The 60,948-nt window shown below is 40.4% G+C and overlaps 5 protein-coding genes across 5 annotated transcripts; 2 read left to right on the forward strand and 3 right to left on the reverse strand.

The window, feature by feature from the left end:
• Window positions 1-12,173: 12,173 nt before the first annotated feature.
• LOC129857799 (general transcription factor II-I repeat domain-containing protein 2B-like) lies at window positions 12,174-14,641 on the reverse strand. Its single transcript, XM_055926383.1, has 2 exons — window positions 12,767-14,641; window positions 12,174-12,640 (listed from the first exon to the last, which is right to left on the reverse strand). Exons 1-2 carry the CDS (start codon window positions 14,581-14,583, stop codon window positions 12,634-12,636), a joined length of 1,824 nt encoding a protein of 607 aa, XP_055782358.1. The 5' UTR covers window positions 14,584-14,641; the 3' UTR covers window positions 12,174-12,633.
• Window positions 14,642-15,703: 1,062 nt separating this feature from the next.
• LOC129857800 (calcium homeostasis modulator protein 6-like) lies at window positions 15,704-19,983 on the forward strand. The gene is made up of 2 exons (XM_055926385.1): window positions 15,704-16,343; window positions 17,353-19,983. The coding sequence occupies exons 1-2, from the start codon at window positions 15,801-15,803 to the stop codon at window positions 17,788-17,790; spliced, it is 981 nt and encodes a 326-aa protein (XP_055782360.1). The 5' UTR covers window positions 15,704-15,800; the 3' UTR covers window positions 17,791-19,983.
• A 367-nt stretch (window positions 19,984-20,350) lies between these two features.
• LOC129857801 (calcium homeostasis modulator protein 5-like) lies at window positions 20,351-24,859 on the forward strand. The gene is made up of 2 exons (XM_055926386.1): window positions 20,351-21,096; window positions 21,370-24,859. The coding sequence occupies exons 1-2, from the start codon at window positions 20,554-20,556 to the stop codon at window positions 21,757-21,759; spliced, it is 933 nt and encodes a 310-aa protein (XP_055782361.1). The 5' UTR covers window positions 20,351-20,553; the 3' UTR covers window positions 21,760-24,859.
• A 16,100-nt stretch (window positions 24,860-40,959) lies between these two features.
• Window positions 40,960-43,038, reverse strand: clec3ba (C-type lectin domain family 3, member Ba). The gene is made up of 3 exons (XM_055924441.1): window positions 42,792-43,038; window positions 42,487-42,585; window positions 40,960-41,696 (listed from the first exon to the last, which is right to left on the reverse strand). The coding sequence occupies exons 1-3, from the start codon at window positions 42,886-42,888 to the stop codon at window positions 41,296-41,298; spliced, it is 597 nt and encodes a 198-aa protein (XP_055780416.1). The 5' UTR covers window positions 42,889-43,038; the 3' UTR covers window positions 40,960-41,295.
• Window positions 43,039-46,092: 3,054 nt separating this feature from the next.
• LOC129857803 (fasciculation and elongation protein zeta-2-like) lies at window positions 46,093-60,556 on the reverse strand. Its single transcript, XM_055926389.1, has 9 exons — window positions 60,132-60,556; window positions 59,021-59,129; window positions 58,696-58,812; window positions 58,218-58,353; window positions 57,627-57,898; window positions 57,187-57,267; window positions 48,382-48,457; window positions 48,115-48,180; window positions 46,093-47,163 (listed from the first exon to the last, which is right to left on the reverse strand). Exons 1-9 carry the CDS (start codon window positions 60,437-60,439, stop codon window positions 47,147-47,149), a joined length of 1,182 nt encoding a protein of 393 aa, XP_055782364.1. The 5' UTR covers window positions 60,440-60,556; the 3' UTR covers window positions 46,093-47,146.
• Between the last annotated feature and the right edge of the window lie 392 nt (window positions 60,557-60,948).

Below are 60,948 nucleotides of genomic sequence, written 5' to 3' on the forward strand. Positions count from 1 at the left end.
TGTTAATTGCTAAATTGTAATTACTTCGCCACTATGACCTATTTATTTCCTTACCTCCTTACTTCATTTGCACACACTCTATACATATTTTTCTATTGTGTTTTTGACTGTACTTTTGTTTATCCCATGTGTAACTCTGTGTTGTTGTTTTTGTCGCACTACCTTGCTTTATCTTGGCCAGGTCGCAGTTGTAAATGAGAACTTTTTCTCAAATGGCCTACCTGGTTAAATAAAGGTGAAATAATAAAAAATCTATAAAAAATACTGTGGATAAAAAATTACATGTCTAACAGAACACAGAGGGTGTTCTTTAATAGAAGCCTCTCCAACATAATCCAGGTAGAATTACGAATTCCCCAGGGCAGCTGTCTAGGCCCTTTACTTTGTTCAGTCTTTTACTAACGACATGCCACTGGGTTTGAGTAAAGCCAGTGTGTCTATGTATGCGGATGACTTGACACTATACACGTCAGCTACTAAAGTGACTGAAATGACTGCAACACTTAGCAAAGAGCTGCAGTTGGTTTAAGAATGGGTGGCAAGGAATAAGTTAGTATTTCAAAAACTAAAAGCTGTCTAGGCCCCTTACTTACTCAAATCATTCACTAAACCCTAAACCTCAACTAAATTTTGTAATAAATTATGTGGAAATTGAGGAAGTTGAGGTGACTAAACTGCGTGGAGTAACACTGGACTGTAAACTGTCATGGTGAAAACATACTGACACAACAGTAGCTAAAATGGGGAGAAGTGTGTCCATAATAATGCGCTGCTCTTCCTTCTTAACAGCACTATCAGCAAGGAAGGTACTACAGGCTCTAGTTTTGTCGCACCTGGACTACTGTTCAGTCGTGTGGTCAGGAGCCACAAATAGGGATTTAGGAAAATTGTAATTGGCTCAGAACAGGGCAGCACGGCTGGCCCTTGGATGTACACAGAGAGCAAACATTAATAATATGCATGTCAATCTCTTCTGGCTCAGTGGAGGAGAGATTGACTTCATCACTTGTATTTGTGAAAGTTATTGACATGTTGAAAGCACCGAGCTGTCTGTTTAAATGACTAGCACAGAGCTCAGACACCCATGCATACCCCACAAGATATGCCACCAGAGGTCTCTTCACAATCCAGAACAGACTATGGGAGGCGCACAGTACTACGTAGAGCCATGACTACATGGAACTCTATTCCACATCGGGTTACTCATACAAGCAGTAGAATCAGATAAAAAAACAGGTAAAAATACACCTTATGGAACAGCAGGGAGTGTGAAGCAACACAAACATAGGCACAGACACACAGGATAACACACGCACTATACATACACGTACACATGGATTTTGTGTTATAGATATGTGGTAGTGGAGTAGGGGCCTGAGGCCACACAGGCCCTCAGAAATCTGAAATCTGTTATGAATGTGTTGTAATGTTTTAAAATTGTATAAGTGCCTTCATTTTGCCAAAACCCAGGAAGTGTAACTGTTGCTTTGGCAGCGGCTAATGGGGATCCATAATAAAAACAAAATACAAATACCAAATCGGATTTGTGTGTGTTCAGACAGCAGTAATTTGCTGACATGACTATGCTAGTTGTCATAGTAATGATGGGTGTGAGCAGTGGCGTAGACCGATTGATGGTGGTGCTTGTGCTTCCTATCGCTCAGAAGTTATGTAGCAAGCTAAGGTGACAACAATACCTGTCATGGACGTTTCCCAGCTGCTTTAAATGTTAAAAATCATCATCCTTTAAAGCCTCAAAGGATTAGATGATGCAACTTTCAAAACAAGTCCTTTTTGGCTAGCCACAGCAGTCAACCAGCTAGCTAGGTAGCTGTTTAGCTTTCTACCACATTCACTAATTTGTTTGTAAACTATTAACAAGCTTGTTAGCTACCATGTGTTCTTGTCAAACTGTCAACAGAGTAGCTAGCAAGTGACAAGATTAGCCAAATAACACTCTAAAAACCAATTGAGAGCAAATAAATTAGATTTGAATATTTAGACAAGTCGCACGGCCATGAATCAGTCTGACTTGAATATCTGATTCCATGTTCTTAATGGCTGTTGTAAGGAATTGTATTAGATATTGGTAACTTGTTTTAACAACTTCTCAACATTAGCTATGGTTGACACAATATACACACTCCCTTTTATATTGGACATATGCTGGACTCATTGGACAAATGCACGACACCCACAACTCCCCTCCCCCATGACAATCACTCAGACACACACAACTCAGGGTTGGAGCTCCAGACAAAGAACTACCTCAGGAACCAATGGAACGTGGACACCAGGCCTGTACAGGACTACCCAAGACCCAGACCGACCAATCGGAAGGCCAGACTCGCAGATCAACCTACTTTGCTTGTTGTCTATATATAAAACTGTACAACTGTGGAAACTCTCTCTTTTCCTGACGACCCCATACGGATCAGATAGAAAGAGCCGTGCTGCACGCTTTGCATAATATTTTTACACTTGAATAAACCTGCCTTATTATAAAATTATCCACCTCGTCCTATGTCTCCACTTGGTCTCCTGTCTCAAGTAAAACGAATTATCAACAAACTTGGTAGCAGAGGATGGTTAAAACATATTTGAATTCGGCCCAATAGAAAATTCATCGGACAGGAGACGAGAGGGAGAAAGATTCAAGAAGGAGAGGTGACCCGCTCGAGGGAGACGTCGGCGATTCAACTCACCCAGGAAACTGATCAAAGAGCTCGAAAATATTAAGGTAAGCAGAGCCGGTTTAATCAAAATCTGCATATTGTATTATAGCCAATATCTAAATTCAATGATCAGAAGTACTGAGGTGAGTGAATTGTTGCTAAATTTATGTGGAATTGTTTAGAATCTAAGGCATTGTGTAAAGATATTTGCGAAGTATAAAATCAAGTCGTATTAGTAATCTGGAACTAGTTGAATTATTCTTCAACTAGGAGTATCGGGGATAAATCTAAGCTTGATGCTGTTCAAGTCGAATTAGTAATCTGGAACTAGTTGAATTATTCTTCAACTAGGAGTATCGGTGATAAATCTAAGCTTGAACTAGGAGTAATGGTATTAAACTTGAAACTCAAATGTATTTGAAATGTAATGTGATCTGTTCAAGTCGTATTAGTAATCTGGGACTAGTGGAAATGGCACCCCTCTAGGAGCATCAGTGAGAAATCTAAGCTTGGCGTATTGGGATTCAAGTCGCATTAGTAATCTGGGACTAGTTGAAACATTTTTCAACTAGGAGCATCGGTGATAAATCTAAGCTTGAAATAGGAGCAAGGGTATTAAACCTGAAACTCTCCAAATTAATGCTGTTCAAGTCGCATTAGTAATCTGGGACTAGTTGAAACATTTTTCAACTAGGAGCATCGGTGATAAATCTAAGCTTGAAATAGGAGCAAGGGTATTAAACCTGAAACTCTCCAAATTAATGTGTGTGATTGAGCGTTCCACGAGATCTATTGCTACTAATTAGCTATAAGCTAAGTTCAGGCTCCGTTAGTGGTGACCGCCGAGTCAGAATCTGTGTGCCACGGTGAAGCAGCCATTTACGGTTGATGAGTTGACCTGGTTTTCCCCTCTTATACTGTTGGTAAATCCTTAAGGGATAGAATTCATTTGAAAATTATTATAGAAGCGCGTGAATTACTAGTATATTGTCCCCAAAGGAAAATTTCTGAAATGTTTTGGCAAAGTATTTAATTAATCGGAAAAAGTTTAAATTAACCGGGAAAGTTAAAAGAAATAATATCTCTCGAGTTAAAGGTCTTATAATTGCCATTCCAATTATATCAGGAGCGCCTGAATTCATTAGTATATTGTCCCCAAAGGAAACTTCTGAAATATTTTGCCAAAGTATTTAATTAATTAATTTAGCGAAAAGCAATAATATTTTTTTTATTATAAATACCCAAAACTGTCATTCCAATTATAACAGGAGCGCATGAATACATTCGTATATTGTTTCAAAAAGAGATAGCTGAAATATTGTTGGAAAACGAAAATAATTCATCGAATACACGGCAATAAAATCCTTTGTCCACGCGAGTCGGACACCAGACTGGGGGAGGTTAGAGGAAGAAAAATACATCGCTGGTTTCGATCAGTGACGGGCTAAAGTATACAAAGATAATAATAGACCCAGACATAGCTCAACGACAAAATGACCACGACTATCGTCCCCAAACACAAATTCACTTATTTAAAAAAGAAGGGACAAAGCAGAGGGAGAAGGCAGAGGCTGAGATGAAAATAGGATTATGGGCAATTGAGGAAATTAGAAAAGCTCTCCCTTACCGGAAACCTGATACGATGGGAGTGGTCACTGGAGCACCAACTGACACCAAAGAGGGCAGGCCCAACAATAATGACGCCCCACCTACCACCACAGCAGCCCCATCGGCCCCAACCCATCTCAGGGGCACTGTGGGGTTAATGGCAATTCCCCAGGCTCAGTTCAACTCCCATGTGCATCACCACATTACCCAATACAATAAGGGTAAGGGAGGGGCTGAAACACAAATCCAGTCCCTACAGGTACAACTTTTGAAACTACAATTGAAAGAGGCCCAGAAAGGAGAGAAACCCAAGAAACAGATGGTGGCTGAAGACCAACAAGAAATCTCACAAATCATTGAAAAAACTGTTTCCCGAATGATACAGCAACAACAACTACCCATCTTCACCCAGCAGGGACCACCTATACACCCACCCCAGGAGCAGCCATTCCAACTGCCGTATGCCTACCCGTTTCAGCCATACCCTTCATCGGAACCACCACTACAACCCTACTACCCACTACCACAATCAAACTATTCACCCACATGGGGACAGCCCCAGAGGTACTCTGGATCTTATGGAAGCTGTCATAATTGTAAACAAGCTGGGCATATGGTGCGACAGTGTCCGCACCCAATAACCCCGGCCCAAAGCCAGTTTCTGGCCAAAAGGGGACGAGGATACGCCCCTAGACTAAGGGGGAGTCAGGCCAATGATGTATCAACCACGTGCGGCCCTTCAACCCGCATACAATCACCCCAATCCAGACCCGAATCAGCAATCACCTCCCCCTTTTCAGGGCATGGCTGACGAATATGCCCCATGGCCCTGAAGCTGCTCACCACTAACCTACACTCATCATTGACCTGAACTACTGAAGCATCAAAGGCTTTTGCACTCTTGAAAACAGATCTCTAAGTGGCAGTAGCCCTAACAGCACCTGACTAAAAAAAAACAAGTTCCATCTGGATGTTTCTGAAAAAGAAGGATTTACATCATCCATCCTTTTCCAGAACCTAGAGGGGGAGAGAAGAGTGTTGAGGTATCACTCCTCCAAACTGGACCACATTGAAGCAGGACAAACCACATGCTCCAGGTATGTGGCTGCAGTGGCAAAAGCTATTGGGAAAACAGCCCACATGATAATGTGCCATCCATTGGAAATCCACACCCACCATGGGGTTGCAGCATATCTGATGAGCAAAGAATTCACGTTCAGCGCTGAAAGGAAAACGAAAATCCAGAATAAATGCACACAATCACACATCACATTTGTCAACACTGACAAAAACACGGCAGACGCACTCAATGCTGAAGGTCTACCCCACTCCTGTGCAGAAAGAGCTGCACAGGAACTGAAACGGAGACCTGACCTGGGGAACGAACCACTCACCAACACACACAGATATGGGGAAAGATAATGTGACAAATGAAAAAAGGTACCTGTTAGTTATGGTAGACAGGTTCTCTAAATGGGTTGAGGCAATACCAACAGCAGGGGAGGATGCAAAATAGGTCATTAAGTGGCTGCAAACCGAACTCATGTGTGTTGTTTAATGACAAACGCTCCATGTACCAATAGGGTCGGATGTGTAAATGTCAACTGATTAATGGATGTGGTTTAATGATGGGGTTAGTGTACAGGCCACAATCTCATAAGTCTCGTGGAACGCGCCAATCAAATGTATGTGCAGGTTTGAAGTTGATTTGGGTTAAAGTCCTGCCCCTGGCGTTGCTGGCCATGATAGCCTCTCCAGGTGCAGGCACCCATCTCTCTCCTCATGAGACAATGGCTGGAGGAGTCATGCTGGGTTCACCAAGGAAGGGAGGTCATATGCCCGCCCTTGATGTACAACAAATTGTAATGTTTGATAATTGACGGAACTTTCTGCAGCTCTCTCCACACAGATTCACAAGGTCCAACGGGGAAGCAGAAGGGAGATCTGGCACACGGAAGGTAAAAATTGGTGACTGGGTGGGGTTAATGTCCACAAGAGAAAGTGGCTAGAACCCAGGTGGACTGGACAGTACGAAGTGAGGGAGGTTACTTCACACTCAGTCCAGGTCAAAGGTAAATCAGGCGCACCTTGGCACCACCTCACACATTGCACTCCAGCCCCAATCCCTTCTAGAACACGGACAGAAGTCAGAGCTGATTTAAACAGCTTAAATTCGATTCCAAATGAAGACATTCCTGACTCAGGTGATGCGGTATCAAACTCCGCCTCCCCTGATAAAGGAACCTCGCCCAGTTAGAGGGATATTTCTCCCTCCCTGGGCAAGGCTAGGGATATCTGGCCCCTTATTTGACATTTGGGGTGTCCCTGGGCACTTTCACATGGTTAATAGAATAACTATAACCAGATCCCCATGGATGTATGTCACGGACACTCTAGTCTAACTAGGTAATAATAGATTAAAAAATTAAAAAAATTAAAAATTTAGAAAACAATAGTTAAAATAAGAAACTAATATGGCTCAAATTGAGAAGGTTGAATAAGAGTGGGTGGAGAGCTATGCAGAGAATGGACAGAAGATGGCAGTATTGCAGCACCCAAATGGTCTCCCAGCCGACTGGTTGAATGCTGGTGACATAATTTTGTTTTTTGGAGTAAACATTAAGGTTAAGGGTTTCCGTGCACCCAGAGATAAGATATCTTAAAAGAATACACTCATATGGGAATAGGAGTTTTACTTTCTGAGTTTTATTTAGGCAAGGGACTTTGAGAAGATAAAGGGTTCTTTTGGTATGTTTAGATATGGAACACGAATGTAGGTGTAACATTTTGACCTGTTTTCTGTTTCCATTGCATTTTCCGGCGACTTGATCACTCGCGGGGAAATGTGGTGAGAATAATGAGATTGTGTCATTTGGGATACTAGTTTTGAGGTAAATTGATTATAATAGAGTTTATAACTCTTGACCATAAGGTAAGCATTTGTATTGGCCATTAGAAGATAGAGATAGGTTAATTAAGGTTATGTTAGGACTTTAAAGGTTGACACTATAAGACCTGTGGTTATTTTTAAATCCATGCAGATAAAGTCAAAACAGTGAGACACTTAGTTAATATTGTAAAGGAACACACAGTTGTTATTGACTATTATTACAAAAAGGCAGACAGATGGGTCTACCCCGCACTGTTCAGACCTTGAAGGTTTGAGAGCAGAGTGGGGAGGGTGGACCAGGAAATGAGCAAGGTAGGCTGTGAAATAAGATAGGAGAGAAAGGGGTTAACATATTTAAGCAGCACAGATACATTTCAAAGTAGATAAGTCACTTGACAGAGAATTAGAAAAGAATAGATATGAATGTACGCCAAAGGGAGAATTGGATATGCGGGGAATAAAAGGGACGTTCCTAGAATATGATGTACTAAATTATTATTTAGAGTAGGTAAGGTTGATACCTGGCCAGAGCCAGGTATCAAACGAAGGAGGGTACATTGTGGACTAGGAAAGGATGGGGCCTATTGGATAATAAACTTATTTAAAATTAAACATTTATAGCTAAAAAAAATAAATAAATAAATAGGCATAGAAGTTAAATATATAATCAGAAAGAACAAATGAGGAACTGTTTGCTAACCAAACCTGTATGTCTAAGAGTTTATACATTGCAGGTGAATTAAGGGAGAAGGTGAATCACTCGACCTGGGGGCATATCGCACTTGGAGGGTGAGACACACTGACACTGCCGAATGATCACAGAGTTAAGGAGAAGAACTGTTGCTAATAGAGCTCGGGGATCAACTCCTTAATGAAGAATTCCCTGCCCCTGACCTTTCCTCACTGTGTTCGTTCATAGAAGTGAAAGTGTTGCTTGATCTCTGGCTGATGATGTGTTCTCTGGGAGAGGGTGGGGTTTTACAGGACTGCCTGTAGTCCTGAGCTGTCTGATAAGGATATGATGGGGAGGTTACCATCGCAGTGCTGCCAGAACCACCACCAGTTCCAACGGACCAGGGTTCAGCCGGCCTACTCCACCACTTCAAGACCAAGTCCCACGCCATCACCTAAGCTCTCCAATCTGGTACAGATAATAAATATAAAAGACATCTCAGATAGTGAACATTTGGGGACTGAAACTGTTTATGAGGAAAGGGAGAATATGTGTTTGGCCTACAAAACACTTAATAGAAAGGACTGTGTCGTATGTGGACATGCCAGACCTATTCTGGCTGCTCACCCATTTGTCCTAAGTAATGGGGAAGGTTGGATGTGCATCCAAATTTAACCCTGTGCAAAACTCTGAGTCTTGTGTTCCCAGAAGTCCCTCCCCAGAAGGACCGTGGGGAGTTAAGGCATATGGGGGACATAACAGCTGTAACACTGGTACAGGTAGAGGTATAGACTATGGAAGGCTCCCTGCTACTACCTGCATCACTAATACCACTATTAACTAGAGGTGTTGCTGATGTATGGTGGATGTGTGGACCTGCCAGGCGGTTGACCCCATTTTTTGAAAGGAAATTGTCGTTGCTCATGTGTTTTGGCCAGTCTGATACCACCGTTGCCTATTATGATAGCTAATCAACTTCTGGGAAGCTACACAGGACACAGAGGCTTGGGACCAACCCAGGAGACGGCAGAAACGTGACGCTCCTTGGTCCGAGGGTACAGATAACATGCACACCAACCTGTTGGGGGTCCCAATAGGGGTCCCCCACGAATTCCAGACATTAACCAGGAATGATGGCCTGTGGCATCTGATGCCCATCATTGGCCCAGCTATTGTTGATGTTAAAACAAAAGGTCTGGATCAATTATAAACACACCCACACAGGACTTACAGGGATGGCTGAACAATTGGATGCTGCCTCACAAACCAGTAGACACAATAGACTAACACTGGACATAAGTCTGGCCAACAAGGGAGGTGTAACAGTGTTGCACGTTTGTTCCTAACAATACTAGTCCGGATGGGAGCATTTCAAAAGCTCTGAGTGGGTTGGCAAGGTTATCAGTGGAGATGAAGGGTCTTGCAGGTGTGGAGGAGAGTGGACTGTTCCCCTGGCTGGGTGGTTGTTTTGGTAAGTACACTGCAAGGACGATTACTGGATTTCTGACACTAGTTGTGGTTTTTCATTTCTGTGTTGCCTGTATCATACCTTGTTTGAAGAAGTTTGTTACAGATGTGTAAGGGGCCTCTGGTTGATGCTCCAGTTGGAGAGGCTGATACGAAAACGAGCTTCCGCAGGAGAGTGGGCTGACAGAGGAGGACCCTTGGTTTGCTGTAGATGATGTTGTTGAATGAATAAAAAGTGATGTTTGTCCTCCCTGTTGTGAAGGTTTGAAGTTCCCGGGTGGCGACGAGCCCACCTGGTACAGGTTGTATAGAGGGATGGACCGGAGGGTTTAACATATTCTCGTTTTTTGGTTTACTAATGTGTGGTTGGCCACTCCAGGGGTAGTTATTGGAGTGGTCTCCTTTTTGGTCCTTGCTCATTTACGACTCAACTTACATTGATGCTATTGGTGTCCCTAGGGGGTGCCAGATGAATATAAACTGGCGGACCAAGTGACAGCTGGGTTTGAATCATCATTTTGTTGGTGGTGTACAGTTAATAAAAATGTGGACAGAATTAACTACATTCATTTTAATGTCCAGAAACTGGGCAATTGGACTCAACAAGGCTTCGAGGCGGTCCATGGACAATTGGCAGCTACGTCCCTGATGGCATTTCAAAATAGAATCGCGGTTGATATGTTATTGGCTGAACGGGGGGGGGTCTGTGCAAATGTTTGGTGAACAGTGTTGTACTTTCATTCCCAATAACACAGCTACGGATGGGAGTCTGACTGTAGCATTGGAGGGACTTCGTACCCTTAATGGTAAGATGAAACAGCATTCTGGAGTGGACACTACTATGTGGGACTCATGGATGGATGCTTTTGGTAAATATAAGACGCTGGTTTCCTCCATCCTAGTATCAATTTCTGTTTTTGCGGCCATTCTTGTACTTTGTGGATGCTGTTGCATTCCATGTGCGCGCACGCTTGCTAGCCGTGTTATAACTGCAGCCATAGACCCTAATCAGGAAAGGGCCCAAATGTTCCCATTGCTTGAGGATGGGGAAGCTGGACCTGTCTATCTATTTGAGGACTAAGATACTTTTATGTCACGTCTCTTGTGAGACGTGAAGAGAGGGAATTAAAAAAATTTGTCTTCTGACAAATTTTATCCTTTAGCTTTGTCTTTTTATATACTTTTATGTCACGTCTCTTGTGAGACGTGAAGAGAGGGAATCAAAAATTTGTCTTCTGACAAATTTTATCCCTTAGCTTTGTCTTTTTATATACTTTTATGTCACGTCTCTTGTGAGACGTGAAGAGAGGGAATCAAAAATTTGTCTTCTGACAAATTTTATCCTTTAGTTTTGTCTTTTTATATACTTTATGTCACGTCTCTTGTGAGACGTGAAGAGGGGGATTTGTAAGGAATTGTATTAGATATTGGTAACTTGTTTTAACAACTTCTCAACATTAGCTATGGTTGACACAATATACACACTCCCTTTTATATTGGACATATGCTGGACTCATTGGACAAATGCACGACACCCACAACTCCCCTCCCCCATGACAATCACTCAGACACACACAACTCAGGGTTGGAGCTCCAGACAAAGAACTACCTCAGGAACCAATGGAACGTGGACACCAGGCCTGTACAGGACTACCCAAGACCCAGACCGACCAATCGGAAGGCCAGACTCGCAGATCAACCTACTTTGCTTGTTGTCTATATATAAAACTGTACAACTGTGGAAACTCTCTCTTTTCCTGACGACCCCATACGGATCAGATAGAAAGAGCCGTGCTGCACGCTTTGCATAATATTTTTACACTTGAATAAACCTGCCTTATTATAAAATTATCCACCTCGTCCTATGTCTCCACTTGGTCTCCTGTCTCAAGTAAAACGAATTATCAACACTGTTCACACTGCAGGAAAAAAGAGCAGATTTAAATCAGATATGGACTAAGAGTAGTACATGGCCATTAAGGCCAGATTGTTCTTCAAGATGTCTAAATGTTCATAGATGATCAGCAGGGTAAAATAATAATCACAATGGTTATAGAGGGCGCAACAGGTCAACAACTCAGGAGTGAATGTCAGTTGGCTTTTCAGAGAGAGAGAGAGAGAGAGAGAGAGAGAGAGAGAGAGGCGCAACATTTATTTAGAATTCAAGGCACACTTAACCAGCATGGCTACCACAGCACTCTGCAGCAATACACACCATCCGATTTGGTTTGCGCTTAGTGGCATTAACATTTGTTTTTCAACAGGACAATGACCCAAAACACACCTCCAGGCTGTGTAAGGGCTATTTGACCAAGAAGGAGAGTGATGGAGTGCTGCATCAGATGACCTGGCCTCCACAATCACCCGACCTCAAAAAGATGAATGGAGCAAAGTAAAGTACAGAGATCCTTGATGAAAACCTGCTCCAGAGCACTCAGGACCTCAGATTAGGGTGGATGTTCACATTCCAACAGGACAACGTCCCTAAGCACACAGCTAAGACAACGCAGGATTGGCTTCAAGACAAGTTTCTGAATGACCTTGAGTGACCAAGCCAGAGCCCAGACTCGAACCGGATCGAGACCGAAAATAGTTGTGCAGCAACGCTCCCCATACAAACTTACAAAGCTTGAGAGGATCTGCAGAGAATAATGGGAGAAACTCCCCAAATGCACATGTGCCAAGCTTGTAGCATCATACTCAAGAATGCTCTAGGACAGGGGTGTCAAACTCATTTTCACCGAGGGCCACATCAGCATAATGGCTGTCCTCAAAGGGCCAGATGTAACTTATAAATGTAATCGAATGTAATGTAAAATAAATGTAACTCCTCCTTAATGTTAAATAACAAATTATTTATTATAACTTATTCAAGTGACAATTACAGTTGCATAGAAAATATATGTTTGCTTGTAGCTCTAACATAAATCCTTTTAAATTTTGTCAGCTTATGAAAACCCACATAACTCCATTAATGAAGGATCAAACTGTCCAAGTGAATAAAGAAAAATAACATAAAACTGAGCTGCAAAGAACATGTATGACACATGTAGCATTTTACAAAAAAAGGCTGCACACAGCCGTGCACCCAACTGATGGTTTGATGACAACAATTTGTCTGCATGCACACATAAACCTGCAAACATTAAATCATTACTACAGCAGCTACACATAAATAATATGTAATCAACTAAAAATACCAAAATAAAGGTTGACTCAGTTCACAACTATATTGGTCAAGTTTTTCGGTTAGTCTTTGATGAGGAGATGCTGCCTGTCCTTGAACACACCAAGTGGATTCTCTCTCTACTATCGATTGATCATGTTCTGAAAATGATAAACACAAAACAAAATGCAAGCACAATCATTAAATTGCACACAGTTTAACTGTTCTTCTTCTTGGTTGAATTACATTTGATTATATTTTAATTAAGTTTTTAAAAAAATGCTTGCCTGTGTGTTTTCTGACCAGATGTCTGACACCGTTTTCTCGTTACCAGTGTGTCAATGTCTGGTTTTAGGTCCTGTGCTGAGGCAATGCGTAGAACAGCATGGAGGTTGTCATCCGTGAGGCGTGATCTGTGCTTGTTTTTGTTCAGATTCATTATGGAAAAAAACTGTTCGCACAGATAGGTGCTCCCAAACATGGACAGAACACGGGCAGCATGAAGTCGAAGCTGTGGCATCAAACCAGGAGGCAGCAGACGGTAAAAGTCCTGGATTGTAGCATCCTGAAACTTTGCTCTCAGGCCACTGTCGCTTTGAAGCTCAATTAGCTCCATCTGAAGGTGTTGGGGTGCAGTGCAGACATCGGTGGTGAAAGGATTGGCAAAGATGTCAAAGCCAGACTGTTGTGCTCTGAAGTCAGAGAAGCGCCGATCAAACTCAGTCTTTAACCAGCTCAGTTTGGTAGCCAACTGAGCACATGAAAAAGTCTCGGGAAATGAGGCTGACATGCTCTGACAAACAGGAAAGTGAACAAGATTGTCCTGTTTCACTTGCCACATCCATAAGTCCAATTTACGCTGGAAAGCCGTGATCGTGTCGGACATCTGCATGATGACTTGTTTGCGTCCCTGCAGCTTCTGATTCAGCTGGGCGAGATGGTCGGTTATGTCACACAACACAGCAAAGTCACACATCCACTTTGGATCTGATAGTTCAGACATGAGTTTTCCTTTACTCTGCATAAAAAGAACAATGTCTTTCCTGAGCTCGAAAAATCGCTTGAGGACTTTGCTCCTACTCAGCCACCGCACTTCTGTATGGTACAGCACATCCCCGTGTTCCGAGCCCATCTCCAGCAAAAACTGCTGGAACTGACGGTGATTCAGGCCACGCGCCCGAATGAAGTTCACTGTTTTCATGACTGTGGTCACAATGTCCTCCATCCCCAGCACCTTCCCACACAAAGCTTCTTGATGGATAATGCAATGATACGTTATCAAAGGCGTGTGACAGTTCATTTTTTGCATTTTCCCCTTCATTAGTCCAACCAAGCCCACTTTTCCTCCACACATTGCCGGTGCACCGTCTGTAGTTAATCCTACCAAGTTTTCCCACTGCAATGCATTTTTACTTACGGACTTCTCTACCGCATCAAAAATGTTCTGTCCCGTCGTGGTCCCATGCATTGCAGCCACATCCAACAGCTCCTCAATGATAGAGAGGTCCGACTTTACGCCTCTAATAAAAATTGATAACTGCGCTGTGTCCGTGTTATCTGTGCTTTCATCAACAGCTAATGAAAAAGCTGTGTAGCTGCGTGTCTCCTCGGCCAGCTGTGTTGTAAGATTTTCTGCTAGTTCCATCACTCGGTCGACGATGGTGTTTCTTGATAAACTGACATTTTTAAAAGTCTGTAACTGGTCGGGACACACCTGCTCACAGACCTTCAGCATGCACTGCTTCAAAAACGCTCCCTCTGAAAAAGACTTGGAAGCGTGGGCGATTTCTTCAGCCACAATGAAGCTAGCTTTCACCGCGGCCTCGTTTTTGGCTGTGGATTTCATGAACAAACTCTGCTGCGACCGCAGTTTGCCTTTTAATTCTTGGGCAATTTGTTGCTTTTCTTGAAGGCTAGCTTTAGCGTACTTAGCTCCGTGTTTGGTGTCAAAATGTCGACGCAGATTGTACTCTTTGACAACCGACACCGCCTCGTAACACAAAAGACATACCGGTCTTTCTCCTTGAAGCGCAAACAAGTATTCGCCTTCCCATCTTTCTTGAAACAGTCTTCCGTCTGCATCAACTTTTCTCTTTCTGGACATTTTGGGATCATTATTTATATCTCAATTCCACTCGTTGGCATGGGCACTGCCGTGGCTAGCGTAGTCGAAAGGCATTGTGGGAATGTAGTTTTTGGTCAAAGCACGCTCTTAATTTATTTTTTGGTATTTATTTTTAGACACAAAACTTTTAACCTCTCGCGGGCCACATAAAATGACCTGGCGGGCCACATCTGGCCCGCGGGCCTTGAGTTTGACACATGTGCTCTAGGATGTAATCGCTGCCAATTTGGGCTTCAACAAAGTACTGAGTAAAGGGCTTGAATACTTATGTAAATATTATATTTATGTATATATATTTTTTTAAACATTTCTAGAAACCTGTTTTTACTTTGTAATTATAGGGTATTGTGTGTAGATTGGTGAAGGGGGGAAAACAATTTAATCAATCTTAGAATAAGGCTGTAACTTAACCAAATGTGGAAAAAGTCAAGGAGTCTGAATACTCTCTGAAGGCATTGTAAATATTGTTTTATTTCTCTGTAATACTACTAGCCACCTAGCAATTTTATGAAAATGGCTTTCGCTAACCCAGTTAGGTTCCCAATCTACCAACCTCCTAACTAGCTACCAAGAATACATCAGGACATCAATCAAGTTAGAGTAGCTACCTTGTCTAACTATCTTAACTGGCATGCCTGCTGGCAAGGTTGGTAGACTTTCTAAAAGCAACCAATTACTAAATGTACTGAATAAGACTCACATTCCTTTCCATCTTTTACCCAGATTTGAACAGAGATGCAGAGAAGCATATTTAGTTTATTTTACAAAATTACCGCCAGTCAGGAGGATACAGACAGCTCAAGAGCTGTGCCTAAGATATGCAGAAAAATATACATATATTTTTTAATTAAGCATAAAGATTATGCCTCAGATTGCAAGAAAAAAAAGCTGTTTCAGGTGTTTGAAAAATGCTAAATTCTCCAATTTATAGATGTGGGGCAAGCACCCACCCAGACCACCCACCTTCAGATTTTTGGGGCGCATGACAACCTGGTCTGGGAATTAATAAAATACCCTCATTGTATCATCCATAAATAAACTGTAGCCTAGTGAAGTGACTTCATGTTTACAACATCCTGAGTTGGAGGCGCGCCGGAGAGGACAGGGGAACTGAAAGTATAGCTGTCGCGTCAATTTATATGCTCCCATGACTTGCTGTCAACAGAAGTGCCTGTGAGTCCTGTGCGTCTGGAAAGATGGATAAATTCAAAACGGTTCTTAAAATTGTTCAGAAACAGCAGACTAGTCTCGGGTTTGGTTTAGTTGCGTTGTTAACTGCAGGCGGGGAACAGATATTTTCGTCAGTGGTGTTCAAATGTCCTTGCAGCGGCTGGAACTTTTCCTACGGCATGGTGTTTCTCTTAGTGCCTGCTCTGGCACTGTTGGTGTTAGGTTACATCATGAGCAATAAAACATGGAAATTGTTTACAGGTTTGTGTTTACGCAAATCCAAATTTTGTCATTTTAAATATGTTTGCTCCTGTGGGGTGGTCTTCTTTCAGATCACCACAACAGCAGTAGTTGCACCTGTCAGTTGGATTGCAGTCGCTTTGCTCAATGGCAATTACTTTGAATGCGCCATGACTGGCGTCAATGCAACGGTTTTCACAAACCACCTTTGCGATGGAAAGAGTCCGCAGTGCCAGAGTGAACTTTATAAATTCCCCTGCGGGAGAGCCACCCACGTGCCCCAATCCGAAAGCAATGATGTGCTGGCAACCATCCGCGCTGAGTCGCAGGTGAGATAATATTCACACTAATAGAACCAAGTTATGGTTTGAATTATATATTTTTATCATATCTTCTTTGCCCCATTTTACTCGCTTCAATATGTTTTAGTGGGCTATCCTTGTTTTTGTCGACGGTCTGTTGGAGTGTAGGTGATTAGACTGACATATTTCTGCTAACGGTAATTGACACTGCTGGATGTGTTCTGACAGCTAAGGGAATTGTAATATATTTAAAAATGAGCCTCTGACATTATGAAGTACACATTTTGCTTTGAAGGCATTTGTTGCATCGCATTTCATTTGAAAATGCCAACATTAAAATGCCCCAAAGCAGAAGTGCCTCAAAGCATAGGCTACTTCCATTGTTATAAAATAGCAGTTATTCTTCAGTCTGACTCAGTTCCTGTATGACCTGTTGTCATTAATGTCGCTCACAAAAATATGATGTGTTTTTGGGGGGATGGTAAAACGTTTTCAGTGTAAATTTAAAAGTATAAAACCAGATATAAACTATGTAGAAAAGATAAGGCAGCCCCCATTGATTTTGATAGAATGTTGGAGTCACTCAAATAGCATAAGAACACGGCACAAGCTCCATTACAAAATGTGTAGAATTGCAGGAAATAAGCTTTAAAACAGAAAAATTGTTTCTCTGTGGCCAAGAGGAGGGCCTCTAAAATGTATGGTAGGAGATTGCACCATTGGCCACACCTACTCCCCCCCTATGCTAACTTTGCCACCGCTGCTGATAAAAATCCTAAGGGAAACACTGCTTCCAATGTGAAGAGGTGATGGAGGAATTGCTGACCAACACACACCTCTGAAAAGAATCTACCGTTCCATATACAGTATGCTTCCCTAATACATTCTCATGCTACCAGCTATTTTTATAGATATGGTTCGAGTTTGAGCAGTACAGTATACTGTATTATAACTGTGACATTAACTCACGCATTCCAGGTAAGGGGTTAAGCAGAATAGTTGAATATTGTGTTGAATGTATTGGTTTTGATTTCAGATCCTGGGTTGGCTACTGATTGCCTCCATCATGGTCTTCAACCTCCTACTTACCTGTGTTGCCCGGTGTAACTCCCCAGTCAGCTACCTGCAGCTGAAGTTCTGGAGGGTCTATGCCCAGCGGGAGAGCGACCTGCTGGAAAACTACACGGCAGATCACGCCGAAAAGCTTGCAGAGAGGAACCTGAACAGCTTCTTCCAGCAGACGCGTCCAGAGCCTGTCACGACCCCATCTAACCAGGCCTGGGAGAAGATCTCGTCCCTCTACAGGTTCAGCACCAGAGACCACTACTACAGCATCCTGCACAAGTACGTGGAGAAGTGCCATGACCCTGCAGAGGCCAGGGACCACAGGATGTCCTCTGTCAGGTCAGACGGTCCAGACACTGCTAATCCAGCCGTGCTCGCTTTTGTGGATGAGGGCAAGATGATGCTGTGAATGGGCATCCATATGACCATAGGAACAGCATCACTATCATGACCCTATCTGTAACCATCCTTATTTTTATCATCAAAGTCATGACTCATTATAGAGGATTGTTGTCAGCATTCTAATCTTCGTCATCATCATCATCATCATTATTGCTGTACATCAGGGGATTTTTCAGGAGAAAGACCAATTACATCTGATTAACCACTCTCAGGTCTTCACTTGAATAACAATACTTCCCAATTTTATATTGTTACTTGAAAGTTCACTCACTGTATCACGAGTGCTGCTTGCAGCTTTTTATTTGAAATTCTATGCTCAGAAAGGATTTTTTAAATTTTATTTACAGTTTATCATACTTTCTTTCTCTTTCTCTTTCTCTTCTACTTTTCTTTTCTCTTTAGTATTTCTATGGTCCTCAGACTTGACCTACATACAGGTGGTCTGTGGTATTAAACAGGAAATGCATCGTCTGGTTCTATGAAATGGGGCGGCAGGTAGCCTAGTGGTTAGAGTGTTGGGCCAGTAACTGAAAGGTTGCTAGATCAAATCTCCGAGCTGACAAGGTAAAAATCTGTAGTTCTGTCCCTGAACAAGGTAGTTAACCCACTGTTCCTAGGCCGTCATTGTAAATACAAATTTGTTCTTAACTGACTTGCCTAGTTAAATAAAAAAGAAGGAGCATATTTACTTCCTGTTAGCTAGTGCACTGCAAAATACTTTCAAGTAAAAGCCTGTTACCAGTGTACATGTAGTATCTTTATGACAGTAACCCACAAGAATATTTAGTTGGACCTTACAAGGTCTCCAAAGTATATTTGTGTTATTGTTATTTATATTATTGCCCTGTAGACCGACCATTGCCACACGTGAACTGCGTTGAACATCAGCTCTGAATTGAATAATAACTTAGCGAAATTGTTTGATTCGTATCTCTGTGTAAAGTAGTACTAGTCAGAGATTGTCAGTATTTCTGTTACATGTATTTGACATACAGATTTCAGTTACTTTTAATATATATATTTTTAATTTTAACAAGGTACTTCAGAGAATGGTATTTTGTATTTTCAAAATACTACAAATACTTTTCTCCAAAAAATGTATAGTGGTTCACAGTTGTGTGGCCCAATATCAGGCCAAATTTGCTGCATCGGTATCAGAAGTCTTATGGTACTATCGTGTGAGGCCATGGAAGTTGTTGTTGGATGAGTGGAGGAGCATGAAAGTATGCACTTTAAGTATAAGGATAATGCAGCAATTTGGTCCAAAAGGGGAAAGTAAACTTGACTTTGAAAGGGAACACGCTATGTTATTGCCACAATGTCACTGCACTCACTGTCATTCGGGAAGTGAGTCCTGTGCCTCGACTTTCTTTCAAACACCTTTTCACCTCCACCTGCACCTCTGGTTACGTCACGCTCACAGTATCTCATTTCTGACATCAATGCAAACGAATTTGAGGTAACAGGGGGCCACAAAGCTCTGAAGACTAACATATACATTGATAAATTGGTCATTAGGGTATTTTTTTTAAATTTTGTAACAAGATACATTTTGATTTAGTACATTAGGTACTTGATGTGGCTAGTACAGCCCTGTTAAAAGCTTCTCTGTGGGAGAAATCAATGCACTCAGAGCCTTTTAGGGTGAGGAGAGTATAGCTTCATCCTGTGGGAATTGTAGAGCGTAGAAACTCATCACAGCCTTCTATAGGAAATGGGAGAGGAAACTCTTCTGTTTACCAACCACTGACTCAGAACACGTGTTTGATCTGCCCATTTCTCCTTTTTCTGAAAAAATGGTAGGTCTTATGCAAGTCTAATGTAATGTCTAGCTAGCTAAATGATTGTCTATAAAACTGTGCTCTGTGTTTATATTGTTGGGGTATGCATGATATGCATCTGCGTGAGGTTCCATAGCTCATTATTAACATTATTGTTGATTTCCATTTAATTTTGCAACTGCTAATGAATGCAGTGCAGCCTTGGTGCCGAAATACCACATTGCTTCGTGTGTGTGTGTGTGCGCGTTTATGCATGTAAGAGAAAGTGGAAAAGAAAGAGAGGGCGAGAAAGAGAGAGAGCAAAGGGTGATTTCATATACTGTATAATGTTGTATCTGGCTCAAGCTGTATGGGAATTTAATACAGATAATAAATCGTGTTGCTGAAATCACTGTGCTGCTCAAATAACTATTGAAATAAATCTGGTTAAAGTGAAGTTAATGTTAATGTTTTTTTGACAGACTGCATGACCCCGTGGCTGCTTGTCATATGACATCACTCTGAGAGGACAACGGCAGCTGCATGGTCTGAAGTACAAAAACAGATCAGCAGGATCTCAGCCAGTTCAGTCACTGCTATTTTATTACCTACGCATAGGAAAGGAGGGGGAGTGACAGAGAAGGACATTTAGAAGGAAGAAATAAGAATCAGGGTGGGGTTTGAGAGTTGGAGAATGCAGACAATCTCATTGGATTAAGTGGGTGCACAAGGGTGGGAAACAGAGATAAAGTGAGGAAAAGAGGGAGGAGTTGGAAAAGTGAAAGAGAAAGAACAGGAAGGAGGAAAAGGGAGGGGCAGAAATAGGCTCAGAAGAACTTCAGTGTGTTTGTCTTCGGCTTAAACAGCACAGGGAGTGGAGTGAGTGTTGGAGACGCAACCGTTTGCGTCTAAACTATTTCACCGCTGTATTTTTCCTCTTCTAATTCTCCATTCTCTTTGCGTTATTTTGGTATTTGCGGAGCGTGCGTGACAAACCCCTTGTCGACACCATGGATAACTTCCAGACCGTCCTGCGCTTTTTCATGAACCAGAAGGCCACCATTGGCTACAGCTTCATGGCCCTCCTGACCATCGGGGGAGAGCGGATCTTCTCCATGGTCTCATTCCAGTGCCCCTGCAACCACGACCAGAACTTTGCATACGGCCTGACCTTCCTGTTGGGCCCAGGCCTGGTGCTTCTGGTGCTGGGTCTTTTCTTCAGCAGCAAGCTGTGGCGCCTCTACACTGGCTGTTGCCTGAACCCCATTAAGCTATGCCCCAGGGGCAACTGTTTCACCTGCCTCAAAGTGTTTGTCAAAATCTTCTCCGGTGCCTGTGTGGCCCCTATCATGTGGCTGTGTGTGGCACTGTTGAACGGGACCTTCTACGAGTGTGCCGTCAGCGGGCTGGATGATAACCTGGTGGTGGATCTGTTCTGTAAAAACAAGACCTTGATGTGCCGGGAGGAGTTGGCCCGCGTGCCCTGCAGCAAGTCCAAGCTGCCCAGTGACGAGAACATGGAACTGTTGCTCATGTTCCGGGCTCAGTCACAGGTGAGTGCAAGCAGCAGTCAGACCCTGTTTGTGACTTTTGTATTTTGGAATGTCATATTTTTCACTGTCAATGGGTTATTGGTACAGCTGCAAATGCTGGTACGAGTCAGACCAAAATGAAGGTGTAATTCATTGATTTATTTGACCGTTTGTAATTCAATTGACAGTAAAGCAACCGTATTGAATATGTTTGTTATTAACAAGTATTATTGTTGGCATTGTTTATTCATTTTATGTGAGCATAAGTTTTGGTTCATGTCTGTACATCCCCAGATACTGGGGTGGTGTATTATCATCATTTCAGCCGTACTAGGGCTCCTCGGGACCTGCTACACAAACTGCCGCTCAAAGGTCAGCTACCTGCAGCTCACCTTCTGGAAGCGCTACGTAGAAAAGGAGAAGGAGCAGTTTGACACATTCGCTATGGAGTATGCATCCAAGCTGGCCGAGAGGAACCTAAAGAGCTTCTTTGAAAACCGGGACCCGGAAATATTCCCATTCCCCAACCACAAGGCCTGGGAGGAGATCTCAGCCCTCTACACCTTCTCCAAGAGTGAGCAGTACTACAGCACCCTGCAGAGGTATGTGGAGCGTGATGACCGAGACTACAGCCCTGAGAAAAGACCAGTCATGGACCTGGAGCACGGCATAGAGATGAGCTGAGAGGGGGGCGGATAATGGCAGAGTATGAATTACAGTATATCCTATTTGTTTTACCTTTATAAATGACATGCAGTAAATACGATAGATTTAACTCACAGACTGAGAAGAAGCGTTGTTGCCTGCATTTCCCCCAAAGCACTGACATCTACACAGAGCACCATTCAGAACATTATTATCAGTGACACAGCAGTGATTACCAAAGAATGCAGCCATTGCAGAAGTGGTGAAACAGTAGGGCTCCTTGTCTGCTGGAACCCACAGTTCGTGAATGGTCATGAACACTAGCTGGCGCAATGTCCCTGTCATAACAAACACTTTGATTTGACAAAGTCTCCTCTACCTCTATTTGACATGCCTTTTGAAGCATTTCATTCACTTTACTGGTACATAATGGTAGGAGAGCTATTGTAATTGTATAGTTTCAATAGGGAATTTTGCGTGTAATATTGCGCCACAATATGAATGCTACATGAATGACAGAGTTGTAACATGCAATTTGCTTGAAATGTTTACACAACTCAATGTTTACATTATTATGACAACTTGAGCAACACCTTAAAGTGTCTTTCTATGGCAGTACAAGTGAAGTACAGCTCACTTGATATGTTATGTTAATTTGGGGATAACTCTGCCATTACTACCGTCCTGTTCAATTATTAATGTCAATAGTAGTCAATAACTCACAACATTAAGAGGTAATAAATCATGTATGACATACGGGATATTCTCACTGGATTCTACAAAAACATTTGTGGAACCTGTTTATTATTTTTTCTTCTCCTTTCTAACATCTGTAAAATCCCTACCATGTAATGTGTAAGCACTAAATGAACCTGTTCATAGAACATTATTTGGACATGTTGCATTATGCCTGATAAAAACATTTTAGGGTGGCGAGTTTGTGTGTAAAAACTGTCCATGACTTGTTCCACATTTTGTTCTTTTACAGTCTGAATTACAAATGGATTCAATTGATTCTGTTTCTCACCCGTCTACACACAATACCCCATAATGACAACATGCTTTTAGAAATGTTTGCAAATGTATTGAAAATGTAATACAGAAATATCTAATTTGCATACAGTACCAGTCTCAAGTGTGGACATCTACTCATTCAAGGGTTTTTCTTTATTTTTACTATTTTCTACATTGTAGAATAATAGTGAAGACATCAAAACTATGAAATAACACATATGGAATCATGTAGTAACCAAAAAAGTGTTAAACAAATCAAAATATATTTTATATTTGAGATTCTTCAAAGTAACCACCCTTTGCCTTGATGACAGCTTTGCACAGTTGGCATTCTCTCAACCAGCTTCATGAGGAATGCAACAGTCTTGATGGAGTTCCCACATATGCTGAGCACTTGTTGGCTGCTTTTCCTTCACTCTGCAGTCCAACTCATCCCAAACCATCTCAATTGGGTTGAGGTTGGGTGATTGTGGAGGCCAGGTCATCTGATGCAGCACTCCATCACTCTATTTCTTGGTCAAATAGCCCTTACACAGCCTGGAGGTGCATTTTGGGTCATTGTCCTGTTGAAAATAAATGATAGTGCCACTAAGCGCAAACCAGATGGGGTGGCGTATCGCTGCAGAATGCTATGCTAGCCATGCTGGTTAAGTGTGCCTTGAATTCTAAATAAATCACTGACGGTGTCACCAGCAAAGCACTCCCACACTATCATATAACCTCCTCCATGCTTAACGGTGGGAACCACACATGCAGAGATCATCCGTTTACCTACTCTGCGTCTCAGAAAGACACAGCGATTGGAACCAAAAATCTCAAATTTGGATACAACTGTGAAAAAGCATTAGAGTCAACACGGGCCGTTATCCTTGTGGAACAGACAGATTTCCACCGGTCTAATGTCCATTACTCGTGTTTCTTGGCCCAAGCAAGTCTCTTCTTATTATTGGTGTCCTTTAGTAGTGGTTTCTTTGCAGAAATTCGACCATGAAGGCCTGATTCACGCAGTCTCCTCTGAACAGTTGATGTTCAGATGTGTCTGTTATTTGAACTCTTTAAAGCATTTATTTGGGCTGCAATCTGAGGTGCAATTATTTCTAATGAACTTATCCTCTGCAGCAGAGGTATCTCTGGGACTTCCGTTCCTCAGGAGAGCCAGTTTCATCATAGCGCTTGATGGTTTTTGCGACTGCGCTTGATGAAACTTTCAAAGTTCTTGAATTTACCTCATGAAGCTGGTTGAGAATGCCAAGAGTGTGCAAAACTGTCATCAAGCAAAGGGTGGCTACTTTGAAGAATATAAAATATAAAATAGATTTTGATTTGTTTAACACTTTTTTGGTTACTACTTGATTCCATATGTATTATGTCATAGTTTTGATGTCTTCACTATTATCGTGCGATGTACAAAATAGTAAAAATAAAGAAAAACCCTTTAATGAGTAGGTGTGTCCAAACTTTTGACTGGTACTGTAAATATTCACACCCCTGAGTCTCTAAGAGATTTCCACGCCTGGATTGTGCATGATTTGCCCATTATTATTTTCAAAAGCTGGTTTTTGATCATTGCTAGACAACCATTTTCAGATCTTGCCATAGATTTTGAAGTAGATTTAAAACTGTAAGTTGGTGACTCAGGAACATTCACTGTCTTCTTGGTAAGCAAGTGTAGATTTGGCCTTGTGTTTTAGGTTATTGTCCTGCTAAAAGCTGAATTCATCTCCCAGTGTCTGGTGGAAAGCAGACTGAACTAGGTTTCCCTCTAAGATTTTGCCTGTGCTTAACTAACTTAACTTTCATTTCTATCCTGACAAACTCCCTAATCCTTAACAATTACAAGCATACCCATAACATGATGCAGTCACCACTATGCTTGAAAATATGGAGAGTGGTACTCAGTAATACGTTGTATTGGATTTTCCCCAAACATAACACTTTGTATTCTTGACAAAAATTGAAATGCTTTGACACATTTGTTGCAGTTTTGGAATATTTTTATTTTGTAGAGGCTTCCTTCTTTTTACTCTTGTCAATTAGGTTAGTATTGTGGAGTAAGTACAATGTTGTTGATCCATCCTCAGTTTTCTTCTATCACAGCCATTAAACTGTAACTGTTTTAAAGTCAGCATTGGCCTCATGGTGAAATCCCTGAGCGGTTTCCTTCCTTTCCAGTAACTGAGTTATGAATTACGCCTTTATCTTTGTAGTAGCTGCGTGCATTTATACACCATCCAAAGTGTAATTAATTACTTCCCCATGCTTAAAGGCATATTTATTGTCTGTTTTTTTTACCCATCTACCAATAGGTGCCCTTCTTTGCGAGGCATTGGAAAACATCCTTGGTCTTTGTGGTTGAATCTTTGTTTGAAATTCACTGCTCAACTGACGGACCTTACAGATAATTGTATGTGTGGGGTACAGAGATGTGGTGGTCATTAAAAAGTCATGTTAAACACAATTATTGCACACAGATTCAGTCCATGCAACTTATTATGTGACTTGTTAAGTACATTTTTACTCCTGAACTTATTTAGGTTTGCAATAACAAAAGGGTTGAATAATTATTGACTCAAGATATTTCAGCTTTTCATTTTTAATTGATTTGTAAAAAAAAAAAAACATAATTCCACTTTGACGTGTGTAGGCCAGTGACAAAAAAAACGACAAATCAAAGTTTATTTGTCACGTGCGCCGAATACAACAGCTGTAGATGTTACAGTGAAATGCTTACTTACAGGCTCTAACCAATAGTGCAAAAAAGGTGTTAGGTGAACAATAGGTAAGTAAAGAAATAAAAACAACAGTAAAAAGACAGGCTATATACAGTAGCGAGGCTATAAAAGTAGCCAGGCTACATACAGACACCGGTTAGTCAGGCTGATTGAGGTAGTACGTACATGTAGATATGGTTAAAGTGACTATGCATATACTGTATGATGAACAGAGAGTAGCAGCAGCGTAAAAGAGGGGTTGGCGGGTGGTGGGTGGCAGGTGGCGGGACACAATACAGATAGCCCGGTTAGCCAATGTGCGGGAGTACTGGTTGGTCGACCCAATTGAGGTAGTATGTACATGAATGTATAGTTAAAGTGACTATGCATATATGATAAACAGAGAGTAGCAGCAGAGTAAAAAGAGGGGTTGGAGTGGGGGGGGGGGGCACACAATGCAAATAGTCCGGGTAGCCATTTGATTACCTGTTCAGGAGTCTTATGGCTTGGGGGTAAAAACTGTTGAGAAGCCTTTTTGTCCTAGACTTGGCACTCCGGTACCGCTTGCCATGCTGTAGTAGAGAGAACAGTCTATGACTGGGGTGGCTGGGGTCCTTGACAATTTTTAGGGCCTTCCTCTGACACTGCCTGGTGTTAGAGGTCCTGGATGGCAGGCAGCTTAGCCCCAGACGTACTGGGCCGTACGCACTACCCTCTGTAGTGCCTTGCGGTCAGAGCCAATTGCCGTACCAGGCAGTGATGCAACCAGTCAGGATGCTCTTGATGTTGCAGCTGTAGAACCTTTTGAGGATCTCAGGACCCATGCCAAATCTTTTTAGTTACCTGAGGGGGAATAGGCTTTGTCGTGCCCTCTTCACGACTGTCTTGGTGTTAGGACCATTCTAGTTTGCTGTTGTTGTGGACACCAAGGAACTTGAAGCTCTCGTTGGGCGCCTGTAAAACTGCTGCCATTTCTTCCGGCGCCATTTTAAATTCAGGTTGTAACCCAACAAAATGTGGAAAAAGCAAAGGTGTGAATACTTTCTGAGACACTGTAGGTGTACGTGTTTAGACCTGCCTTCTCAGACAACCGAGGACCTCAGGCACCAAGTGCCTCTCATCTCAGCTCTCTATACGTCATGGATAACTTCCATAACCTTTGACTGCTTTGTTTCCTCAGTCTTGGAAGGTCAGAAAGCTACTTTATAAAAAATAAAAATAAATAAAAGTAGCTATACCCAGTGTACAAAACATTAAGGACACCTTCCTAATATTGAGTTTTACCTGCCCCTTTTGCCCTCAGAACAGCCTCAATTCGTTGGGGCATGGACTCTACAAGGTGTCGCAAGCGTTCCACAAGGATAACGGCCCGTGTTGACTCTAATGCTTTCTCACAGTTGTATCAAGTTGGCTGGATGTCCTTTGGGGGGGTGGACCATTCTTGATATACACAGAAAACTGTTGAGCATGAAAATCCCAGCAGCATTGCATTTCTTGACACAAACCAGTGTTACTGGCACCTATTACCATACCCAGTTCAAAAGCACTTAAATCTTGTGACTTGCCCATTAACTCTCTGAATGACACACTTACACAATCCATGTCTCAATTGTCTCAAGGCTTAAATATCATTCTTTAACCTGTCTGCTCCCCTTCATATACACTGATTGAAGTGGTTTAATAACAACATCAATAAGAGATCATAGCTTTCAGCTGGATTCACCTGGTCGGTCTAGGTCATGGAAAGAGCAGGTGTCCTTAATGTTTTGTACACTCAGAGTAGCTCTATGGTTCGGTTTTCTTTAATTAAACAGCCACTACAAACTTTGTCTATCTTTAGCCACCACAAGCTAGCAGTCAATGGAAGTGATAAATGGATTGGATCATGTATTTTTTTAATGGCCAAATCAACTGAAATCAACTCCATATTTGGTTTCATGTCACTTATAGGCAGGTCTCTAAATAAAAAATAAATCCTTAAGTCACAATGCTCCCATCTTAAAAAGATTAGGAGCATAATATAAAATTCAGGAGCAAAATCTATAGGGATACTTCATAGCCCATATTGGGCCTATATGAATTCCAGCTACTTCTGAAGCACGTGGCCTAGATATTAATATGTAACCCTGTTAAGACATGTGGTTATTACAAAAAGCTCATGTTGATACAAATACCTGTCATTGAAATTACAAAGGCATTTGTGGAATATCAGGTTTGTACGTTGTGTAAAAGCACTACTTTCCTATTGAGTGCAAGTTACCAAGTTGTTGGCTAGATGTCACGTTCTGACCTTTATTTCCTTTGTTTTGTCTTTATTTAGTATGGTCAGGGCGTGAGTTGAGGTGGGCAGTCTATGTGTGTTTTTCTATGTTGGGGTTTTGTGTTCGGCCTGGTATGATTTTCAATCAGAGGCAGCTGTCAATCGTTGTCCCTGATTGAGAATCATACTTAGGTAGCCTGGGTTTCACGTTTGGGTTGTGGGTGTTTGTTTCCGTGTCAGTGTTTGTCGACACACGGTACTGTTTCGTTTGATCATCGTTTATTGTTTTTGTTACTGTGTTCAGTTTTTGGTTTTATATTAAAGATATGAACACTTACCACGCTGCGCTTTGGTCCGATCCTTCTACCACCACAGACGATCGTTACACTAGAACACTGAACAAGGTGTAGGCCTATGCTACCAGGGAGATATTTGGGATGAGATACATTCAAGACACGCACCTGATACCCGCTTCGGTGCAAATCTGTCATCAAGGCAAAGAGTGGCTACTTTGAAGAACCTCAGATATAAAATATATTATTATATTATAACACTTTTTTGGGTACTACATGACTCCATATGTGTTATTTCATAGTTTTGATATCTTCACTATTCTTCTACAATGTCGAAAATATTACAAATAAAGAAAAACCCTTGAATGAGTAGGTGTGTCCAAACTTTTGACTGGTACTGTATATTTTTAAGTTTCATCGTGTAGGTCTGATTGAAAATGTGCTAAATCTGACTTCGAAATGTCCAGCCGCCAAATTATTTTATGTATGATATCGGAGGGAATCCAAAATTATTTGTGAATGAAAGATAAAATTGATTTCATATTTGTCAAATTATTGAGTATGTGCTGAAAACTCAGAAATGCATCAGAAATCGTCCTTATTTTCTGTTACGCGGGGTGGAACAGGGGAACCTGCCGGCAGCCTTGCGAGGGTTAACACACTTAAATGTCTTCCCCACATCGATCACGGAGAAGGAGAGCCCACAGTCCTTGGTAGCTGGCCGTGTCGTTGGCACTGTGTTATCCTCACAGCGGGAAAAGAAGGTTTAGCTTGTCTGGAAGCAAGACGTCGGTGTCCGCGACGTGGCTGGTTTTCCTTTTGTAGGCCGTGATTGTCTGTAGACCCTGCCACATACGTCTCGTGTCTGAGCCGTAGAATTGTGGTTCCACTTTGTCTCTATACTGACGTGTTACCTGTTTGATTGCCTTGCGTAGGGAATAACTACACTGTTTGTATTCTGCCATATTCCCAGTCGCGTTGCCATGGTTAAATGTGGTGGTTCGTGCTTTCAGTTTTGCGTGAATGCTGCCATCTATCCACGGCTTTCTTATTATATATATCATGTTTTGTCATAAATCATTCAATTTTAAAGGGTAATACGGCTGGTGGAACTATTCATAGAGGGTTCTAGGAAGAAAGTTCAGATGATAAATCAATATACAGGGAGTTCAATGAAAAACCATACATGGAGGTTTGCAGAGGGCTCTACCTAGCACCAAAAAGGGTTCCCCTATGGGGGCAAGCCGAAGAACACTATATGGTTCTACTTAGCACCTTTTACTTCTGAGAGTGTCTGCAGATCCGTCTTTTCCCAGACAATTTTTCCCCGCACTAAAGGGCCCGAAGCTTCTGCACCTGTGCAGACCACGTTCTGCCCATTTGTTTATTCTTCACTCTATGTCTCTGCTCTACTCGTAATGATAGTATTGTACATAACACAACCAAAACTAATAGAACATTATAACGGTACCGTAACACCACTACATTTTTTCTCGCATGTGTTCAAGACTCAACAGCGCACGCCACAAGGCAAAATACACAGGTAGGCTATGCTGCAGTTTGTTAATGCCATCTGCAAAAAACATTGCTCACTGCACATCATTCAAAACAGCACTGTAGGCCTCTTTGAATCATTACTGTGTAATTCAAAAAGATTCCAAATGTATATCTCAATCAGTTTCCTGGGATGTTTCATTTTGTTTTTTTATTTTACCTTTTTTTAACTAGGCAAGTCAATTATTTACAGTGATGGCTTACCCCGGCCAAACACGGACGACGCTGAGCCAATTGCGCATAGGGTGGCGAGTGACAGTGAGAAATGTGAAGGGAAGCAGACCACACGAATGTGTGTGTTAAGAAGAGGTAAAGAAACATATGTGCAGAATGTGATCTGCGTAGAAGCTTTGGGACCTTTAGAGACAGAAAAAAAGGGTCAGGGAAAAGTCGGATCCGCAGCCATGGACACGATTATAACAGTGATTCTGATTTTACCATACATTCATACATTTTGCCACTGGCCTGAGACTATTTAAGTTCAATATGTAGATTTAGTAGGCTCACATTAACTTAGCTGGCTCATTGTTGTCCATGCGAGGAAGTTAGGCTAGCAAGCATTTTAGCCAGGTAGCCTAGTCTAGGACAACAAAAACTGAATGTGTATACTATACTGTAGGACGTTTTGCGCCGAGACCAGGCTGGAAAGAGTCATAGACCGTTTTGCCAACATGAAAGAGAGGAGGGTGACATTGGCATTCATCTAGTCTACAAGTACACACAGTACACAAGTACACACACGCACACGTACACACACACACACGCACACAGAGAAGTCAGTACCATGGCCAGCCACATTATATTTAGTTTACGTTGATTGCACTAAATTGTTTTTGGTATCTTTAAGTTGTCACTGTATTAGACAAAGCATTTAGTTGATTGGTGATGTTGAAATGTGTTGAAAGGATGCTGGAAAAGCAGAGGCAGTGCTCCTGTTTTCTTTTGTGCTGACTTGCGGTAACTTTTACTTTCCTGTTGAAAGGGATATTCCAAGTAGAAATACAATAAAGTACACACATTAAAGGAGAAAACAATATGTTTTGAGCAAAATTGTGTTTTTTTAGACACGACCGAAAACTTAAATTCTCCAACCAGGATTTCTGGAATACCATGGAATTTATTGAAAGTTCACTGACTTTTGCAACCCTAGTCATGAGGCACCTGGACCACCTATTGATATGTGCCTTTTGTTAAAGGTCCAAGGTAGCTGTTTTAATCTTAATATTAAATCATTTTGGGTGCTGTTTGACCTCCCAATTGAAATATGAGCACGCCCCCTAGTGGTGTTTCAAAAACAGAACACGTTTGTTTGAACTGCACTACAGTGACTACACCCGTTAGCCTATACTAATCTTTCAGCCTTCATAGAGATGCATGACAAAGTTCTGGCTTGCAAACCTCTTCAAATGTTTACACATTCTGACAACTTAAGCATCACGCTGTGTAATGACAGCAAAAGTGAAACAGCACTTTGATGGTGTGTCATTTGGGGATAGGTATTGTCCAAACAAGCATACAAAAGCTGGGGGTTAAATGTAAGAAAATTAGAGGTTGTTATCCCAGCTTCAGGCTAGACCTTAAGTACACAGACCGGACCGGATTTATGAGGTCTAGAGTGGTCTCAAGACCAAGACCACACGATCAAGACTTCTCTCTGCTCCTATTCACAGTACAATTTGATTGATCAAACAATTTATTAATTGAATCACAATATCATTTTTAATAGAGATGTGAACATGACTGAGACAACTCACAAACAGGCTGTGTTTACAAAGCAGACAAATTCAGATTTTTTTAATACTAATATGTCTTTTGACCAATCACATCAGATCTTTTCACATCAAATCTTTTTCAGAGCTGATCTGATTGGTCAAAAGGCCAATTAGTGAAAAAAATATCAGAATTGGGCTGCCTGTGTAAACGTAGCCTTGGAGGGCTATTATTAATGCTGGCAGACTGATTGTTTGCACTGATTGTGCTATTCAAACTGAACCCCAAAACATTACTCCCTCCAAGACATGTTCATTCAGGGTGTTACTCATATACTGTGGTGAGGTCAGCACAGCTCAGCAGCCATGCATCCAAGCTCAATAGTTTTAGCAGAATCATTTAGAAAGTGCTAGTTAATCCTAATTTGCATTCAAAACTTGACATAACTTGAACCTGAGATCCTGGAATCTAAAGCATTTCAGCAGATATAACATTTTGAGTGACCTCAATGCAGACAAAAAAACGTAGGTGTTGTTTCAACAGTTTTATTGAATAGATCGGCAGAAGCTAGAGTAGGCTTTATCAGGCCAGAGTTTTTGTTAGAAAACAAACAAATAATAAACACAAGCCATCAGAAAGTGTTTCCCTCATAAATCCAACAGAAGTAAACATCTAACCAAAACGTATCATAGCCTTGAAATCTGCCAGATCACACACACACAACAACTTATTAATGGACTGCTGAATAACTTTTTGTTTTTGTTTTTGCCTTGTTTGTTATTTTCCATATTATGTCTTTCTCTGATAAGCTACCCAGGAAATGGCTAAAAATAGCACATATGAATATATGTAGCCTGAGAAATAAGGTTCATGAAATCAATAAAATGATAACATGAATATATTATCCATTTCTGAGACTCACTTAGATCATTCTTATAGCAGCAATACAAGGATATATAGTGCCTTCAGAAAGTATTCACACCCCTTGACTTTTTCCACATTTTGTTGTGTTACAGCCTGAATTTAAAATGGACTAACTTGAGATGTTTTGTCACTGGCCTACACACAATAACCCATAATGTCAAAGTGGAATTATGTTTTTAAAATGTTTTACAAATTAATAAAAAATGTATAAAGCTGAAATGTCTTGAGTCAATAAGTAAGTATTCAACCCCTTTGTTATGCAAGCTTAAATAAGTTCAGTGGTAAACATTTGCTATGTATGCAATAATAGTGTTAAACATTACTTTTGAATGACTACCTCATCTCTGTACCCCACACATACAATTATCTGTAAGGTCCCTCAGTCGAGCAGTGAATTTCAAACAGGTTCAACTACAAAGACCAGGGAGTTTTTCCAATGCCTCAAAGAAGGGCACATATTGGTAGATGGGTAAAAAAAAGCAGGCACTGAACATCCCTTTGAGCATGGTGAAGTTATTAAATACAATGTGGGTGGTGTATCAATACACCCAGTCACTACAAATAGAGAGGTGTCCTTCCTAACTCAGGTGCAAGAGAGGAAGGAAACCGCTCAGGTATTTCACCATGGTGACTTTAAAACAGTTACAGAGTTAAAAGGCTGTGATAGGAGAAAACGGAGGAGGATTCAACAACATTGTATTTTGTCAATGACTTTGTCATTTTGGGGTATTGCGTGTAGATAGGTGAGAGAAACAATCTGTTTAATCAATTTTGAATTCAGGTTTTAACCAAACAAAATGTGGAATAAATCAAGGGGTATGAATAATTTCTGAAGGCGCTGTAACATCTACAGAAGAGACAGGGATGTTGAATGGGATGAAAACGAGACTATTTTTCAGTCTGATCAACTGTTGGCTACTAATGAGAGCAGCTGCATACAGCCTATGCGCCCTGTCCATCTGGTCAAGGTAAACTAATTGGTAACGTCATGCATTTATAGTCCATTTGCGTGTCAGGAGAAAATGTGAATGTGATCAAATTTTGTTTATATTCAAAATTGGGCTGGCTAGGCTGCCTATATGTTTTTAATCCAAAATGATGAACTGGAATTAATGAATCAACATAATAGTGATGACAGACGTGAGTAAATGTTTTGCAAGGCCTACAGTTGCATAGGCCTGCATGATGCAAGCATGCATAAAGCTAGCTCAGCCCTGTGAGTACTATTGTCTATCAGTTGTTGTCTATGTGTCTGTGTCTGGGTAGAGGAAATCCTGTCCTAATCTTGTCTAAATATAATTTATATGAACAAATATAAGGTAGCTGCAGTTTGACAGGGTTTTTTTCAGAGGTTTTTAAAAATCATATATATCATAGCCCATATAAAACCTTCTTACAACTAATTAATCATTGTCATACCTAAGGTCCAGGGTTTTCCTAGTTAGGTTAACATATAAGGAAAAACTCCAGGTCCCAGGGGGTAAAAATTGCCCCACCGCTCTGTGACCTATGGTGGCACCAGTCTGCTTGCAGTTGTCAGTAATCGTCAGATATGTGGATGATCAGCGCTTTATTCAGGAACGTTTCTTGGGATAGATTGATGTGTCAAGTGGGCGAGATGTGCAGTCTGTGTTTGACTTTATGAACTTCAAGATGTCTGAGTTTAAGTTGATAGAGAGACTCGTTGTCCAAAACCTACGATAGCACAGCTGTAATGGAATGTATCTGCTATTTGTATTTACAGCTAAGTCCCCTCCTGTTTCCTGATTAAGAGGTGATGACTACTTCACCTCCACCTTTGTCAACTTTCTCCTGACATGAACTGAAGCCACTTCTCATGTGCCCGCTCATCCATTGGCACATTGAATGTTTCCCCTCCAAGTACTGTGTGTACCCCTATCAATTTTATCTTATTACTGTATGTAGAGTCAATCACATACACAATCACATTATTACACATCAATGTAATCTAACTGTGTAGTGTGTTTTGTTAGTGTTTTTTGTCTTCCCAGTCAAATCCTGTCTTGCAATTCAATCACTGCTGTGATCCCTTTCCAACACGTTGTAAGTAGCCCTCTCATTCCCATTCCCCATAATTGTAATGTTCGTCATATTCCTCCTCCTTGGACGAGGAGGAGCATGGATCGGACCAACACGCAGCGAGGTATGTAGACATAAAATATTTATTAAACAAGACGAAACACGAAGAACACTTGAATAAACTATAAAACAACAAACGACGTTAAACAGACCTGAACATGAGAACTACATAAACACGAAGAACGCACGAACAGGAAAAACGAATGAACGAACGAGACATACCGTGTGGTGCAACAAAACACAGACACAGCGACAATCACCCACAAACAAACAGTGAGAACAGCCTACCTTGATATGGTTCTCAATCAGAGGAAACGTCAAACACCTGCCTCTAATTGAGAACCATATCAGGCAACACATTAAACCCAACATAGAAACACATCACATAGAATGCCCACCCCAACTCCCGCCCTGACCAACTAAACACATACAAAAACAACAGAAAACAGGTCAGGAACGTGACAATAATATTGTACTATACATGTCTTTTTAAATGCTTTAGGTTAAAATAATAAGTCTTTGACGATTTCTGAAACAGACTTTGTCGTCTCCGTGCGCTCCGCGCCTATACCGTGGGTCTCCCATCCTCCTCAATTGTTCAAGGCACCAGCTTCCACTGGTGTTGCTGTATACATTCAGAGCCATATCCCCTGTAATGCTTAGAGAAAATCTTACGTCAAGTGTTATTGAAGTGTTGTGGTTGCAGGTTCACCTGCCTCATCTAAAGCCTATTCTTTTAGGGTGTTGCTACAGGTTGCTATAGGTTGCTATAGGTGCTAACAGTCCGTATTTGTTCTATTCTAATACGTGTGAAATGCTTGATAGTGTATGCGATGTTAACAGAGAGGTGTACTTTCTTGGGGACCTGAATATTGACTGTTTTTCATCAAGCTGTCTACTCAAGAGGAAGCTTCTCATTGTAACCAATACCTGTAATCTGGCTCAGGTTATTAATCAACCTAACAGGCTGTTTACAAACACAACAGGAACTATATCATCCACATGTATTGATAAAAATTTGACTAATACTGTTGAACTTTGTTCTAAAGCTGTATCCGTACCCATGAAAGCCAAGGTCCCAAAAGCTGGGCCTAAAATATTTAGCTGTGGATGATGTTAAAAATATCTGATATGATTTAAAAGGAGCATCTAGTTGCTGCACTTGATACATTTATGAAATTGCTTCTTCCAATAATGATAAACATTCACCTGTTAAGAAATTGACTGTTAGATTTGTTAAAGCTCCATGGATTGATGACGAATTAAAAAATGGAATGGTTGAAAGAGATGGGGCAAAAGGAGTGGCTAATAAGTCTGTCTGCATATCTGACTGGCTGACTTACTGCCAATTGAAAAATGATGTGACTAAACTCAACAAAAAGAAGAAGAAACTGTATTATGAAACGGTATTAAATATTGACTGGCTATCATCAAGCTGCCCCTCAAGAAAAAACGTCAAACTGTAACCAGTGCCTGCAACCTGTTCAGGTGTTCAGTCAACCTACCAGGGTAGTAACAAACAGCACAGGAATTAAATCATGAACATGTATTGATCACATCTTTACTAACGCTGCAGAAATTTGCTTTATGTCACGCCCTGACCTTAGAGATCCTTTTTATGTCTCTATTTTGGTTGGTCAGGGCGTGAGTTGGGGTGGGCATTCTATGTTTTCTATCTATGTTTTCTATTTCTATGTGTTTGGCCGGGTGTAAACTGTCATGGTCAAAACATATTGATACAATAGTAGCTAAGATGGGGAGAAGTATGTCCATAATAATATGCATGTCAATCTCTCCTGGCTCAAAGTGGAGGAGAGATTGACTTCATCATTACTTGTATTTATGAAAGGTGTTGTTGTTGAATGCACAGAGCTGTCTGTATAAACTACTGGCACACAGCTCGGACACCCATGCATACCCCACAAGACATGCCACAAGAGGTCTCTTCACAGTCCCCAAGTCCAGAACAGACTATGGGAGGCACACAGTACTACATAGAGACATGACTAAATGGAACTCTATTCCATATCAAGTAACTGATGCAAGCAGTAAAATTAGATTTAAGAAACAGATTTAAAAAACACCTTATGGAACAGTGGGGACTGTGAAGCAACACAAATATAGGCACAGACACATGCACACACACACACACACAATAACATACGCACTATACACACACACATACACATGGATTTAGTACTGTAGATTTGTGGTAGTGGTTGAGTAGGGGTCTGAGGGCACACAGTGTGTTGTGAAATCTGTGAATGTATTGTAATGTTTATAAAATTATATAAACTGCCTTCATTTTGCTGAACCCCAGGAAGAGTAGCTGCAAGATCAATAATATAAAGAATAATGGAGAAAAAAAAACTTTGGAGTACTTTAAATGAAATTAGAGGCAGGAAGACAAATTCAACTACATTTAGTTACTACCATTTGATGTTGTAACGCACGTCGTCGGGAGAAGGAGAAGAGGACCAAGGTGCAGCGTGGTAAGTGTTCATATTATTTAATAAAATACGCAACACTTGACTAAACAACAAACACGACAAACGAACAGTCCTGAAAGGTGAAACAAACACTAAACAGGAAACAACCACCCACAAACACAGGTGGGAACAGGCTACCTAAGTATGATTCTCAATCAGAGACAACGATAGACACCTGCCTCTGATTGAGAACCATACCAGGCGAAACACACAGAAATACAAAACAAGGACAGCATAGAACACCAACCATAGAATGCCCACCCAAACTCACGCCCTGACCAACCAAAATAGAGACATTAAAAGGATCTCTACGGTCAGGGCGTGACAGATGTTGCCAGTTATTTGAATGATTACTGTAAGGACCGACACTGGAGTACAGAAGCAGGTACGGGGAGTCAAACATTTAATCGGGAACAGACATGGAACAAGACAGGAACAGCGTGAGCACACTGGTATTCAAGGACATATGACAATCAATGCTGAAGCGGGGAACAGAGTGGGGGAACAGACAGATATAGGGGAGGTAATGACAGAGGGGATTGAGTCCAGGTGAGTCCAATAATCGCTGACGCGCGTGACGGGGGAGAGCAGGTGTGCGTAATGATGGTGGCAGGAGTGCGAAATGCTGGGGAGCCTGGGAAGAGCGGGAACAGGTGTGACAGATTACTTAAAACCTGTTGGGGATGGGGGCGCTGTTTAGACTATTTATGCTAATTTGGCTAATTTTTTAAACGGCTTCCCACAAAATCCTTGATCGTACAATATGCATATTATTATTATTATTGGATAGAAAACAGTCTATAGTTTCTATAGGAGTTGAAATTTTGTCTCTAAGTGGAACAGAGCCCATTCTACAGCAATTTCCCTGACATGGAGTCAGATTTGAGAAATGTTGGCCACTCTTCTGAAGTCAGTTAAAAGGGCACTGTCGTTGCTATGACTATACGGACACTTCTTACGTCTTCCCCTGGATGCCTTTACGTGATGACGATTCCAACGGGGTCGATTGCGCGTTCACAGGCCCTACAAATGAAAAAACCCTGAAGCTAGTCATTCTTTGGGAGCTGCGTCATGAGCCTAGAGGACACCGGCGCGCACCTGTTCCAAGCGTTAGTTTAGCCTGTTATATTTCTCCGGTCATCTTTTCACTCGTTATAGGAGTTAAAAACATCATAAGGTAGTTAATTTAAAGCGTTTTATAGCAATTTATATCCGTTTAGTGCGATTTTGGGACATTTATTTTTGCAACGATGTGAAAAGTTGGGCACGCTTTTCAGTTCATCCCGAACGCAGTTGACATTTCCACATGGCAAGAGGACAGCTTTCCACCAAAAGACGATTTCTCCCAAGAAAGGATCCTTTGCCCAAGATACTGATGGAAGAACAGCTCAAGGTAGGACATTTTTATTATGATAAATCGTGTTTCTGTCGAAACATTTTAGTGGCTTAGGACGCCATGTTTTTTGACGTAGCTTCGCTTGGCGCAAACTGTATTGAAAAGTAAGGATAAATTAAAAAATGTAATAACGCAATTGTATTAAGAATTAAATTGTCTATCAATCCCTGTCCACCCTATATTTTTTAGTCACGTTTATGAGTATTTATGTATAAGAGTAGATCACTGTCTAAGTGGCGCAAGGACTTTTTCTTTACCAGCTTGTCTACATTTCACATTGTCTAACCATGATTTTGGTGGCTAAATATAAACATTTTCGATCAAACTGTATATGCATGTTGTAATGTGATGTTACAGGAGTGTCATCGGAAGAATTCTGAGAAGGTTAGTGAAAAAATTAATATCTTTTGGCGATGTTGACTTTTATCGCTCACTTTGGCTAGAATCAATGCTGGGCTGCTAATTGCTATGTGCTAAGCTAATATAACGATTTATTGTGTTTTCGCTGTAAGACACTTAGAAAATCTGAAATATTGTCTGTATTCACAGGATCTGTGTCTTTCGATTCGTGTATGCTGTGTATTTTTACGAAATGTTTGATGATTAGTAGTTAGGTAAACACGTTGCTCATTGTAATTATTCTAGTCCATTTGTGACGGTGGGTGCAATTGTAAACTATGCCATATACCTGAAATATGCACTTTTTTCTAACAAAACCTATCCCATACCATAAATATGTTATCAGACTGTCATCTAATGAGTTTTTTTGTTGGTTAGGGGCTATAAATATCTTAGTTTAGCCGAATTGGTGATGGCTACTGGTGTTGGTGGACAAATAAAAGATGGTGGATTATGCTAATGTGTTTTTAGGTAATAGATGTACATCTTTACATATTGTGTCTTCCCTGTAAAACATTTTAAAAATCGGAAATGTTGACTGGATTCACAAGATCTGTGTCTTTCATTAGCTGTATTGGACTTTAATGTGTGAAAGTTAAATATTTTTAAAAAATATTTTTTTTGAATTTCGCGGCACTGGTTTTTCAGTGGGGGGGGGGGGGGGGTGTGCCGCTAGCGCCACGCTGATCCTAGACAGGTTTAATTGGCAAAATGGACAAACTTAAGCAGAAGATGCCAACAACAAACAGTGAGCCAACGTATTCATGCGTAGAAAAACTAATAATGAAAGAAAAGCATTGTAAGATTGAATTTTGTAAAGTTAGTGAGGGAGAGGTGGAAAAAGTATTGTTATCTATCAATAATTATAAACCTCCTGGCATTGACCACTTAGATGGAAAAGCAATGAGAATAGTCGCTGACTCTATAGCCACGCCTATATGTCATATTTGTAATCTGAGCCTAGAGGAAAATGTTTGTCCTCAGGCCTGGAGGGAAGCCAAAGTCATTCTGCTACCCATGAACGGTAATGTGGCCTTTACTGGTTCTAACAGACAACCTACTGTGTCAGCTTGCTGCCAGCTCCTGGCAAATTTCTATGTAAACAAATTAACAATAGATTTCCAGCATGCGTATAGAGAAGGGGACTCAACATTTACTGCACTGACACAAGTGACTGATGATTGATTGAAAGAGATTGATTTTAAGAAGATTGTGGGAGCTGTACTGTTAGATTTCAGTGTAGCCTTTGATATGATTGACCATAACCTGTTGTTGAAAAACCATATGTGTTATGGCTTTTAAACCTTTGCCATATCGTGGATTCAGAACTATCTATCTAATAGAACAGAGAGGGTATTATTTATTGGAAGCTTCTCTAATGTTAAACATGCAAAGTGTGGTGTATCGCAGGGCAGCTACTCTTTTTTATTTTTTTACCAATGTCCTGCCACTGGCATTAAAAACAAAGCCTGAGCATCGATGTATGCTGATGATTCAACCCTATAGGTGTCAACAACCACAAATAGTGAAATAACTGCAATCCTAAACAAAGAGTTGTAGACAGTTTTAGAATGGGTGGCCAGTAATAAACTGGTCCTGAACATCTCTTAAACTAAGAGCATTGTATTCGGTACAAATCATTCCCTAAGTTCTAGACCTCAGCTGAATCTGGTAATGAATGGTGTGGCTGTTGAGCAAGTTGAGCAGACTAAATTAATTAGTGTTACCGTAAACTGTCATGGTCAAAAGATATTGATTCAATGGTCGTAAAGATGGGGTGAGGTCTGTCCGTGATAAAGAGATGCTCTGCTTTTTTGACACCAGACTCCACAAAGCAAGTCCTACAGGCTTTAGTTTAATCTTATCTTGATTATTGCCCAGTCATATGGTCAAGTGCTGCAAAGTAGGACCTAGTTAATTAAGTTGCAGCTGGCACAGAACAGAGCGTCACGTTTTGCTCTTCATTGTAATCAGAGTGCTAACATCAATAATATGCATGCCAGTCTCTCTAGGCTAAGAGTTGAGTAAGGACTGGATCGCTTCTTGTTTTTATAAGTAACATTCATATGTTGGAAATTCCAATTAGTTTGCGTAGTCAGCTTATACACAGCACTGACACACACACTTACCCCACCAGACATGCCACCAGGGGTATTTTCATAGTCCCCAGGTCAAGAACAAATTCAAGTAAACGTACAGTTTTATACAGAGCCATGATTGCACGGAACTCCATTTCATCTCATTTAGCACAAGTGAACAGCAAACCTGGTTTAAAAAAACCCTCATAAATCAACACCTCAGCGCACAACGCCTATCCCCCACGTGACCTACTCGTTGTGTATGTACTGACATGTATGTGTAAATGATGGATGCAATCACACACGCACACTACCTGTTAATATTTTTAAATGCATGTCAATTGTAAAGTATATTTTCTGTAATGTCTTTTTCGTTTTTTGTCGGACCCCAGTAAGACTAGCCGTCGCCATCGGGGATCCTAATAAAATACACCAAATATGAATGTATAAACAGTGCAGCATACCTTGCAGCAATGGATTTTTTTTGTGTAATATAGGTTACTTTTAATCATTTTGGTTCCACATTTCCACATTTCAGTGCTGACACAGGTTATAATACAGATATTACAAAGATTATTGTGCATGCATTATATTTCCATATATTGTAGATGTTAAGACTGATACAACAGAACAAAAGTGGTTGGCTCTCAGACGATATTGAACTCGCAGACAGACGCCTTCTCAGCACGACAGCTCTCATCAAACCACTTTCCATTGGCAGTGGTGGAAAGAATGGCACAGTTGTGGGTACGTCCACCGTCTGGTTGGTTGGTAATGTCAGTCTCCCAGTTCTTAAAGCGCAGGTTGGTGCCCGCCTGGTCGAGCCATTCCCCCTCGGTCACCATGTCATTGATGCCCAGCCAAATGTGTTCCTCAGGGCCGATGCTCCGGCGGACGTAGTCAGCGAGCTGATCGTTGTCATCCCCTGTCAAAGGGGTGCTGATTGTGCCCCCTTTAGCAATGCAGTCATCGTAGGCTGTGTGGTAGATCTTCTTAGCGGCGTCGGCCAGGAAACACTTGCCAATAATCTTGATGCCTTTCAGGCAAACTGGAAGAAAATGTATATCAAAGTTGGATTATTTTTACAGCCCAATATCCACAACATCGTCACAGAAAATATTGGATTAAAATACAAGATAATGGCAGAGACTGTGGCTCTCAGATCCGTTCATATGTATTGTACTGCCATACAATGCCTTCAGAAAGTATTCACACCCCTTGACTTTTTCTACATTTTGTTGTGTTACAGCCTGAATTTACATAATAGGGGGTTTTAATTTTCTCGCCCCAAACAAAAGAGCGAGGTGTAAACCTCTAAATAATACAGGGGTATGAATACTGATGTAAATTATATATGTCTGTGTTTCCTTTTCAATAAATGTGATAACATCTCTAAAAACAACACATTTTCATTTTGTCATTATGGGGTATTGTAGAAAGATGGATGAGAACAAACAAACAAATTCAGGCTGTAACACAACAAAACGTGGGGTGAATACTTTCTGAAGGCACTGTACATATCAGTACATGCATGCTTTATGGGCATACTTTATAATCTAGACCAACTGTTTGAACATAACATATCCTTCTGTTAGTACTTTAAATATTCATGTTAAGGCAACACCCCAAATTGAATGCAGACTAAACAACGTCCCTTGATCAATGCAATACATTCCCTGTTGCGGGGCACAGGTGCTCCCTGTCATGTGAAGTGGTCTCTAAGATCGCTTTAGGGCACCACAATAGAATAGGACAACCAGATCACTTGTGACTTGCATTTCCACTATGCTTCACTGAGACTAGAGTACTTTGAATATCAACAGTAACATATCCCTTACCTGATTGCAAGGCTTGCTGCTCTTTCAATAGATTCAACTCCACCACTATGTTATCAATCTGTTTCTTCAGCTCCTCAATGGCAGCGTTATTTTCAGCATCTATGTTGAAGAAATTGGAGAAGAATCAACAAAGTTTTACAACTAAAACTGTACCAAGGAGGATGGTTCACGTTTGAGCAGTATTGTGCTCAACCTCTTATCTACCCAAAATAAATGATAAACTAATATTGACTCAAACATATTGAGCATTTATAAATAAATACAAATATTATTCTTTCCACATAGAGATAAAATATGTGTCCTACCTTTCTTTCCGTCCTTTTTCTTAGATGAGGTCTGTTGGAATGTGGATTGCCCGAGGAGGAGAAGACAAATCAACAAATGCACACCACTGACATGCATGATGTATATCTTAGTAGCCTATAGTTCCACTGATATGATGTGTAAATGACTGTTTATATTTCCACTACTAGCCAGGAAAAATATGTTTCGAGAATTGCCACTGTGGGAGTTGACAGAGGAAATCTCAACTTGGAGAGAACAAATGTTTTACAGATGTCAAACTGGCGTTTGTTCTTTTATTCCCTTTTTATTTTTATAAGGGGTGGCGCAGGATGTTCATTAATGACTTTTTAACCCTGTTGAGGCGGGGGTGACATTAGTTCTCCGTGTTAACATAGGTTACCCATATGTTTCCTTTTTGGTTCCCATAATAAAACATTTAAGGGCCATTTTCTATTTTATCATTGGCCTATGTATTTCCCTGCACCTTGTATTCTAAATTGAACAACAAGTTGTCGGGCTATTAGAATTAAATGATCAAAGCAGCATTAGTATAACCTTGTATAAACATTAGGCCTATAACTGTTAGCCTATGCATTTATTACCGTAACAAAATGTGACAAAGTTGTATTAGTAAACTCGAGCACTCTTTATACACATCTGTTATAATTGTAGTAGAATACTGGCTGAGGTCCAGGGAGTATGTTTCCTTTGTTCCAGTGGCTCCAATGGTCTATGTGTGTAATGGATTTCCTCCTCCTCTTCATCCGAAGAGGGGGAGCAGGGATTCGACCAAAACGCAGCGTGGTTATATGACATGATATTTATTGAACAAAACCGAAAACACGAAGAACACTTGAATAGATACAAAAACAACAAACAACGTAGACTAACCTGAACGTAGGAACTTACATGTAACGAAGAACGCACAAACAGGAAAAACAGACTACACAAAAACCGAACGAACAAACAAACCGAAACCGAAACAGTCCTGTGTGGCATAACATACACAGACACAGACACTGACACAGGAGACAACCACCCACAACAATCAATGTGAAAACACCTACCTTAATATGGCTCTCAATCAGAGGAAATGAAAACCACCTGCCTCTAATTGAGAGCCATATCAGGTCACCCTTAAACCAACATAGAAATACATAACATAGACTACCCACCCAAACTCACGCCCTGACCGTCTAACACATACAAAATAACAGAAAACCGGTCAGGAACGTGACAATGTGTTGGGTGGATTGGGAGCTCCATAGACCCTGCATCTGGTTGTTCTCAGCTAGCTGGACAAGATTTTGCTGACACGTGGCAGCCTTACACCGTGAAAAAAGAGTGTGCTTTGGATTGTGTGTTTGTTTTTGTATTTCACATGCACAGACCACAGATTCCCATTGTCTCAAACTTGTGGCCAGGCCAAAATGCAAATATATCTCACACACTTCATTGCTGTTGTCACGCCCTGACCATAGTTTGCTTTGTATGTTTCTATGTTTTGTTTGGTCAGGGTGTGATCTGAGTGGGCATTCTATGTTGTATGTCTAGTTTGTCTATTTCTATGTGTTTGGCCTGATATGGTTCTCAATCAGAGGCAGGTGTTAGTCGTTGTCTGATTGGGAACCATATTTAGGTAGCCTGTTTTGTATTGTGGGTTGTGGGTGATTGTTCCTGTTTCTGTGTCTTTGTGTGTGTCACCATACGGGACTGTTGCGTTTTCGTTCGTTTGTCCGTTTATTGTTTTGTTCTTTCTTTTCAAGTTTTCTAATTAAAATGGATAATCATCACGCTGCATTTTGGTCCTCCGATCTTTCTTACTACTCCTCCTCAGATGAGGAGGATGACGTTCGTGACAGCTGTGGGGAGTATAAGAAGAGTTTACATGGACAATACAACGGAGATGATATAAGACAAGTACTGGAAACAATAGAATTGTATCAAGAAGCAGTGCGGCTCTCGACCTTCACCTCTCCCGAGTCCGTACGGGAGTTGCAGCGATGAGACAAGACTGTAACTACTATCAATTGGATACCATGAAATTGGGGGGAAAAAGGGGGTAATATAATTTTTTATTTTTTTTATTTAGTTATTTATTACATTTGACTATGTAAAACCTAGCAGTACTACTTATTTCTCTGAGTGAGGTGAATATATAGCATTTTGCAAAAAAATATGACTATTTGTCTCTCTGAAATGAAATCCTCAAGTGATCAATTTTAAACAAATACATGTCTGTCATTGAACCACACCATGCCATGATTAGATAGTGAAAAACACACCAATCTCTTTTAATTTATTTAAACAATAAAAGTTAATTTACTGACATATCTATGGTAAATCATATATCATTTTGGTATGAACCTCTTCATATGTTTTTTGCAGATGAGGCCTCTATTAAACATGAGATATTCTGTCATGACATGTCTCCATTCATATTCTCCATTTAGCAATAGTGAATGAGTTTATCTCAGTTTACCATGATGAAAATCTGATCATCTTAGATATCAATATCAGTTTCCTATCTTGAAATGTAACTCCATTTGGATATAATTTGAAGCAGTGATATAATCTCTAGACATGATCTTTGTGTTTCATTCTAATTCCAAACAATAGTGATATTCTTGTGGTATCTTAAAGTTCTTCATGGGGTGCCATGTGTTGGTTTGATTGTCACATGGCCTAATTTGGCATATATCATCCCACTCATCATGCAATCATGTTCCCACCGGTAGCTACCTACTAGCTTGGCCTAGCTGCCAAAATACCCTTTCATTTATTTATTTCATCTGGATCCTCTCAGCTAGCTGGACATGGTTCGGCTGACACATGGCCAGCTGATAATGAAACAACAGTGTGTTTTTGTATTTCATGTGTATTATATGCACGTGTGAGTTACTCTTATCTTCAAGTATCAAGAAGCCTACTGCTGAGGTGAAAGAAACTGGTACCAAAGGAGCCATCTCTCTCACATTAGCACAAACCATTTGTTGTTTCTCTTTCCAATGTTTTTCTCCTAGTTGGAGTGAAAAATTGTGTTTATTGTCAATATTTCGTGTTCAATATAACACTAGCTTTATGATTTCCCATGTTCCAATGAGGATTAGACTACAGTGGCATTGAAAGAGCATGGTTACCTGTTACAATATTAAAAGCATTGACCGGGGGTATTGGCTAAAAGCAAGGTTGAGTTTGCATAACTAAATAAGTTTTCTATGTTGTTCCATATCATTGTCATTGACGAGTAGCTGGAGTATGCTGTAGGAGCAAGGAGAAAAAAAGGGAGTTGACTCAGTAATGAAACAAAACCAGATTAAATTGGGTTTATCATTGACTTTATACATTTATTTGAAATAAAATATTTACAAAATAAATTAATAGTTTAGCAGATAAGTAGCTTAGTATAATAACATTTGGTTAAAAATAAGTCAATGTACAAAGAATTCTGGCAAATACAAAGGCATCTTAATTTCTTGTGTATAGAAATATAATAATGCCCAGCTTGTGTGCACAGCCTTCACAGACTGGCCAGGTCTGGGCTGCATAGTGCCTCTGATTCAGGGCTTCAGTGAATCATTATTTACTCAAATGCATAGCTAGTAGTCACATCAGTGCTCTGTAATTAATTACAGTGCTGTTCACATTACCTTTGCAATTCCTTCTAAGTATGACAACAATGGTACTACTACAGTATTTAGCTATAACAAAAACATTTATATGCAGTGCTTTTAGGGAGGCCAAATGGTGGACTGAGTTGTGTAGACATTTTTTTGTATTTAGTTCAAGGTTTATTTTATTAATGAAATGTGTTTAATCACTTTTAAAGTAATCTAAAATGTTTCATATCCCTGATATTACAAGTGCTGTGGAGTGTAGCTCAGTGGTTTCTGAGACCTTCAGATTAGGTTATTCCAATTAAGACACAAACCTTTGGATATGAGTAGCTTTGAACTTACTTCAGGGCCAAAAATGTAAGGCTCCCTATCGTCCAAAAGGATGTTGAAATCAGCCACATACAGTAGATGCTACACTAGAATATATGAGTATCTTTCTTATGACTTTGAGTACTGAATTTGACACTGTAATTAGAGTTTTAAAAAAAATAAAAAATACTTGAAGTAGTCAAATACACAAGGTTTGTGAAATCACCATGCTCAACACGGAGAAAATAAAACTGAATGAGCTATAAAACATCTATGGGTGTTACACAAAAAGGAGCAACTGGTAAAATACCATGCATCATTACGAATAAATGAAGTGTGCTTATGTTTTTATTTTTTATACACTGAGCAAGTCCTCTTCATTTTGCTTGTTGACATTGAAACCAGATCCCTCACCTCGTTTCCAAAATGTCAGTTATTGTCCTTCCAGTCTATGTTGGACAAATCACTGTGGGAAAAACACATATTAATGAGTATGGCTGAGACTAGGTGTGAATGCCAGTTAGGCTACTACGGGAAAATACAAAGTCAAAAATAGAACAGGCTTGGGTGGAGAAAAAGGAATGAAATAGTAAAACAGGAGAAATAAATAACCAAGTATCTAGGTTTGATCAGGAAAACTGTCTCAAGGAATCCAAACACACTTGAAACAGATACGGCAACAATACACAATATGCCAATACAGCCATTTAGTATTCAGTGAGCCCAGAAAGAAAAATTGGTTCCGATGGTTGTAAAAGTAGTGATTCCCAGGGAGCGTTTTAGTAGAACCTGTAAGGTCCATTTGGGATCACTTGAGGATGTGAAGGGTTAGGCAAAGCAAGGTCGTGGGTCAGGGATAACTTTGTGACACCAACAGGAGCAGCAATGGGGTCTACCATACCCTAAACAGCAGTAGTGTGACAGTGAGGGGTGGGGCAGGGCAGTGACAGGACACAACGGCAGGGTACAGTTACATTACACTAAAGCTCAGTGGCCACTAGGGGTGCTCTCACGCAATGAGTGAACTACACCACACAGTACAGTGTCTGAATGTGTGCCACAAACCTCTCTGTCCATGGCTCTCACACCAGAGCTAGCAAGTACAATGCAGCGAGACATTGAACAGAAAATTAAGAATGAAGAGAATTTGTTTTAAAGAAATCAATGAAGGAAAAAGGAGATCACTCAACTGTAAATTGCCCTGTACAATACACACAAAAGAAAAGGCACAACAACTTAAACAGTAGAAAAGCCTAGCTTAAAATAGCCTAATGTGAAAATCATGAGTTATCAATAAACGTTATGTTCTTGAATTCTACAAAAATGCAGAGACAACCATATGCCAACCACACATAACTCACTGTAATATAGCCTACTAATGTTAAAATGTACATAGAGAGAGACTGAGTGTATTCACCTTTGAGAATGTAGTCTGTCAGAAGGCTGGGCACCTTGTCACTGTCGTCTCTCATAGCTTGCAGGACTGCAACAGAAACACAAACCAATCAGAAAAATGTATTTATTCCAGGAATGTATTTGACCAGGGAATGTCAAACATCTATAACACTAGATAAACAACTGTACCTTGTTCTTCAAGTAGCACAAATGTTTTCATTTATTTAAGATTCATGTGATGGGGGGTGCTCTGCACCTTACAGGTGCTACTTACTAAGGTGCCACTTACTTTGGGTAAGGATCTGAAGATCTTCCACCGATGGAGGACCTCCTTTCTTCTCATATGGGATGACTGTGGTCAGATACTAAGAGAGACCATGGGGTAGAAACAATAGAGAAAAAGAGAGAGAATAAGTACAGTGCCTAGTGAAAGTGTAAACACCCCTTGTACACTTTTCACATTTTTCTGCCTTAAAATTCAATTACACATTATATTGTTTTCCTACTGATCTACACAACCTATCCCACATTTTCAAAGTGAAAGAAGATTTACAGAACATTTTCCAAATTAATACAAATAAAAATACAAGTCTTGATTGCATATGTCTTCACACCCCAGAGTTAATACTTGGTGGAACCACCATCGGCAGGCATTACAGCTGTGAATAATTTTGAATGAGATCCTACCAACTTTACACAAATGTTAATCTCACAGCTGTAATGGCTGCCAAAATTTATTCCACCAAGTATTAACTATGGTGTGTGAAGACATACGCAATCAAGACATCTTTGTTTTTTATTCTATTTAATTAAGAACATTTTCTATAATTTTCCTTTACATTGAAATTGTGTAGTAGGTTGTGTAGATTGGTCGGAGAAAAAAAATCTAATTTAATCCCTTTTTACATGTAATTTTAAGGCAGAAAAAACTGTGACAACTGTGCAAGGGGTATGAAGACTTTTCACGAGGCACTATACATGCTAAATACAATTGTTCAATTGCTGCTCCAATGTAGAAAGGCAATTAGTGATGTTCGTTAAGACTCCTTCTTAAATACAGCAGAGGTGAGACAGCGAGTAATTCATGCTCAGTTTATGGAAATGTGACGCTGTGGGTGAATCAGCATTTTTAGGTGGGACTTGCGAAGCAAAAGTCCAGACTTTAAATCTTCGTCATACTTCTGACATTTTATTATTATTATTTAGCACGTACTGGTCAGAACCAGTGTGCTTACATACAACTTTAAAAAATATATATATAATACTTTTTAAATACTTTTTAAGTTGTACATTTTTTTGTCCTTCTTTTTGTCCTCCATCCACTTTCATGGCAATTTCCTCAACATTCTAAAGGCCCCATTGTGACATCATCAATTCCAACATTCAATTCACTGTAAATGAAACAATGCAACTTTCTACACAAATCATCTAATTTAACCACTTAGTCAACAACTATTACAAAATGTTAGAGCATATGAAATCTTCATCTACTTCTCTGCTTTTCAAATCTGAATGCAAAACAAAAATATCTTATTCTGATACAAAGTTACAGCTGTTTTAGTAACAACATCAACAACATTTTCTGAAACTTTGTATAAACAACTGAAATGTGTACCACTTTAGGCAAAACGTTATGGGTATGACACTTTGTCTACTTCAATGCTATTCAAATCTGGCAACGGATTAAGAATAGTTTCTACCAATCAATCGATAGAGCTGTTTTAGTAACCCATCAACTGCTCTCTTTATAGATGCTGTTAGTCATGTCAGAAGCTAGCAGGTTCATTACTTACCAACAACAGCTGCATATTCCATTAAAACTGAAACACGTTTTGAAGTTCACTTTCCTTGCTTTGTCTAACAACACTATCATGAATCTAGCAAATAACTTTTGTGGGTCAGAGTGCGGTATTTATTTAGTGTCAAAGCACAAATGTTTGTTAGCATGTTTTCACACTGGCTTTAGCCATGGAGGGAGCAGGCCTGCCAAGGCAACTGTTGCCTAGAAACTTTTGCCTTGGAAAACAACTGCCACTGTTCACCCTCTTCATATTTCACCCAATCACTTCTCATAATTTTTTTTCTCCACTTCTCATCAATGTTGTCATGTTCGCAGTTTCCTGGACAAATTGGGCTACTTGGAAAACAATGTCGCGGGTGAAAATGTACTGGTCGCGGGTTTTTGGGCTATTTCTAAATTGCACCGCAGCCGCCATGGCATTTTTCTTAAAACATATATATTTCACTGTGACCTGCTACTGACTGTAGGCAGTGAGTCATGCAGTTGCTGAGTGATTGAGAGATCAGGAGTGGTGTGTGTGTTGAGAGAGCACTACAGTTATTGGCTGAGTCAAGTGAGCGAGAGGAACGAGAGCAGCACGCGCGTAAATTGTGACAACTGTTTACCACTTGTAGGTAGTCTATTTAGATTGTCATTATCGAGACACCTTTTTCCATAAAATATGTTCATACTATAGAACTGATGCACATCAAGAAATAATGGAGACAAAGCACTGGAAAATGACTTTGGGCGCACTAGAACGCGTTACATAAATCCGCTTGTTTTAAACTGCATCCTAAAGTTGACTGCTTGGGTATCAAGCAAAGTGCTTTATGCATGCTCAGTTCATGGGTCTCAGGGGCTGCCCGAGTGGACATTTTAAATGGTAGTTATGGAACTTCCTCGCCTGGTTCTTTTTATGGGGAAAAGTCCTCAATGAAACTGACATTAGGCTAAATGTGGAGAATTATACATTTGCCTCTGTTGGCCATCAAGCACACCTAGTAATATATATGCCATTGTAGGCTACCATTTTATACAATAAATATGTTGAAATGACGATATCATTGGAGTCATTGCAAATCAATTTGGTTCGCACTAGCTCTGGTCTGCACTATAAATTATAAACACTTAAATTAGCATATAATACCCACCAACAATAATTGTAACTCTTGAAACGTTCAAGCTAGAGACACCAAACCAGCTTTCACAAGTTCAGGCTATCCTAACCTCCCAACTAACCAATCAAACAATATTTTCATCTACCTACCTTTTGAACTATAACCAGTCACCACCATTACTACTGCAGACACTACCGCCAACTTTCACATGTTCAGGCTTTCCTAACTTAAAATTCTTTCAAACTTTTATAAACTATAACTACAGTATATACAATTGCATACATTTCCATAAAAGAACCCACCAACAGCAACTTCTGAACCGTTCAAGCTAGATACACCAAACCAACTTTCATATGTTCAGACTATTCTAGCTTTTCATCTACCTACTTTTTCAACTATAACCAATCACCAACATTACTACTGCAGGCACTACCACTACTATAACGTATTTCAAAACCATACACACTATAAAACAAGATAGCAAACACACCGTGTTAACTTCAGGAAATGTACTTTTAGCATAAGAAAATTATTTATTAGCTGGAATTACAGCTAGCTATCAGTAGGTTTACATACAAATATATTATTGTCACGCCCTGGCCTTAGTATTCTTTGTTTCCTTTATTATTTTAGTTAGGTCAGGGTGTGACATGGGGAAGGTATGTGTTTTTTGTATTGTCTAGGGTGGTTGTATGGTTTAGGGGGTTAAGTAGAGTAGATGGGTTTGTGTTTAGTGTAGGTGTCTAGCTGTGTCTATGGTTGCCTGAATGGTTCTCAGAGACAGATGTCATTAATTGTCTCTGATTGGGAGCCATATTTAAGACAGCCATAGGCACTAGGTTTATGTGGGTAATTGTCTATGTTGAACGTTTGTACCTTGTGTGTGCACTAACGTTTGTAGCTTCACGGTCGTTCGTTGTTTTGTTTCAGTTTATGTATAGTGTTCGTTTCGTGTTTTGTCTCTCTTCTAAATAAAATATGTATTTTCCACACGCTTCGCCTTGGTCCTCTCATTTTCAAGAAGACGATCGTGACAATTATACATACAGTGTAGGGCTGTCCCCGACTAAAACAAATCTTAGTTGACCAAGAGTCGTCTGATTTGGTCCAAAAAATTTCCTATGTTTGAATAAAATCAACTATATGTAGGCTACTGAGCTTGTCTGATGCTTTAAGCACCGCAATTAAAAATGAGGACATAAATGACTAAAGAGAGAGCCAGAGATCAATATAGCCTACCCAGAAGAAAAACACCTGTTCCTGACTTTCCTCCTCCCGTTGTTGCTGGCTTTCTCAGATTCTGTCTCTGCTGTTAAGCTCCTGAAGTTGCCGGTAATGGGCTACACCAGCGGTCGGCAACCTTTTCCATTTGGAGTGCCAAGTTATCATACCATTTCTACTGATCTTACATGCCAGTTATGATTTTAATATGCACATTTACATGGAACTTTAATTTAATGTAATTTATAATAAAGTCTTCATATCTCAAAATGAATGTTATGTGGTAAATCTAAATTATATCTAAATGAAAATGATACAAATCTAAAAGTAACTTTTATTTTCATTGCCAATATGTAAAAATAGCCTACAACAAATAAAAACATTGCAACCTGCAGGTAGAAAATATCCTGATAAAAATAAATATAATCTAAATCACATTGGCTATGCATGACCTGTCTGCAAGGAACTTGCATTGTGTCAGCTATTATATTAACTTGGTCTGGCCTGAAACTCCTGCTAGCAAACTTGCAACATTGTATAAAATATTCTGGGTCCTCAGAGTTTCCAGCTCCAGTGAACTCTAGACAGACAGACACAGCTGCAGGCTATTTTGCACAAGGGATAAGAAGTAATCAGGTAGACCTATTTTATGACGCTTCCACCGGATCAGAGCATGACATTTCTTCCCCTTTCATGCTGAGCGGTAATCGAAAGGGAGAGAGCTGGAAAGATGTTTCAAATAGGCTGTGTTGAAGAACAACTGTCATTTTCAATGGATATAAAAACAGACTTTGTCAACTCGCTGCTTGATGTGAAGAAAAAATTACCTTCAGAAATTCCACAGTGATGGTGAGTTAAGACAATCATAAATAGTATTAGATCCTAAAATGGGCAAAATTATAGACAAACATTTGCTCGCAGACCAAGTAGACTAGTCCTACTTCTATATGCGTAATCAGTTGTGTGTCCCTTACTCAAGATTGACAGGAGTGCTCCAAACAAGAGACAATTAATAAATTGACAACTCATAAATGGAATGAAATAAACCATAACTTTTTTTTCTCACCGCCTAAGTTGTGCGCTTTGCAAACAACGTGTCCACTCCTACAATGACAATGGTAAAACTGTAATAATAATAATAATAATATATTGAGTGCATTAACAGAAATTACCAAGGCCAAACAAACATTGTAGATTAGAAATTATGGGAGTTAACAGTAAATGTACTACTGGTGATACTGGTGTGCCATCCCTGCGGCCTCTGCAATAGATGAGTCTACTCAGACAGGCGTGAATCAGACAGGTTTCTTGTGTGCCATAATTTGTTTATATACTCTACATGGCCAAATGTATGCGGACACCCCTTCAAATTAGTGGATTTAGCTATTTCAGCCACACCCGTTGCTGACAGGTGTATAAATTCGAGCACACAGCCATGCAATCTCCATAGGAAAACATTGGCAGTAGAATGAAGAGCTCAGTGACTTTCAACATGGCAACGTTATAGGATGCCACCTTTCCAACAAGTCAGTTCGTCAAATTTCTGCCCTGCTAGAGCTGCCCCGGTCAACTGTAAGTGCTGTTATTGTGAAGTGGAAATGTCTAGGAGCAACAATGGCTCAGCCGCAAACAACGGCTCAACCGAGTGCTGAAGTGCGTAGCGCGTAAAAATCCTCTGTCTTCTTCCTCTGTCTTCTGACACTCACTGCCGAATGGAAGCAAGTCCCTGCAGCAATGTTCCAACATCTAGTGGAAAACAGGGCTAGGCTATATATCGAATTAATTTTTTACACAACATTCCAAATGCCTGTATCGCAGAATCAAGGTTTTTTGTATTTTTCGTTTTCATGAGCACTTATGTCCGCTTGTTCTCATGTTGTCTTTTTGGTCTCGTCTCGTTCGCTCCCTTCTGTGCTGTGCACCTTCCCATTTACACCAGAGATCTGTATATAATGACAAGATGCTCATGTCTCCGCCCTAACAACAGGAGTCGTTTTTTTGAAGGCAGGGAGTGCAGGCGACAAGCTTAGGTTCAAAATAAGCGCATAGAAACACATTGGCCTTATTTTGGACAGATTTTAGCGAGAGTGAAACCTCTCATTTCACCTCTTTCTCCCAAGACACTCCCCCTACAACTCACAAAAACAAAGATGAGAGATCACTTCTTCCTCACTGACAAACGGTTTCAACTTGCTATTTGCATTTGAGGTTTGGTCCAACAGAATCGGTCACATGGACACCGAAACACATGGAGACATTATTTTACTGTAATAGAGGAGAAGGTAACCTTTCGAACCATACCCTGTTTATGTTTGAACTCCTCAAATTTCAAGCAGAGTAGACTACTAAAACGGATGTACCAATGAACATTCATTCTGGGAAATGAATGATCAGTTTGTAGCACGCACATTACGGTACCATGTATCGCTAGCAGCATTTTTGTCAAATAAAGATAGTTATACCAGCTGTTTAGTCTGTGTTTTATAAATGTGCAATAAGAATAAAACAATTATATAAGGAATTGGAAACTCGTTCTCATTCTGAGAAAGAAGGTAGGTTACTTTATTTCAACATCTGTTCAAATAGTTGGAGACGGACAGAAGGTTGTGTTCGTAACAATTCAACTGTTTTGCCTTGTCAGCTGAATTCAGAGCTTGTGAAATTATACCTAGATCCAATTTGGCTAAACTTGAAATATAAATATTAGCTGGCTACTTACTAGCACGTGGGCTTGTGCTTGAGAGATTGTTTATGAGACCGGTGTTCATTTTCTATAATGCCTGATACATTATTAGTTGATGTACATTATGCATGGATCTGGTTCAATTGAAACAAAAATAGCATTTTTATAGACAGACCTGAAAGCCAGATCAGTGATTATTACAAAAAAGAAGGTACAACTATTTTGATAAAATAATTAAATTATTAGTGGGTCTTATGGTTGTTTTAAGGCATATATTCAGCCTAGGTATAATTTCACTAGTTCTGTATTCATTAGATTATTGCTGACTGTTTAAAATACAGTGTATTTTACCTTTAAATTGTACAACAAAGCTCATTTAGAGAAAACATTTTTAAAAATGTAGATATATATATATTGTGAATCTCCCATAAGTTTGAGAAAATCGAGATATGAGTTATAGGCCATATCGCCCAGCCCTAGTGGAAAGCCTTCCCAGACGTGTGGAGGTTATTCTGGCAGCAAAGGGGGGGACCAACTCCATATTAATGCCCATGATTTTTGAATTGAGATGTTTGACGAGCAGGTATCCACATACTTTTGGTCATGTAGTGTATATTTTCCACTGCTCGACTAAATAAATCTCGGTCGACCAACAGCCTATCGACCAAACAATCAACTAACTGGGGTCAGCCTTAATACACTGCTTTCAGAAAGTATTCATACCCATTGACTTATTCCACATTATGTTGTGTTAAAGCCTGAATTCAAAATGGATTAAATATTTATTTTTCTCACCCATCTACACACAATACCCCATAACAACAAAGTGAAAACATGTTTTTGGAAATGTTAGTATGCTTAAAAAAAATAAAAAATACAGAAATATCTAATTTACATAAATAAGCATTAACACCCCTGAGTCAACACATGTTAGAATCCCCTTTGGCAGCAATTACAGCTGTGAGTCTATCTGGGTAAGTCTCTAAGAGCTTTGCACACCTGGATTGTACAATATTTGCACATTATTCTTTTTAAAATTCTTCAAGCTCTGTCAAGTTGGTTGTTGAACATTACTAGACAGCCATTTTCAAGTCTTGCCATAGGTTTTCAAGACGATTTAAGTCAAAACTGTAACTAGGCCACTCAGGAACATTCAATGTCATCTTGGTAAGCATCTCCAGTGTATATTTGGCCTTGTGTTTTAGGTTATTGTCCTGCTGAAAGGTGAATTTGTCTCCCAGTGTCTGTAGGAAAGCAGACTGAACCACGTTTTCCTGTAGGATTTTGCCTGTACTTAGCTCTGTTCCGTATCTTTTTATCCTAAAACACTCCATAGTCCTTGCTGATGACAAGCATACCCATAACATGATGCAGCCACCCACATGCTTAAAAAGTTTGTGTTGTGTTGGATTTGCCCCAAACACAACACTGTGTATTGAGGACATGAAGTTAATTTCTTTGCCACATTTTTTGCAGTTTTAATTTAGTGCCTTATTGCAAACAGGATGCATGTTTTGGAATATTTGTATTCTGTACAGGCTTCCTTCTTTATTCTCTGTCATTTAGGTTAGTATTGTGGAGTAACTAGTATTGTGGGCCAGTGACACGAAATCGCAATTAAATCCATTTAAAATTCAGGCTGTAACACAACAAAATATGGAAAAAGTCAAGGGGTGTGAATACTTTCTGAAGGCACTGTAGTTCTTCAACTACCACACAAATACTTTTAAAGAGTTGTCACCACTAGATATTTCTCTCCCACAATAATAAGGTACAACTTTTTAATCATTACATCATCATTCACCTAAAATCAAACTTCAAATGTAAATCGTGCATCTATTGATCTGAAACCCACAGAATGATTGATTCAGAGTTTCTTTGCTTTCCTAAGAGTGTTGTCCACATGATCCTGCTTTTTATTCCCATCTTCTAACAAAAGAATGCTTTGTTCTATATGTTTCTTCTTTTAGTTTTCACACGCAACAACTGTAACTGAGACATTTTTGTGATCTAACTGCCCTACAATCCAAATCAATACGGTTGATATAGTAGTTTATCAAAGTAATTATTTTACTACAATAAACGTTGACTATATGCAACTGCTTTGCTTTAAATAGTAAAGTAAAACGTTTTAAACTTCTACCACTAACACAAAAATACTTCTAAAGAGTTAAAGCAAGTCCCACCAATTGTACTTCATGTACAATTACCATCTAGTTGACCAACAAAAACACACACAGCACCAATGAAGAGGGCAACAGACAGAGAAGAAGAGAGAAATACAGGCACCTGTCTTTCAATGTCACCACTCCCAAAAGTTTGCCGGAAGCCATTTTGAATGGCAGAGGAGAGCCCCTCCATGCTGAAGCGCTAGAGAGGAAGGAAGTGATGCAGAGAAACGGGAAGTAAGAGGCACACAAACAGGAAACAAGCAGGTGAAGAGAGAATGAACCATATGCAAGGTTTAAAAGGTCAATATCCCCAAAACAATAAACCAGTAAATTAGTTTGTAAAAAGAGCAAAGTAATAAGGTATCAAGATAGTAATAAGGGGTGACATCTGCACAAGCAAGAAATTAGTTGTATAAGGTTTGAATACATTTTAAAAGGTTACTAAAACTGTCCACTCTGAATGTAAGCAATGCCATAAAACAGTGGATCAGCAGGCATTGTGTGTGTGTTTGTGTGTGTGTGTGTGTGTGCACGCACAGCATGGATGGTGTCACTCACTGATCCTAGTGCTTGTGTTCTCTCTGGTCGGCCCTGCGGCGCCCCGGCACCACTCTTGAGTTTTTTCTTTTTCTTCAGTAGTTCCTTGTGTTCCTTTTGTCTGTTTTGCACATCTATCAGGATAGAGATGAAGCTGTTCTTCACCTCTTTTTCAAAGTCTAGTTCGTCCCTGAGGGCCAGGTGTTGAATCAGCTCCTCACTGTAACGTCTGATGGCCGTCTCCACCTCCTCTAGTCTCTCATTCAGCTCTGATACACACAGGGTACTCTCTCCTGCACACACACACACACACACACACACACACACACACACACACACACACACACACACACACACACACACACACACACACACACACACACACACACACACACACACACACAGAAATGTAGCATAAGGGTGCAAACACACTTTCAACCTCCCTCTCCCATTCCCTCACACCATTTACACACACACACACACACACACACACACACACACACACACACACACACACACACACACACACACACACACACACACACACACACACACACACACACACACACACACACACACACACACACACCTAACTGACAGAGATATACTCACGCTCTTCATAGCTGTGGTTTGTTCTGGAGCGCTGGATGTCTAGAGAGAGCATGGAGAGGTCTGACTGAGAGGGGTGGTTCTGCTCTGCCTCCAGGTCAGGAGAGTCCTGCATCATCTCCTCTATCTCCTCAATAACCTACAATACACACGGTAACAGCACACATTTGGGATCAATTCCATTTCTATTCCTGTCTGTTGCATTGGACATAGAATTTCTCCATGTAGTGCTATTCCATACATTTTATTCCTGAATTGACTGGAAATGTCAATAGAATAGACCACAACTCTGGTTAACACACAAACACCGGCTCAGTCCACCTGTCATCTGTCTATGTAAAGCACATTCAAGCAACAGGCACAAGCCCCATACCCAGCTCTGCTCCACTGTATTCTATCTTTGATAAAGTGCAGGTCAATCTTGGTCTATTACAGGCAGAGCTGTGGGTTGGTAGGTTGGTAAATTGGTGGGTAGCCCTACCTGTTCTGCGGTGAAGAGGGGTTCGTCATTGAGGCAGGAGACGATGATGGTGTGCATGTCCATCTGTTCCCTCAGCTCCTCATCGTCGGACAGCTCCAGTGTTACATCATCCACCCTCTGACAGGTCAGGGGGAGGGGATTTAATCAAAACTAAATCCTGGCACAATGAAATCTGAATTTTAGATTGGAGCGATAAACAGATTGGACAGGAAGGTAGGGGCAGGGAGAGGGAGTGGTGGGGATATAGGGAGAAAGAGAGAGAGAGAGTGGGGTGGAAGGAAAGGGGCAAAGAGAGAGCCCTCTATGAAGCAAGAACTTGACTCACTGGTTTGTTTTCGAGGTTTAGACTGGGGAGATGGAGGGAGCGCGTTCTAGACTGTTTCCAGTCCACTGCCATGACATTACCATAATTATCTGCAAGAGCATTCCAGATCCTGTGGGGGAAATGAGACGAGAGACACATAAACGTGAACACCACCATCTGTAGGTCCAAAACCCATGTAGAGAAGTGATCGCTAACTTCTAACAATGGTCAACAGTGGTTATTTTTGTGATAATGATGCTGCACTGTGCATGTAGCCAAATATTGGTTGCTAAGTGACAGATGCCACAAAGGTCACAAAGACCTTACAAAAGATTTACCCAGATGATGCTGTACATTTTCAATCAAAAACATACATTGGAAGCAGTAAAATGAGGACTAATCCTCTAGCTGTGCGATATGTTTGGGCTGTTGATTATGCTACAGCCGCACTGCTTTAAGACAGTATTATGAATAGTGAAAAGGGGAAGGGTGAGGCATTAAAAACGAATGTATAATTTATAAACAGCATAGTATTAGGCTAACTATTTATTAACCACCAACAGATCAGTGGGATCAACTATCTCTACCCAAGACATTATCCAAATCTTTTATCTTTTAGGAGAGGATAAATGTGAATTGTCCTATTTATTCTGAACTCCAGGGAAGGGTATTTGGGTCAACATTCTAATCTAGAGTTTAGTAGGATGTCTTTGTTGGGCATATCTGGGACACTATGCACGGACATGTTTTCAACTGAGATTATGTGAGTTCTAAAATCTAGTTTGACGGAGAAGTCACATGACCACTGATAACATTGCTTATTGACAAATCGTCAGCATAACTGACAGTGTGCATAGCAACAATAATGCATGAAAAGCATAATTATAAACGTAAACTTCTAGTGAAATGTATGTAGCATTACTGTAAGCCTATAGCAATATTCTTGAATATGTGTAAATATGATATACGCCTTTCTAATACAATGTTGAATGTTGGCAGCTAGCGATAAACTATCAATACACGTGACTGCATGTATGAGGGGAACGCAATTATGCAGAGCGAGACATTGAAATTTGATAGTATGTTGCAAGGGACGAACTAACTTTGGCCACGAGTCACTTCGCGTACTCACTCGTCGTTCCTCAGTGTTGTATCCTCGGCGATAATGTTTACAGGGGCAATGTTCTCAGTTTTGGTGTTGAAATTTCGGAAACACACTGTCAATTTCTCGTCGAAATTGTTCACCAGATCTTCCATGGACTTTAAACTGCCTATTTTGCCCGAAAAACTGTTGTTAAGCTCTGGAAGGACCATCACAACGCCTGTCACCTGCTCGACAACCAAGTTTACTCGGTCCATACGAGTCCCCTGCTCTGAAACCGGCTCAAATTCCTTAAAATCGTGCCACTCATCATCGAAATGCGCAAGGGGCACCGCCATGGCTGCCGCGCGAAACACCCTATGTGCCTCTGATGAATGATGTATGCGGCGATGGAATGTCAGGACACAGCATCCTCCAGTGGGAGCTGTGTCTCTGTGGACCGGTCCGAAAACTATTTTTCGCCACCTCCAAGGTCCTAACCTCTTGGGGTTTGCAGATCTATACAAACAGGATAGGTGCAATCAATATGGTAATATAACACTATTCGGGGAGCATACGCATTATTGCTTACACCCTTCTGGGGTTTACAGATCTGCAATCACCGAACACTAAGGTCAAAGGGAAATGGAGCCAGGGGTTTCTTTCAGTCCGGGCTTCCCTCTCACAAAATGACCCTTTGACACAAAAACGTAACCAAATGTACTGACAAAGATAGAGGCCAAACAAATTACCTGGCAGTTTATTTTCAATAATCTAGAACATTAAATAATTTGTGGTCCCAAGACACAAACTATGGAATTTAATGACATTTACACAATAATAGTAGATAAGCTAGGCTCCAGTCAAA

Source organism: Salvelinus fontinalis, chromosome 6, assembly GCF_029448725.1.
Source record: "Salvelinus fontinalis isolate EN_2023a chromosome 6, ASM2944872v1, whole genome shotgun sequence".
Taxonomy (NCBI): domain Eukaryota; kingdom Metazoa; phylum Chordata; class Actinopteri; order Salmoniformes; family Salmonidae; genus Salvelinus; species Salvelinus fontinalis.

What these genes read in the sequence shown, in the direction of transcription:
- LOC129857799 (XM_055926383.1), bottom strand. Translation starts at nt 14,583, where the DNA reads ATGTCCAGAAAGAGAAAAGTTGATGCAGACGGAAGACTGTTTCAAGAA.
- LOC129857800 (XM_055926385.1), top strand. Translation starts at nt 15,801, where the DNA reads ATGGATAAATTCAAAACGGTTCTTAAAATTGTTCAGAAACAGCAGACT. An exon ending in CCATCCGCGCTGAGTCGCAG is followed by an intron (nt 16,344 to 17,352) that starts GTGAGATAATAT and finishes TTTTGATTTCAG; the next exon opens with ATCCTGGGTTGGCTACTGAT.
- LOC129857801 (XM_055926386.1), top strand. Translation starts at nt 20,554, where the DNA reads ATGGATAACTTCCAGACCGTCCTGCGCTTTTTCATGAACCAGAAGGCC. An exon ending in TGTTCCGGGCTCAGTCACAG is followed by an intron (nt 21,097 to 21,369) that starts GTGAGTGCAAGC and finishes GTACATCCCCAG; the next exon opens with ATACTGGGGTGGTGTATTAT.
- clec3ba (XM_055924441.1), bottom strand. Translation starts at nt 42,888, where the DNA reads ATGCATGTCAGTGGTGTGCATTTGTTGATTTGTCTTCTCCTCCTCGGG. An exon ending in GAAAAAGGACGGAAAGAAAG is followed by an intron (nt 42,586 to 42,791) that starts GTAGGACACATA and finishes TCTTCAACATAG; the next exon opens with ATGCTGAAAATAACGCTGCC. An exon ending in GCAGCAAGCCTTGCAATCAG is followed by an intron (nt 41,697 to 42,486) that starts GTAAGGGATATG and finishes ATTTTCTTCCAG; the next exon opens with TTTGCCTGAAAGGCATCAAG.
- LOC129857803 (XM_055926389.1), bottom strand. Translation starts at nt 60,439, where the DNA reads ATGGCGGTGCCCCTTGCGCATTTCGATGATGAGTGGCACGATTTTAAG. An exon ending in AAACCACAGCTATGAAGAGC is followed by an intron (nt 57,899 to 58,217) that starts GTGAGTATATCT and finishes GTGTGTGTGCAG; the next exon opens with GAGAGAGTACCCTGTGTGTA. An exon ending in GAACACAAGCACTAGGATCA is followed by an intron (nt 57,268 to 57,626) that starts GTGAGTGACACC and finishes CTTCCTCTCTAG; the next exon opens with CGCTTCAGCATGGAGGGGCT.